Consider the following 71,657-nt stretch of genomic DNA (forward strand, 5'->3'; position numbering starts at 1 on the left):
CGACCCGCCACTGAGTGTGTAATCCAAAACAGGCCAAATATCGATGAAGCCCTGAACCTCACAGGGTTTCTGTGCGCCCCACCATCGGGGGTCAAATTCAACAAAAACGTGATAAATCAAAAAGTACACATCCGATCTGGATGGGGTTTTTTTTGCACGAAAGTGCATAAATAGACGAGCATTTACATTCAATTAAAAACGTTTTTGTATAAAACATTTTAATAGGAAATCGTGTTTCAAGTTTTGGGAAAAAAGTGAATGTCACAGGATGCATAGGTTCCTGTTCATGCGAATTTTTTTTTACATTATGTAATTGTTGCCCATCACGAGAGAGGGTATGAGACGAAATTTGGGACCTCTAGCCCTTCGGGAAGTATTTTTAATCATTTTTTGAAAATTACAGAAATTGGTCGAAAAAATGACAGAGTCCCACTTTTCACAGCCGTGCACCTGGTGATTGAAAACGTGCAACTGGTGATTGAAAACGTGCACCTGGTCACCCAAAACACGGTTCTCTATGCGGTTAGCGGTGTTACAGATATACATGTCCGATAATGATGCACCCTACTACGGACCTTTAGCAATGGGGGCCGGCCTGAATTATTTATGGAAGGTATGATTACTTTTTTCTCTCTCCGTGCAACTGGTGATTGAAAACGTGCACCTGGTCACCCAAAACACGGTTCTCTATGCGGTTAGCGGTGTTACAGATATTCATGTCCGATAATGATGCACCCTACTACGGACCTTTAGCAATGGGGGCCGGCCTGAATTATTTATGGAAGGTATGATTACTTTTTTCTCTCTCCGTGCAACTGGTGATTGAAAACGTGCACCTGGTCACCCAAAACACGGTTCTCTATGCGGTTAGCGGTGTTACAGATATTCATGTCCGATAATGATGCACCCTACTACGGACCTTTAGCAATGGGGGCCGGCCTGAATTATTTATGGAAGGTATGATTACTTTTTTCTCTCTCCGTGCAACTGGTGATTGAAAACGTGCACCTGGTCACCCAAAACACGGTTCTCTATGCGGTTAGCGGTGTTCCATATATTCATGTCCGGTTATGGCGCACCCTACTACGGACCTTTAGCAATGGGGGCCGGTCCCAATTATTTATGGAAGGTAGGATTTTTTTTTTTTTTCAACACTTTTCCCCTCTTTTTCTCTCTCTGCCGGGGCCGGCCAAGAGTGCTTTATGGACGGTTTAAAACATGACTATGGATGCAAATGCTCATTTTCCTCCGTGCACCTGGTGATTGAAAACGTGCATCTGGTAACCCAAAAATTATAAAACGGTTTTAAATACTTTTACCCGTCATTCTATTGATATAGCCCGCTAGGGGAGTGCCCCACTACGGCCCTGTCTCTGTCAGGGCCGTCCTTGAGTGCTTTTTAGACAGTTTAAGAAATCACGATGGATGCAGATTGCTATTAATCCTCCGTGCAACTGGTGATTGAAAACGTGCATCTGGTAACCCAAAAATTATAAAACTGTTTTAAATACTTTTACCCGTCATTCTATTGATATAGCCCGCTAGGGGAGTGCCCCACTACGGCCCTGTCTCTGTCAGGGCCGTCCTTGAGTGCTTTTTAGACAGTTTAAGAAATCACGATGGATGCAGATTGCTATTAATCCTCCGTGCAACTGGTGATTGAAAACGTGCATCTGGTAACCCAAAAATTATAAAACTGTTTTAAATCATTTTACCGGTCATTCTATTGATATAGCCCGCTAGGGGAGTGCCCCACTACGGCCCTGTCTCGGTCGGGGCCGTCCTTGGGTGCTTTTTAGACACTTTAAGAAATCACGATGGATGCAGATTGCTATTAATCCTCCGTGCAACTGGTGATTGAAAACGTGCATCTGGTAACCCAAAAATTATAAAACTGTTTTAAATCATTTTACCGGTCATTCTATTGATATAGCCCGCTAGGGGAGTGCCCCACTACGGCCCTGTCTCGGTCGGGGCCGTCCTTGGGTGCTTTTTAGACACTTTAAGAAATCACGATGGATGCAGATTGCTATTAATCCTCCGTGCAACTGGTGATTGAAAACGTGCATCTGGTAACCCAAAAATTAAAATATGGTTCAAAACCCGGGTAACACCACTCTATTTACGGACATGACAGTAGAGCTTACCCCCTGGAGCTATTGACCTCCAGGCTTGTAGGCCCTTACTCACCACCCGGGTATCACCCCTCTATTTCGGGGATGATACCAGCAGGGGACCCCCCCCACCTCCACAACCTCGCATACCAGGTGAACCAGGGCACCCACACTTAAGCACCCCTCCTCGGACATTAAAGCAGATAACCGCGCTGTTATGAACCGCGTGCACCTGGTCACCCAAATGGAACTTGTGCACCTGGTCACCCAAAAGGACCGGCGTGCACCTGGTCACCCAAAGGACCATGTGCACCTGGTCACCCAAAAGACCCGTGTGCACCTGGTCACCCAAAGGCCGGCGTGCACCTGGTCACCCAAAAGACCCGTGTGCACCTGGTCACCCAAAGGCCGGCGTGCACCTGGTCACCCAAAAGACCCGTGTGCACCTGGTCACCCAAAGGCCGGCGTGCACCTGGTCACCCAAAAGACCCGTGTGCACCTGGTCACCCAAAAGACCCGTGTGCACCTGGTCACCCAAAGGCCGGCGTGCACCTGGTCACCCAAAAGACCCGTGTGCACCTGGTCACCCAAAGGCCGGCGTGCACCTGGTCACCCAAAAGACCCGTGTGCACCTGGTCACCCAAAAGACCCGTGTGCACCTGGTCACCCAAAGGCCGGCATGCACCTGGTCACCCAAAAGACCCGTGTGCACCTGGTCACCCAAAGGCCGGCGTGCACCTGGTCACCCAAAAGACCCGTGTGCACCTGGTCACCCAAAGGCCGGCGTGCACCTGGTCACCCAAAGGCCGGCGTGCACCTGGTCACCCAAAGGCCGGCGTGCACCTGGTCACCCAAAGGCCGGCGTGCACCTGGTCACCCAAAGGCCGGCGTGCACCTGGTCACCCAAAGGCCGGCGTGCACCTGGTCACCCAAAGGCCGGCGTGCACCTGGTCACCCAAAAGACCCGTGTGCACCTGGTCACCCAAAAGACCCGTGTGCACCTGGTCACCCAAAAGACCCGTGTGCACCTGGTCACCCAAAAGACCCGTGTGCACCTGGTCACCCAAAAGACCCGTGTGCACCTGGTCACCCAAAAGACCCGTGTGCACCTGGTCACCCAAAAGACCCGTGTGCACCTGGTCACCCAAAAGACCCGTGTGCACCTGGTCACCCAAAAGACCCGTGTGCACCTGGTCACCCAAAAGACCCGTGTGCACCTGGTCACCCAAAAGACCCGTGTGCACCTGGTCACCCAAAAGACCCGTGTGCACCTGGTCACCCAAAAGACCCGTGTGCACCTGGTCACCCAAAAGACCCGTGTGCACCTGGTCACCCAAAAGACCCGTGTGCACCTGGTCACCCAAAAATTATAAAACTGTTTTAAATATTTTTACCCGTCATTCTATTGCTATAGCCCGCCAGGGGAGTGCCCTACTACGGCCCTGTCTCGGTCGGGGCCGTCCTTGGTGCTTTATGGGCACTTTAAGAAATTGCGATGGATGCAGATTGCTATTAATCCCATGTGCACCTGGTCACCCAAAATACCCGTGTGCACCTGGTCACCCAAAAGACCCGTGTGCACCTGGTCACCCAAAAGACCCGTGTGCACCTGGTCACCCAAAAGACCCGTGTGCACCTGGTCACCCAAAAATTATAAAACTGTTTTAAATATTTTTACCCGTCATTCTATTGCTATAGCCCGCCAGGGGAGTGCCCTACTACGGCCCTGTCTCGGTCGGGGCCGTCCTTGGTGCTTTATGGGCACTTTAAGAAATTGCGATGGATGCAGATTGCTATTAATCCCATGTGCACCTGGTCACCCAAAAGACCCGTGTGCACCTGGTCACCCAAAAGACCCGTGTGCACCTGGTCACCCAAAAATTATAAAACTGTTTTAAATATTTTTACCCGTCATTCTATTGATATAGCCCGCTAGGGGAGTGCCCCACTACGGCCCTGTCTCGGTCGGGGCCGTCCTTGGTGCTTTATGGGCACTTTAAGAAATTGCGATGGATGCAGATTGCTATTAATCACATGTGCACCTGGTCACCCAAACGGCCCATGTGCACCTGGTCACCCAAAAATTATAAAACGGTTTTAAATATTTTTACCCGTCATTCTATTGCTATAGCCCGCCAGGGGAGTGCCCTACTACGGCCCTGTCTCGGTCGGGGCCGTCCTTGGTGCTTTATGGGCACTTTAAGAAATTGCGATGGATGCAGATTGCTATTAATCCCATGTGCACCTGGTCACCCAAAAGACCCGTGTGCACCTGGTCACCCAAAAGACCCGTGTGCACCTGGTCACCCAAAAATTATAAAACTGTTTTAAATATTTTTACCCGTCATTCTATTGATATAGCTCGCTAGGGGAGTGCCCCACTACGGCCCTGTCTCGGTCGGGGCCGTCCTTGGTGCTTTATGGGCACTTTAAGAAATTGCGATGGATGCAGATTGCTATTAATCACATGTGCACCTGGTCACCCAAACGGCCCATGTGCACCTGGTCACCCAAAAATTATAAAACGGTTTTAAATATTTTTACCCGTCATTCTATTGCTATAGCCCGCCAGGGGAGTGCCCTACTACGGCCCTGTCTCGGTCGGGGCCGTCCTTGGTGCTTTATGGGCACTTTAAGAAATTGCGATGGATGCAGATTGCTATTAATCCCATGTGCACCTGGTCACCCAAAAGACCCGTGTGCACCTGGTCACCCAAAAGACCCGTGTGCACCTGGTCACCCAAAAATTATAAAACTGTTTTAAATATTTTTACCCGTCATTCTATTGATATAGCCCGCTAGGGGAGTGCCCCACTACGGCCCTGTCTCGGTCGGGGCCGTCCTTGGTGCTTTATGGGCACTTTAAGAAATTGCGATGGATGCAGATTGCTATTAATCACATGTGCACCTGGTCACCCAAACGGCCCATGTGCACCTGGTCACCCAAAAATTATAAAACGGTTTTAAATATTTTTACCCGTCATTCTATTGCTATAGCCCGCCAGGGGAGTGCCCTACTACGGCCCTGTCTCGGTCGGGGCCGTCCTTGGTGCTTTATGGGCACTTTAAGAAATTGCGATGGATGCAGATTGCTATTAATCCCATGTGCACCTGGTCACCCAAAAGACCCGTGTGCACCTGGTCACCCAAAAGACCCGTGTGCACCTGGTCACCCAAAAATTATAAAACTGTTTTAAATATTTTTACCCGTCATTCTATTGATATAGCCCGCTAGGGGAGTGCCCCACTACGGCCCTGTCTCGGTCGGGGCCGTCCTTGGTGCTTTATGGGCACTTTAAGAAATTGCGATGGATGCAGATTGCTATTAATCACATGTGCACCTGGTCACCCAAACGGCCCATGTGCACCTGGTCACCCAAAAATTATAAAACGGTTTTAAATATTTTTACCCGTCATTCTATTGCTATAGCCCGCCAGGGGAGTGCCCTACTACGGCCCTGTCTCGGTCGGGGCCGTCCTTGGTGCTTTATGGGCACTTTAAGAAATTGCGATGGATGCAGATTGCTATTAATCCCATGTGCACCTGGTCACCCAAAAGACCCGTGTGCACCTGGTCACCCAAAAGACCCGTGTGCACCTGGTCACCCAAAAATTATAAAACTGTTTTAAATATTTTTACCCGTCATTCTATTGATATAGCCCGCTAGGGGAGTGCCCCACTACGGCCCTGTCTCGGTCGGGGCCGTCCTTGGTGCTTTATGGGCACTTTAAGAAATTGCGATGGATGCAGATTGCTATTAATCACATGTGCACCTGGTCACCCAAACGGCCCATGTGCACCTGGTCACCCAAAAATTATAAAACGGTTTTAAATATTTTTACCCGTCATTCTATTGCTATAGCCCGCCAGGGGAGTGCCCTACTACGGCCCTGTCTCGGTCGGGGCCGTCCTTGGTGCTTTATGGGCACTTTAAGAAATTGCGATGGATGCAGATTGCTATTAATCCCATGTGCACCTGGTCACCCAAAAGACCCGTGTGCACCTGGTCACCCAAAAGACCCGTGTGCACCTGGTCACCCAAAAATTATAAAACTGTTTTAAATATTTTTACCCGTCATTCTATTGATATAGCCCGCTAGGGGAGTGCCCCACTACGGCCCTGTCTCGGTCGGGGCCGTCCTTGGTGCTTTATGGGCACTTTAAGAAATTGCGATGGATGCAGATTGCTATTAATCACATGTGCACCTGGTCACCCAAACGGCCCATGTGCACCTGGTCACCCAAAAATTATAAAACGGTTTTAAATATTTTTACCCGTCATTCTATTGCTATAGCCCGCCAGGGGAGTGCCCTACTACGGCCCTGTCTCGGTCGGGGCCGTCCTTGGTGCTTTATGGGCACTTTAAGAAATTGCGATGGATGCAGATTGCTATTAATCCCATGTGCACCTGGTCACCCAAAAGACCCGTGTGCACCTGGTCACCCAAAAGACCCGTGTGCACCTGGTCACCCAAAAATTATAAAACTGTTTTAAATATTTTTACCCGTCATTCTATTGATATAGCCCGCTAGGGGAGTGCCCCACTACGGCCCTGTCTCGGTCGGGGCCGTCCTTGGTGCTTTATGGGCACTTTAAGAAATTGCGATGGATGCAGATTGCTATTAATCACATGTGCACCTGGTCACCCAAACGGCCCATGTGCACCTGGTCACCCAAAAATTATAAAACGGTTTTAAATATTTTTACCCGTCATTCTATTGCTATAGCCCGCCAGGGGAGTGCCCTACTACGGCCCTGTCTCGGTCGGGGCCGTCCTTGGTGCTTTATGGGCACTTTAAGAAATTGCGATGGATGCAGATTGCTATTAATCCCATGTGCACCTGGTCACCCAAAAGACCCGTGTGCACCTGGTCACCCAAAAGACCCGTGTGCACCTGGTCACCCAAAAATTATAAAACTGTTTTAAATATTTTTACCCGTCATTCTATTGATATAGCCCGCTAGGGGAGTGCCCCACTACGGCCCTGTCTCGGTCGGGGCCGTCCTTGGTGCTTTATGGGCACTTTAAGAAATTGCGATGGATGCAGATTGCTATTAATCCCATGTGCACCTGGTCACCCAAAAGACCCGTGTGCACCTGGTCACCCAAAAGACCCGTGTGCACCTGGTCACCCAAAAATTATAAAACTGTTTTAAATATTTTTACCCGTCATTCTATTGATATAGCCCGCTAGGGGAGTGCCCCACTACGGCCCTGTCTCGGTCGGGGCCGTCCTTGGTGCTTTATGGGCACTTTAAGAAATTGCGATGGATGCAGATTGCTATTAATCACATGTGCACCTGGTCACCCAAACGGCCCATGTGCACCTGGTCACCCAAAAATTATAAAACGGTTTTAAATATTTTTACCCGTCATTCTATTGCTATAGCCCGCCAGGGGAGTGCCCTACTACGGCCCTGTCTCGGTCGGGGCCGTCCTTGGTGCTTTATGGGCACTTTAAGAAATTGCGATGGATGCAGATTGCTATTAATCCCATGTGCACCTGGTCACCCAAAAGACCCGTGTGCACCTGGTCACCCAAAAGACCCGTGTGCACCTGGTCACCCAAAAATTATAAAACTGTTTTAAATACTTTTACCGGTCATTCTAATATTAAATCCCACTATGGAGCCCCACTACTGGGGAAAATTCACCGGAGGGCGCCAAAGGTAAATGGATTTTAGAATCCTCCATATATATTGTAGCTTTGGCGCACTCCAGTGAATTTTTTAAAGTACTGGGGCTTCATATTGGGAGTCCAGGTAAATGTATTTTGAAACACATTTTTAATCATTTTAATGCATAAATGACACAAATACAAGGGTGAATTTCAAACAAATATGCTTTAATTAATCAGTTAATCATTTATTGATTTGTCCCTCAATCAGTGCCCGGGCCCGGCTGGCATTTTTGGGCAAATTGTGGTACCGGTAGTGGCGTGCCTGCGTTTCCAGAGAGTGACACATATGGTCAGCCACAGTTCCTCGGTCTGTATCCGAGCCTTGGTTAAAGTTCAATGTGGCAACACTGCGTCGAATTGTACCGAAGGTCACTTTACTTCCAATACCAAACTCTGCAAAGATTTGCCCCACAAACTCACACAGATTACCGTAAGGTTGACCGCAGGATGTGAAAAAGAAGAGTTCTATTTCTGAGGTCATTCCACTCAGATGAGGCCTGATTTGATGGAATCGTTTAAGCCAAGTGTATTCCTCCTGACATAGAACAATTCTGCACTCCCCAAAGCTATAGTTTGTTTTGTGGCTAGCTACACACATCTGATAACCCCCACCTTCCGGGGTTACTTCATTGAAATCACTCTCACTAAACATGGTGACTGGGGATCGTCGAGTGCCATTAAATATGGCCAACCGGCTGGACATGAGAGCTGCAAACCTACGCCTGTCAGAGCAGGTGGCACGGACCTCCAGCCTACTGAGAACTGAAGGAATGGCTTGATTGCTTAGCTCAACAAAGCGTTTTAACTCCGCAGCGCTGAGCACCTCGTCCCTGCAGCGTTGGCGGAATTTTGCCCTATGAGTTGCCTGGCTCTGCCGTGAGTCCCTGTCCATCTTCGCCAAGCAGAGTAACATCTTTCGAATTCCAACGACCTTAGCTTGCATACCATTTGGCCGGAACTGAATGAGATAATTCAGGAAACCTCGAATATCGGCCCGGTACATTTTTAACGTGGATGGTGCCAAACCACGGTCATCACATTGACCATACCACTCATACACACGTCTGTAGTTATCCAGAAAACACAGTCCTTCATCGGCCTTGCCCTCTGACATAATGCGGAGGAATTCCCGTACTCGGGATATACTGGTGCGACTATTGTCAATTCGTTTAACTGAAGGGTGTCTACCCGTAATATATTGTTCATATTGAGTCAAAATTACATTACTCCAAACCTCCATTCGGGACGGTACGCCGCCGCCGTCCTCATCACTCTCGCTCTCCGTGGAAGTCGCCACGTCACAGCCTTGCTCCCTCGGATCCGAGCACAGTTCACTACCGACCTGACTGACTGGCTGCACCGCCGCCGCCGACGCACCTGCCGTCTGATCACCCTCGTCCACAGGCTGCTGCTCCACGGACAACTCACTTTCAAAACACTCCAAAATCACAGGGTCCTCCGGCCGCGGTTCAACACCGTTGTCAGGCTGCATATACTGCCCCGATTCGGGCTGCTGTCTCTCACTCGAAAACCGGCTAAATTGCATAGCGTTCGTCCACTCCATAGTACCAAACTTAAGTCCATGTACAGCCTTTAAATGTCGGTCTAGCCGCACGATATTCTGTTTACAACAAAGCCCACAGTCGCGTCTTGGTCTGCTGCTCATAGCTTCTCTCTCCGGCCTTCCTCCGTGTCTCTTTGTTTGCTCCACCAAACAAACTAACCCTAAACCTAACCCCTAACCCTAACCCTAACCCTAACCCCTAACCCCTAACCCCTAACCCTAACCCTAACCCTAACCCCAACCCTAACCCCTAACCCTAACCCTAACCCCTAACCCTAACCCTAACCCTAACCCCTAACCCTAACCCTAACCCTAACCCTTAACCCTAACCCTGGCTCAATGAGGTACTTACATATCCCTAGCCGGATTACATGTCTTTATCTGGGCATCAGAGGACACAAACAGGCCTAAAGGCCAAACAGCCCTGCCCGGGTTACATGCCTCTATCTGGGCATCAGAGGACACAAACAGGCCTAAAGGCCAAACAGCCCTGCCCGGGTTACATGCCTCTATCTGGGCATCACAGGACACAAACAGGCCTAAAGGCCAAACAGCCCTGCCCGGGTTACATGCCTCTATCTGGGCATCAGAGGACACAAACAGGCCTAAAGGCCTTATATGACCTGCCCGGGTTACATGCCTCTATCTGGGCATCAGAGGACACAAACAGGCCTAAAGGCCAAACAGCCCTGCCCGGGTTACATGCCTCTATCTGGGCATCAGAGGACACAAACAGGCCTCAAGGCCTTATATGACCTGCCCGGGTTACATGCCTCTATCTGGGCATCAGAGGACACAAACAGGCCTAAAGGCCAAACAGCCCTGCCCGGGTTACATGCCTCTATCTGGGCATCAGAGGACACAAACAGGCCTAAAGGCCAAACAGCCCTGCCCGGGTTACATGCCTCTATCTGGGCATCAGAGGACACAAACAGGCCTAAAGGCCAAACAGCCCTGCCCGGGTTACATGCCTCTATCTGGGCATCACAGGACACAAACAGGCCTAAAGGCCAAACAGCCCTGCCCGGGTTACATGCCTCTATCTGGGCATCAGAGGACACAAACAGGCCTAAAGGCCAAACAGCCCTGCCCGGGTTACATGCCTCTATCTGGGCATCAGAGGACACAAACAGGCCTCAAGGCCTTATATGACCTAACCGGTTTGCATGCCTTTTTCTGGGCATGAGAGGACACAGATAGGCATAAAGGTCAGGACTCTCTCTCATGGGATGAAGGGAGATACAGGCCTAAAGGCCAAACACCCCTACCCGGGTTACATGCCTCTATCTGGGCATCCGAGGACACAAACAGGCCTCAAGGCCTTATATGACCTAACCGGTTTGCATGCCTTTTTCTGGGCATGAGAGGACACAGATAGGCATAAAGGTCAGGACTCTCTCTCATGGGATGAAGGGACATACAGGCCTAAAGGCCAAACACCCCTACCCGGGTTACATGCCTCTATCTGGCCTCAAGGCCTTATTTGACCTTTGTTGGCTGCCATTTTGAGCTATATTCCGGTACACCAAAACGTGAATAAATCAAAAAGTACATGTCCAATCTGGATGGGGTTTTTTTTAAACGAAAGGGCACACATAGACGAGAATTTACATTTCATTAAAACAGTTTTTGTATAAAACCTTTTAATAGGAAATCGTGTTTTAAGTTTTGGGAAAAAGTGCATGTTACTGGAAACATAGGTGCCTGTGAGGGCAATTTGCTTTTTTTACATGCTCTACTTGTTGCCCATTGAGAGAGAGGGTATGGGACGAAATTTGGGACCTCTAGCCCCTCGGGAAGTATTTTTAATCATTTTTTGAAAATTACCGATTTTGGCAGGAAAAATAAATTGCCGTGCAACTGGTAACCTAAAAAATAATCTCCTGATTTAAAGTAGTCACCTCGTAAGGTGTTTGAAGCTATGCACCCTTGTAACCTAAAAGACCCATGTGCATCTGGTAACCCAAAAATTAAAATATGGTTCAAAACCCGGGTAACACCACTATTTCCGGACATGAGAGTAGAGCTTACCCCCTGGAGCTATGGACCTCCAGGCTTGTAGGCCCTTACTCAACACCCGGGTAACACCACTCTATTTCCGGACATGAGAGTAGAGCTTACCCCCTGGAGCTATGGACCTCCAGGCTTGTAGGCCCTTACTCAACACCCGGGTAACACCACTCTATTTCCGGACATGAGAGTAGAGCTTACCCCCTGGAGCTATGGACCTCCAGGCTTGTAGGCCCTTACTCAACACCCGGGTAACACCACTCTATTTCCGGGGATGATTCCAGCAGGGGACCCCCCCCCCTCCACCTCCACAACCTTGCACACCAGGTGAACCAGGGCACCCACACTTAAGCACCCTTCCCCGGACTTAAAAGCAGATAGCCGCGCTGTTACGAACCGCGTGCACCTGGTCACCCAAAATGGATGTCGTGCACCTGGTCACCCAAAATGCATGTCGTGCACCTGGTCACCTAAAAAGGCCCATGTGCACCTGGTCACCTAAAAAGGCCCATGTGCACCTGGTCACCCAAAATGGATGTCGTGCACCTGGTCACCTAAAAAGGCCCATGTGCACCTGGTCACCCAAAATGGATGTCGTGCACCTGGTCACCTACAAAGGCCCATGTGCACCTGGTCACCCGGCCGCTTTCCGCCCAGAACCTAAGTCCAAATTGGGTTACCGGTGGTACTTTTCCAGCCTGGTACCCACCTTCCTTAGTCCGATTACCCACTCTCTCTCTGGGCCTCTGGACTCTGGGATGCCCACTCTCTCTTGGGCCTTTGGACTCTGGGATGCCCACTCTCTCTTGGGCCTTTAGGTTACCGGGTGCACAACGTCCGTTTTGGGTTACCAGGTGCAGGTGGTACTTTTCAGCCTAGTACTCACCTTCCTTAGTCCGATTACCCACTCTCTCTCTGGACTCTGGGATGCCCACTCTCTCTTGGGCCTTTGGGTTCCCGGGTGCACGACGTCCGTTTTGGGTTACCGGGTGCAGGTGGTACTTTTCAGCCTGGTACCCACCTTCCTTAGTCCGATTACCCACTCTCTCTCTGGGCCTCTCTTGGTCAGGGCCGTCCTTCAGTGATTTATACTACTGGTCAACTAAAAAGGCCCATGTGCACCTGGTCACCCGGCCGCTTTCCGCCCAGAACCTAAGTCCAAATTGGGTTACCGGTGGTACTTTTCCAGCCTGGTACCCACCTTCCTTAGTCCGATTACCCACTCTCTCTCTGGGCCTCTCGACTCTGGGATGCCCACTCTCTCTTGGGCCTTTGGACTCTGGGATGCCCACTCTCTCTTGGGCCTTTGGACTCTGGGATGCCCACTCTCTCTTGGGCCTTTGGGTTACCGGGTTGTGATTTTCCTCCGTGCATCTGGTAACCCAAAAAAATATTTAAAAAAAACTGTCAATCCTGTCCGTGTCCGGGTGAGGTGAGGTTTCCCGTGTTGAGTCAAATTAAGCCGCAGGTGCAACTCCTGCCTTTCCGTCAATTCCTTTAAGTTTCAACTTTGCAACCATCCTCCACCCGGAACCCAACGGACGCTGCAGGAGGTAGCTCGCCTCGCAGCAACAGTTATTAAGATACGCTATTGCAGCTGGAATTACCGTGGCTGATGGCACCAGAATTGCCCTCCAATGGATCCTTGTTAAAGGATTTAAAGCCTTCCTTGGATGTGGTAGCCGTTTCTCATGCTCCCTCTCCGGAATCGAACCCTGATTCCCCGTTACCCATGGTCACCATGGTAGGCACAGAAAGTACCATCGAAAGTTGATAGGGCAAACATTCGAATGAGACGTCACCGCCACAAAGGGCGCGCAATCGGCTCGAAGTTATCTAGAGTCACCAAAGCGGCCGGGGAAACCGAGATTGGCCCGCATTGGTTTTGGATCTGATAAATAAATGCACGCATCCCCGGAGGTCAGCGCTCGTTGGCATGTATTAGCTCTAGAATTGCCACAGTTATCCAAGTAACGTTGGAGCGATCAAAGGAGCCATAACTGATTTAATGAGCCATTCGCACTTTCACTGTACCGGCCGTGTGTACTTAGACTTGCATGGCTTAATCTTTGAGACTACTGGCAGGATCAACCAGGTAGCCACTCACAACTTAGATGTTGACCTGGTCGCACTAAGCAAAGAACAACCAGGGACCGGTCCTATCCCGTCAGGGGAGGAGGCCCTGGCGCAATCCACCGTGCGCCCAGCGGGAGGCCCTGAACTGCCCATGGCCGGAGCCACAGGTGCCTGGGCGCCGCTCGAGAGGTATCTTGTCTAGCTGGAGCGTCTATTCGGAACGCCATCAACTGGGCAAAAAGGAACCACAACCTCGGTAGGGACAACCGGGTAGGTCCACGTTAAAGACAGGGTTTGAGAATACGTGTTTCTGGCGCCGATGCGTTACGGGATGACCATCACCACATGCTTCGCAGCCTGAGTGTGCCACTCCCCGCACCGGAACACCAATGTAGGACCACTTGGTGAGACAGTACGGCTGGATCTGGTACCGACTGTGCGCAGCTGGAGCGTATCGAAATCGGGGTAAACCGATTCCGAAAGGGGCTCCCCTGATAGAGGCAAATCCACTTGGGTCGGGAGGGAACATCCATCAGAACACCAGCCCAAAGGCAGGCCGATAGAGGCCCTCCCAGGTGGAATACGAATGCAAATCAGTCAGAGGATATTAAACTGGCTGGACAACAGAGGAGAACCATGGAGACGCATCGTGAAACAAGTGTGGGACGGGACTGGAGAGATAGCCCTCACCAGGGCTAAACAACCACCAATCGGTCGCCGAAGGGACGGGCACCTTCATTGGACAAGAACCATGGTCATTGGATGAACCAAACCCACAAGGTGATAGCTGGGATAGAGCACCTGCCCAGGACAAGGCTCAATATCCTCCCACCACCAAGCTGGGCAACGTGGATCAAAAGTTAGGACACATCGGGCGCCGAAGGGTCTGGTCAAACCACTAAATCGGTCGCCGGCGGGAAAATGTCCAAAGTACCATGGTTCCGAGGGTCTGACTTCCCTCAAAACTGTCCGTTACTCATTTTCTATTCGGGCTGAGCAGTTTGACCACCCCCGTCTCTCTAGGACATGGAAGTCCTGTTGTCAAAAACCAGGTTTCTGAAATCGCGCCGGTACCTGTCTGGTCGACCCGCCACTGAGTGTGTAATCAAAAACAGGCCAAATATCGATGAAGCCCTGAACCTCACAGGGCTTCTGTGCGCCCCACCATCGGGGGTCAAATTCACCAAAAACGTGATAAATCAAAAAGTACACCTCCAATCTGGATGGGGTTTTTTTTTGCACGAAAGTGCACAAATAGTCGAACATTTACATTTACATTCAATTAAAAACGTTTTTGTATAAAACATTTTAATAGGAATTCGTGTTTCAAGTTTTGGGAAAAAAGTGAATGTCACAGGGCGCATAGGTGCCTGTGAGGGCAATTTGCTTTTTACATGCTCTACTTGTTGCCCATTGAGAGAGAGGGTATGAGACGAAATTTGGGACCTCTAGCCCTTCGGGAAGTATTTTTAATCACTTTTCACAGCCGTGCACCTGGTGATTGAAAACGTGCATTTTGGAACCAAAAAAATTATAAAATCGTTTTAAATACTTTTACCGGTCATTCTATTGATATTGCCCGCTAAGGGAGTACCCTACTACGGCCCTCTCTCGGTCCGGGCCGTCCTTAGGTGCTTTATGGACGGTTTTAAATATTACGATGGATGCAGATTGTGATTTTCCTCCGTGCGGTCATTCTATTGATATAGCCCGCTAGGGGAGTAACCCACTATGGCCCTGTCTCGGTCAGTGCCGTCCTTGAGTGCTTTATAGACAGTTTAAGAAATTACGATGGATGCAGATTGTGATTGTTTTGCAAAAGACCCGTGTGCATCTGGTAACCCAAAAATTATAAAACTGTTTTAAATAATTTTACCGGTCATTCTAATATTAAATCCCACTATGGAGCCCCACTACTGGGGAAAATTCACCGGAGGGCGCCAAAGGTAAATGGATTTTAGAATCCTCCATATATTGTAGCTTTGGCGCACTCCAGTGAATTTTTTAAAGTACTGGGGCTTCATAGTGGGAAGTAATATTAGGAGTCCAGGTAAATGTATTTTGAAACACATTTTTAATCATTTTAATGCATAAATGACACAAATACAAGGGTGAATTTCAAACAAATATGCTTTAATTAATCAGTTAATCATTTATTGATTTGTCCCTCAATCAGTGTCCGGGCCCGGCTGGTATTTTTGGGCAAATTGTGGTACCGGTAGTGGCGTGCCTGCGTTTCCAGAGAGTGACACATATGGTCAGCCACAGTTCCTAACCCTAACCCTAACCCTAACCCTTTCCCCCCCTTCGGCTTCCACGTGTCAGAGATGGAAGTGGATCAACCGACTCAAAACTAGACAAACTAACCCTAACCCTAACCCTTAACCCTAACCCTAACCCCTAACCCTAACCCCTAACCCTAACCCTAACCCCTAACCCTAACCCTAACCCTAACCCCTAACCCTAACCCCTAACCCTAAAACCCTAACCCTAACCCTTCCTCGGTCTGTATCCGAGCCTTGGTTAAAGTTCAATGTGGCAACACTGCGTCGAATTGTACCGAAGGTCACTTTACTTCCAATGCCAAACTCTGCAAAGATTTGCCCCACATACTCACACAGATTACCGTAAGGTTGACCGCAGGATGTGAAAAAGAAGAGTTCTATTTCTGAGGTCATTCCACTCAGATGAGGCCTGATTTGATGGAATCAGGGTTAGGGTATGTATTCCCTAACCCTAACCCTAATGTATTCCTCCTGACATAGAACAATTCTGCACTCCCCAAAGCTATAGTTTGTTTTGTGGCTAGCTACACACATCTGATAACCCCCACCTTCCGGGGTTACTTCATTGAAATCACTCTCACTAAACATGGTGACTGGGGATCGTCGAGTGCCATTAAATATGGCCAACCGGCTGGACATGAGAGCTGCAAACCTACGCCTGTCAGAGCAGGTGGCACGGACCTCCAGCCTACTGAGAACTGAAGGAATGGCTTGATTGCTTAGCTCAACAAAGCGTTTTAACTCCGCAGCGCTGAGCACCTCGTCCCTGCAGCGTTGGCGGAATTTTGCCCTATGAGTTGCCTGGCTCTGCCGTGAGTCCCTGTCCATCTTCGTCAAGCAGAGTAACATCTTTCGAATTCCAACGACCTTAGCTTGCATACCATTTGGCCGGAACTTAATAAGATAATTCAGGAAACCTCGAACATCGGCCCGGTACATTTTTAACGTGGATGGTGCCAAACCACGGTCATCACATTGACCATACCACTCATACACACGTCTGTAGTTATCCAGAAAACACAGTCCTTCATCGGCCTTGCCCTCTGACATAATGCGGAGGAATTCCCGTACTCGGGATATACTGGTGCGACTATTGTCAATTCGTTTAACTGAAGGGTGTATACCCGTAATATATTGTTCATATTGAGTCAAAATTGCATTACTCCAAACCTCCATTCGGGGCGGTACGCCGCCGTCCTCATCACTCTCGCTCTCCGTGGAAGTCGCCACGTCACAGCCTTGCTCCCTCGGATCCGAGCACAGTTCACTACCGACCTGACTGACTGGCTGCACCGCCGCCGACGCACCTGCCGTCTGATCACCCTCGTCCACAGGCTGCTGCTCCACGGACAACTCACTTTCAAAACACTCCAAAATCACAGGGTCCTCCGGCCGCGGTTCAACACCGTTGTCAGGCTGCATATACTGCCCTGATTCGGGGTGCTGTCTCTCACTCGAAAACCGGCTAAATTGCATAGCATTCGTCCACTCCATAGTACCGAACTTAAGTCCATGTACAGCCTTGAAATGTCGGTCTAGCCGCACGATATTCTGTTTACAACAAAGTCCACAGTCGCGTCTTGGTCTGCTGCTCATAGCTTCTCTCTCCGGCCTTCCTCCGTGTCTCTTTGTTTGCTCCACCAAACAAACTAACCCTAACCCTTCTTTTTAAAAAATTTTTTAAAAAAATAAAAAAAACATATCTTACCCTAACCCCAAACCCTAACCTTAACCATTCTAAAACCTTACCTAACCCTAACCCTACAGACAGACAGTCCTTTAACCCAGCCAACGGGTTAATCTACAAGTGGGCTACCATGGGGCCTACGACTTTGGCCGGCCGCGCCCGTACCCTCCGACCCGCGCGTATATGATGTGGAGTGCAACCCCTCCCTTCCCCCCTCCGGTTTCCACGTGTCAGAGATGGAAGTGGATCAACCGACTCAAAACTAGAAACCTAACCTTAACCCTAACCCTTACCTAAACTTAACCATTCTAAAAAACTATACCTTACCCTAACCTTAACCACTCTTAAAACTATACCTAAACCTAAAACCTACTGACAGACAGTCTTTTAACCCAACCAACGGGTTAATCTACAAGTGGGCAACCATGGGGCCTACTACTTTGGCCGGCCGCGCCCGGACCCACCCGGACCGCGCGCACATGTGTGGAGTGCACACCCCTCCCTTCCCCCCCTTCGGCTTCCACGTGTCAGAGATGGAAGTGGATCAACCGACTCAAAACTAGACAAACTAACCCTAACCCTAACCCCTAACCCTAACCCTAACCCTAAACCCTAAACCCTAACCCTAAACCCTTACCCCTAAACCCTAAACCCTAACCCTAAACCCTTACCCCTAACCCTAACCCTAACTAGAAACCTAACCCTAACCCTTAACCCCTAACCCTTAACCCCTAACCCCAACCCTAACCCCTAACCCTAACCCCTAACCCTTAACCCTAACCCCTAACCCCAACCCTAACCCTAAACCCCTAACCCTAAACCCTAACCCTAAACCCTAACCCTAACCCTAACCCTAAACCCCCAACCCTAACCCTAAACCCCCAACCCCAAACCTAACCCTAACCCCCAACCCCTAACCCTTAACCCCAACCCTTAACCCTAACCCCCAACCCCTAACCCTTAACCCCTAACCCCTAACCCTTAACCCCTAACCCTAAACCCTAACCCCCTAACCCCCTAACCCCTACATCAATCAATCAAACACAACTTCTCTACAGTTCAGCACACTTACATACCACTCAAACCATACAGAATCATTTCAGCATTTAGAAAGAACAAAAACTTAAAGGACCTCCTCACCAAAGCAAGATTCAGTAGTAAGCCACCACAAGACCTCAAACCTCATCATTTCCATTTTCGACAGATAAAGTTCATTACAAATATACACAGCCACACATCAGCACCAGTACAAGAATCCTATTCATTGAAACACACATAACACCATTTATATCATTACATGTACACTTTGCAATAAACAATACATTGGAGAAACCAAACACACCATAGAAACCAGACTCAAACAACACCTTGTAACGGTTTTGACTTGAGGTTATTATTTATAGGGGTGCCAGGTAGGTTGTGCCTACCAGAGAAAACATTGGTTTCTCCTTTTAGTTTGGGAGGGAATGAGTCCCATCTGGTCCGTCAAGTCTACACCAATACAAAGGACTTATGTAAACGTCAGGAGGGAAATAAACTTTTCATAAACCCTTAAAACATTGAAAAGAACTTCAAAAAACAACTATATTATTTTGCGTGGGTTGTATTAGCAACATCAATGGATTACACACACATAATAATATAACACAATGAGTTCTGGTTCCTCCAGAAATGTCCTGTACCTCGGGACTAAAAAGAGTCCAGCCCGGTAAAGGAGTTCAGTGAACTCAAGTGACTTTTGTCACGCAATGTTTGTCCGTTCATTCCGTGTAGCGTAAACCCAGTATTAAATCATACAATCAGTATAACAATAATTTTACCACAGAACTTTAAAGCGTATCAGTTCTTAGTAAGTCCTCAACTACATCTAACTACATAAATCATCACCGTATACATCATATCAAAACAAATGAAATACCGTATACAAAAAGGTGGTAGTCAGTCGGTCAGTCAGACAATCCAATCCGCCAATAGATCTCCAGCGGAGAAAGGCCACGAAGAACGGAGAGGTGTAGTCCACGGACGCAAAGAGTGGATCCGATCCTGGGTAAACTCTCTCAGGCTACAAAACACACGTTTAACAGCAACAAAACAACCGGAATAGAGAAGCTTCGGGAACACATCCTCAGTCACGTCTCCATCACAACCCCCCTTTTGCGCAGCTGATGCTGGCTATTTAATTGGGAATTAAAGGGAAAGCACCCTATTGGAAGGAGAAGCACTGAGACGGTTCAGAATAATTCAGGGCCGTCACAACCTGTATAACATTAAAAGGGCACACCTACAAACGGAACTCATAACCCACTTCCAGGAGCACCCCATCACTCACCTTACCATATCAGGGTTACAGTCACATATAGGCTGGACCTGTGGGCAGCGAAGGAGGGTAGAACAGGAGTGGATCCAGCACCTACAGACAATAACGCCAAATGGCCTGAACGAGAGGTTTTAGAAAATGGGTTTTAACAGACAGGAAAATGGATGGAGAAGAACATGGTTTTATTCATATTTTATTTTTACTCTCTATATATTTATGGTTTGTTTGGTTTTAGTTTGGCACTTCCTCTTTTAGGTTTTTCCTTTCCTTTAGCAAAACAGTAAAACCATTTAAATGCACAATATGGTGTTTATGTTCATATTTAACAACACTATGGTTGAATGAATCTCTCACCACATTGACTTCTGCACTGCCACCCAGAAAAAGAGGCAACTTGGAGCCTACCTCAGTTTAATTTATGATCCTAGGAGGACATCTACGGGCCTTTTTAAGTACTACACCTATTATATTAGATCATCAGAAATGGGAGGGATAAACAGGAGATAGGCCTGTGCACCGTAAAACTAACTAGTTGAAACGAAACACAATTATATTCACTAACCCTAACCCTAACCCTACCCCTAACCCTAACCCTAACCCCTACCCCTAACTCCCTAACCCTAACCGAACCCTAACCCTTACCCAACCCTAACCCCTAACCCTCTAACCATAACCCTCTAACCCTAACCCCTAACCCTAACCCCTAACCCTAACTCTAACCCATAAAAGACAACAAATGATCCCATTGGTATTTTACCGGTGTTATTGTAAGAGTTTAAATGTTTAAACAGAGGATACATCTAAAACAGTATAAAACAAGTGCAGTATGTCACTTTAACGTCACACTATAACTTCATGGGAGTCTTGTGGAAAGACTGCATGTTGTTTTGAGTGTTTTGAGTGCATGTTGTTTTGAGTGTTTTGAGTGCATGTTGTTTTGAGTCTTCATCAACATTTGCAGACTATTCCTGTAATATTTTCAGCGCTTGTCAGATGGCAACAGCCTAGTCGGCTGCAGACATTCATAAGGAGTTCAAGTGGTTTATTTGCCATTTGCAGGTATTAATAATACAACATACTTTAGAATTCCTTGTTGGAGCTCTCTCACATACAGGACAGTACATACCAGTGGAGGCTGTTGAGGGGAGGACGTCTCATAATGGCTGGAACGGAGCGAAGAAAATGGAATCAAACACATGGAAACCATGCCACATATTCCACTACATCACGCCTAACCTTAACATTTCCCCTAACCCAACGCCTAACCTTAACCTTTCCCTTAACCCCACACCTAACCTTAACCTTTCCCCAAACCCCACGCCTAATCTTAACCTAGCCTGTAACTTAGCCTGTCCTCACCAATTAAGGTCCCACCAACTTCCTGTGGTACATACAAGTTAAACAGTCAAATCTATCATAAGAACGTCAATAAAAATGTAAAGTGTTAAGATCCTAAAATAAAAAAAGGTTCAGTCATGTCCTAAAAGTCTGATGAAAACAGTTTAGGGATAGAAACTGTTGTAGAACCTGTGATCCTGAAACTGACACAGTTTAGGGATAGAAACTGTTCTAGAACCTGTGATCCTGAAACTGAAACCGTTTCTGGATCACAGGTTCTAGAGATTACAAAGCCTGTTGTTTTTATTGGGGAATCCAACCTTGCAAGCATTCCTAGTTTAACTGACACTATACACAGATAGATAGCTTTCCGTGAGCAACCTTCAGAAATATTGCAGGAGTGATAGGCAAGCGGGAGAAACAGCAAAACACACAGAAGGTTGTTCTATCAATGGGTCTTGTTAACGGCTTGAACCAGCAGTACACCACTACTGAATAAAACTGAAGTTTTTCCTCATGCACAGGTTTATGTTCCCATCATACATTTTTCGGATGAGCTTTCATGGGAAAAACAGGAGGTACTGAATCAATTGAACAAGTATATTTATAAATATTGTAGGGAACTATTGGATCTGAATAAACTTAGATTTCACACAATGCAGGATGATCCAATACATTGGAGACCAGATACAGCTGTTAACATTTTAAATTACTGGCTAGACAAGTTAAACTATTAAGAGGGGAAGAGTGTATTGGTATTACTCCCCAGCACTCTAATGTACTGAATTTATCGATTACTTTTAGACTTACAGCGGCAGAACAGCAACTTCTGGAGAAGGGCCTTATATTTATTCCGACACCCGCTAAGATCGATCGTATGGAGCTCAGGAGGGATCTGCAAACTTACCATAGAAAATTAAAATGACCTGATCATTTTAGTTATAATACTGACAACCAAAGAGTACTATTTATTGGTCCATCACACTGGGAGCCTAAGCTACAGGGAGTGTCTAATACGATGCAGACTTTAATTCAAAGCGACTCTACTTCCTTTAGTACATTTAGGTTCTATATGGCAGGAAACGATAATCTTACAAAACAAGAACGGAATTCCTTAAATTCCTGAAGTAAGAATTCAAACACAGTTATAAAACTAGCGGATAAAGGATCAAAGATTGTTATATTGGATAAAACCCAGTATCTGACAGAGGCGAATAGGCAATTGAGTAATTCTAAACATTATAGACCACTGACTCATTCATTGCAACAGGAGACCCAGAGAAAAATGAGGCAGATTATAGGGGAACTTTATGAGAATAAATACATTACAGACACAAATGTTTTACCTATATGGACCAGATACCCCGCGCCCCAGACAATTTAATTTGTTGCCTAAAATCCACAAACCTCCTGAGGCTTGGACCATTCCTTCAGAGGTTCCATGTGGTAGGCCAATTGTATTGGATTGTGGTTCTGAATCATATAGAATAGCGGAGTATTTAGATTAGTTAATAAATCCTCTGTCACGGAAACATCAAAGCTTCATTAAAGATACGTATGAATTTGTGACAGAATTGAAATAAATGAGTGTGCCTCAAGAAACTGTGTTTTTTTCAATTGATATTGACTCCTTGTATACCAACATTGACACCAATGTGGGTCTTAGAGCAATCAAAAAAAATCCATAAATATCCAGACCTGCATAGGTCAACTCCACTGCATTTATTGGTTCAATGAGACCTTTCAGCAATCCATACTCAGTTGGACCCAAACCACTGAGAAATACGTCTGCTTTCTTTCCATCTTTGATTTAATTTGCATCCAGCCAACGCTCAAAACGCTCTAAATGGGAATCAAAATCCTCTTTTGTAGCCTCAAACTCTAGTACTCGACCAATGGTTGCCATTTTCTACATACATTTTTTTGTTTCCTCATTCCTTGTATTCCTTCATCTAATTCCTCACTTTCTCCATTTCAGAAGTTTCTGCAATTTCTTCATTCTCTGCACTCATTTGTAATAATTTTACGTTTGTTCTATTTCGTCGTTTAAAAAAATATGTTTTACAATATTTTCTCCGCTGAGATCGCCTATTTTCAATGGGTTCAATGACAGTTCTTAATTTAAACACCAGAGGGCAGTGTCGCTATTCTGGACTCCAATATAGGCTTGCTACTTGGCAGCTCCCGAACACTGTAAAATCTGTCATCAAGGCGAAGGGTGGCTACTTTGAATAATCTCAAATATAAAATATTGTAGCGGCCTAGGGTCGTTAAAATATATTTGGATTTGTTTAACACTTTTTTTGCTTACTAGATGATTCCATATGTGTTCTTTCATAGTTGATGTCTTCACTATTATTCTACAATGTAGAAAATAGTAAAAAATAAAGAAAAACCCTTGAATGCGTAGGTGTGTCCAAACTCTTAATGAGTGTAGTTTTTTTAATGAAATCGTGGTGTATAGGTGTAGGGTTAGTTGGTGGTGCAATTATTAATATTTATTTTCATTTTACGAACAAGAATAATTCAGATGGGTTGGCCGTGACTGGCCTCACACTTCAGTACAGTAGGTGGCAGTGCACCTTAAAGTCGTATCCGCAGACCCATCTCCAACGAAGAAGAAGAGCGCCTCTGTCTCCAGTCAGCAAGGAAAGGTGTCGTTTTCAAGACTGCAACAAACTGGTAGCTATTTGAGGTGCTGTTGAAATAAAAAAAAATTCCTAAATAGAGATTAATGGACGTTATCCTGAAAAGCACTGATTACAAATTATTGAAATCTTTATGCACGATTAGACAAATTTGCACAATTTAGGTGGCTAGTTAGCAAGCCTGTCTTGACTTCTCATAATTGGCTAGCTAAGCTGCCAGGCAGGCAGCAGTTCGCTAGCAGCTACAGTACCTCTTTTGAAACATGACAACAAGTAGCTAGCCAACGTAGTTCGTTGAAGGTGACATTGAAGCTGGCTTGTTATGTCCCCCCCACCCCACACTGATCAAATGGCTTGCCGGCTAACGTTAGCTGCCTAACTATGTAGCATGCTGTAACCACCTTGCGGGCTAAGTATGTCTGCAGTTAGTTAGTCATGTTATATGCTGTCAGACGGATTAAAAAATCCACATGTTTAACTAGGCAAGTCAGTTAAGATCACATTATTATTTACAATGACGGCCTACAAAAAATGCCTTTTTCCGGGGACGGGGATTGAACCTACATAAAAAAATATATATATATTTTTTATGTAGGTTTAATCCTACATGCAAAATATAGGGCAAAACGCACATCACGACAAGAGGCACCACTAACGTTACATAGAGACCTAAAACAACATAGCATGGCAACAACACATGGTTCTGGGGTCGAAATAATCAAGGGACACAACAGTGTAAAGCTGTTGGGAAATAGCCGTAAGAATCGGACTACACTTTAATTACTCTCTAGTCACAACGCGGCTTTTCCGAGATCAGGGAGACGAATTTCATTTGTAAACAACCGCTGCAGACTTGAAATTCTTAATTACGTGCCCTTCCTAACAATGCAGAGAGGAAAAATATGAAATAAAATGAGGAATAAATACACAATGACTAACGATACCATGGCTATATATACTGGGTACCAGTACCGATATGTAACTTTACATAACGTATACAGCACCAGTCATGTGCTACATTGTAGAATAATAGTGAAGACATCAAAACTATGAAATAACACATGGAACCAAAGTGTTAAACAAATCAAAATATATTTTAAATGTGAGATTATTCAGAGTAGCCACCCTTTGCCTTGACAGCTTTGCACACACTTGGCATTATCTCAACCAACTTCATGATGTAGTCAACTGGAATGAATTTCAATTAACAGATGTGAATTTGTGGAATTTTCCTTAATGCATTTGAGCCAATCAGTTGTGTTGTGACAAGGTAGGGGTGGTACAGAAGGTATTTGGTAAAGGACCAAGTCCATATTATGGCAAACTCAAATTAGCAAAGAGAAATTAGTCCATTCATTACTGGAACCCTTTTATTGTCTTAAGTATCAAAAATGACCCGCCACTATGTTTAACAGCAGAGAAAACCCCCTAAATTGTATTTTTTCAACTTGAAATTAGTTGACTTTTCCTAGAGTGACCCCAACATTAGAAAAAGTGAAACATTGCCTTTGTTCATATTTCCATGAAAGCTGTACACCACCAGGGTACAAAGATTCTTAGGGTCATTTTTGTCCCTGTAGTTATAAAATAATTTACACACCAACAATGAGAAATTGAGATTGTGTGCTACTGATTGAACTTAGACAATTTCAGACTAACTAAACATTGTTTGCTAATGGTGAATGCAGTCAGAGGCTATAAAGGTGCTGCAGATGACAGTCCCTCCAGTTCTCTCTCTGCTGAAGCCATGAGTGCAACGTTTCAGTGCCCAACAGGTCGTAGATCTGATTTTTATTTTCTTCAGATGTCCAGGAGAAACAAGAAAACAATGGTTTAGAGGTATCTAAAGAAGATGGGGAAGAATACAACCCAGAGCACGATGCATCATCTTCAGGTGGAGAAATCCCCCAAGCTGAAAGATACATTTTTGTCAAAGAACAGCAAAATAACATGGTCCTTTTCACCATATGACAACCAGGGCAGGAAGGCAGCACAAATGTCATAAGGATGGCCCCAGGGCCCACAAGGCATGCAGTTGCCCAGGACATTACCTCAACATTCTACATGTTCACACCAGCCATCGAAAAAAATCATCCTGGAAATGACAAAATTGGAGACAACTCGAAAAGGATGGATGAGATTGACCTGCGTGTCTACATAGGGCTGCTAATCTTAGCGGGTGTGTATAAGTCCCGAGGCGAGGCTACATGTAGTCTCTGGGATGCAGAGAGTGGAAGGGCGATTTTCCGTGCCATGATGCCACAGTCTTTCACACGGTCTCAAGAATGCTAAAATGTGTTAACTGAGTCAAGGTGTGAGAGAAAAACTGGCAGCCATAAGAAATGGGTGGAGTGTCTGCCATACCTCTACAACCCTGGGCCTAAAGCAACTGGTTCTATTCAGAGGTACATTTTGATTTTCATATCTGTAATGTGATTCACTGTTAATTTTATTATGTATTGCTGTAATATCATTGATTTAAGTGATTGTTTTCTGTGACACTGAAACTAATTACTGACAGTAATCTCTTGTCTAAAGGTCACTGTCCTGTCCGGCAGTATATGCCCAGCAAGCCAGCAAAGTATGGAGTCAAGATATGGGTGGCCTGTGACACACAATTCAGTTACGCTTGGAAGATGCAAGTCTACACAGGGAAGCCGACCAGTGGAGGCCCGGAGAAGAACCAGGTGATGCAGGTTGTGCTTGGTGTGACAGATGGACTAAGGGGGCACAATGTCACGTGTGACAATTTCTTCACCTCTTATCAACTCAGCCAGCAGCTCCAGAAGAAGATCACCATGGTTGGCCCAGTTAGAAAGAACAAGCCTGCACTCCTCACAACAAGGGGGAGAGAGGCCTTCTCATCGAAGTTTGCCTTCACCACCACTCTAGTTTCTTACCTCGCAAAGAGGAACAAGAATATGGTGATCATAAGGACAGGAAGCCAGACATCATCCTGGACTACAACCACAACAAAAGAGGTGTGGACAAGGTGATTGGAACTGCCCGCTGGCCCCTGGTCATCTTCCATAACATCATTGATGTGTCCTCATGCATTTGTGATATGGAACAAGATCAACCCTACCTGGATGCCTGATAAGTGGAACAAGAGGATGTTCCTGGAGCAGCTGGGAAAGGCTCTTGTAACCCCACACATTCAAAGAAAGGAGAGCCGAAGGACTGTAAAATAAATACTATGTGCTGCACATGTGAGAAATACATCTGCTAAGTCCATGTACACACACTTTCCTACATCTGCTAAGTCCATGCACACACACTTTCCTACATCTGCTAAGTCCATGCACACACACTTTCCTACATGTGCTAAGTCCATGCACACACACTTTCCTACATCTGCACAGTCCATGCACACACACTTTCCTACATGTGCTAAGTCCATGCACACACACTTTCCTACATGTGCTAAGTCCATGCACACACACTTTCCTACATGTGCTGAGTCCATGCACACACACTTTCCTACATCTGCACAGTCCATGCACACACACTTTCCTACATCTGCACAGTCCATGCACACACACTTTCCTACATGTGCTAAGTCCATGCACACACACTTTCCTACATGTGCTAAGTCCATGCACACACACTTTCCTACATCTGCAAAGTCCATGCACACACACTTTCCTACATCTGCAAAGTCCATGCACACACACTTTCCTACATCTGCTAAGTCCATGCACACACACTTTCCTACATCTGCTAAGTCCATGCACACACACTTTCCTACATCTGCTAAGTAGAGTTCATTGATTTATGTTCACATTTTTGTTTTGTATCTAGTTTGTTCTAATTTATTGTTTATACACCTTGTGGGTGGGGGCAATGGTTAAAAAATTTGAGAAGACTAGTATTTTGTAGTTGAATTCCTCATTGTACAGTATCACTATGTTGCCAAAAAAGTTCAAGACTTATTGTTTCCCTTCAATAAAATGCAATCAAGACTACTTTTTCACATTTCTGCTTCTTTCTTAGGCAATACAAGTGCTGTCTCTTGCACACAAGTTTACACCTATGCAGTACCTTAAGCAATAAATAATAATACAACTCTACTTTAGTAAAGAACTATTGATAGGTGTGTTAAAAAAAACCGAGTGGTGTAGACGGAAAACCCAGATATTCAAAGTTTGAAGAATGACGGGTTGTTTCTTCATGCAAAATAGATTTGGGATTTAGTGAAGGCGGGTCATTTTTTTTACCCTTAGGACAAGGGGAGTATACAGAATGTTAAGACATGCAGGTCAGTCAATCTGGAGAATTTCAAGGACTTTGAAAGATTCTTAAGTTGTATTTGCAAAAACCATCAAGTGCTATGATGAAACTGGCTCATGAGGACCGGCACAGGAAAGGAAGACCCAGTTACCTCTGCTGCAGAGGATAAGATCATTAGAGTTAACTGCACCTCATATAAATGCTTCAGAGAGTTCAAGTAACCGACACATCTCAACATCAACTGTTCAGAGGAGACTGCGTGAATTGCTTCAAAGAAACCACTAATAAAGAGACTTGCTTGGGTCAAGAAACACGAGCAGTGGAAATCTGTACTTTGGTCTGATCAGTCCAAATGAGGTTTTTTTGATCCAACCGCTGTGTCTTTGTGAGATGCAGAGTAGGTGAACGGATGATCTCTGCATGTGTGGTTCCCACCGTGAAGCGTGGAGGTGGTGGTGTGATGGTGCTTTGCTGGTGACACTGTCAGTGATTTAATTAGAATTCAAGGCACACTTAACCAGCATGGCTACCACAGCATTCTGTAGCGATACGCCATCCTATCTGGTTTGGTCTTAGTGGGACTATCATTTGTTTTTCAACAGGACAATGACCCAACACACCTCCAGGCTGTGTAAGGACTATAAGAAGGAGAGTAATGGAGTGCTGCATCAGATAACCTGGCCTCCACAATCACCCGACCTCAACCCAATTGAGATGGTTTAGGATGAGTTGGACCGCAGAGTGAAGGAAAAGCAGCCAGCAAAGGCTCAGCATATGTGGGAACTGTTGGAAAAGCATTCCAGGTGAAGTTGGTTGAGAGAATGCCAAGAGTGTGCAAAACTGTCAAAGGATGTCTACCTTGAAGAATCTGAAATACGAAATATATTTTGACTGAACACTTTTCTGTTACTGCGTTGTTTCATAGTTTGTCTTCACTATTATTCTACAATGTAGAAAATATTAAAAATAAAAACCCTTGAATGAGTAGGTGTGTCAACTTTTGACTGGTACTGTAGGTAGGGATAAAGTGACTATGCAACAGGATAGATGAACAGTAGCAGCAGCGTACAGTGCCTTTGGAAAAGTATTCAGACCCCTTGAATTTTTCCAACATTTTGTTAGGTTACAGCCATATTCTAAAACTGATGAAATTGTTTTTGTTTTTCCCCTCATCAATCTATATACAAGATCCCATAATGACAAAGCAAAAACAGGTTTTTAGAAATGTTTGCTAATAAAATAAACAAATATTACATTTACATAAATGTAAGATGGCATTGGAGAGCATGGCTGCCGTTTCATGGGCTCTTAATTAACCAACAGTGCTATTTTGTTTGTTTTCTAAGCATTGTTTGTAACTTATTTTGTAGATAATGTTGCTGCTACCATCTCGTATGACAAAAATATCTTATCGAAATCAGAACTGCGATTACCCATCTTGAACTGGACGAATAATTTCTCTTAAATGAGTCAGACAAGAGGGATTTACTCCAGACACCTGAACAGGCCCCCATCCCCGTCATTCACAGGAGATAAGAGACGGAAAAGATATCGGGGTGCCTTGAGGATCTGAAGATGATTGGCTAATCTGCCCTTGCCATCCGTACTACTGGCCAACGTACAATCTCTGGAAAATAAATTGGACATGCTAAAAGCACATATATCTTATGTTTCACTGAGAAGTGGCCGAACAACGACATGAATAACATGCATCTGGCGGGTTATACACTGCATCGGCAGAATAGAACAGCAGCCTCTGGGAAGACAACGGGTGACGGTCTATGTATATTTGTAAACAACAGCCGGTGCACGATATCTAAGGAAGTCTCAAGGTTTTGCCTGTCTGAGGTAGTGTGATCAACAGCTTATCATGAGATACTCTATCTACCTAGAAAGTTTTCATCTGTATTTTTCGTAGCTGTCTACATACCACCACAGACCGATGCTGGCACTAAGACCACACTCAAAGAGCTGTATACCGCCATTTGCAAACAGGAAAACGCTCATCCAGAGGCAGCGCTCCTAGTGGCCGGGGACTTCAAATCCGTTTGACCTAATATCTATCAGCATGGTACATGTGCAACCAGAGGGAAAAACACTCAAGACCACCTTTACTCCACACACAGAGACGCGTACAAAGCTCTCCCTCGCCCTCCATTTGGAAAATCTGACCATGACTTTATCCTTCTGAGTCCTGCTTACAAACGAAAATTAAAGCAGGAAGCACCAGTGACTAGATCAATAAAAAGGTTTCATTGTAATGCTCCTCGTTTTTAATCATCTTGATTTGTCAGTTGGCATAATTAGTACACTGACATCTCCCATCACTGGATTGAGGTGCGTTTTCCAAGACATTGCCACGTTCCAAACTAGAGAATGTAATTAACATGTAGTCAGATTCTTATAGATACAAGGGAAACAGAGTTAAGTTGAGTAGCTAGCTAGTTGTACATTGCTGTTATTCTGAAACTAGACTTTCACCTCTGGTCCAGTAACCTGCTACTGCTCGTGACTTAGTGGGGGGACAGGGTCAGAGAGAAATAACCCTGTGTGTCTGCTTACAGGGATCCAGGCAGAGAGAAAGGTGGAAGGAGACGGCTGGACTGACAATGACCACTGAAGGGGATCCCAGCCTCTCTGCCAAACTGCTGCAACTGGTGCTGCTGTCCACCTACTGGGGCATGCAGATCTGGTTTACCTGCATATCAAGTAAGTAACTTGACCTCTGATCCCCTTAACCCTGTGAGAGGGTGTGTATGATGGACAGTACTCCTATAGGGCTCCTGTGTGTTTTTGATCAGGCTTTGTGATGGACAGCCACCTGAACAGACACACATTTGGTTTGATCCAGAGCAGACTGGTTCCGTTCTACCTTCACCTGGGCTCTCTCTGTGCCTTCCTCAACCTGACGCTGTTCGCTGTCTACCACCCTGCAGACCTGCTAGATGACAGAGAGGCCTTCCAGGTAACTTGAACCCTTGACCCTACCACCCTGCTAGATGACAAGGAACATTTCAATTGCATACTCATCTCCTTCTCAAAACCCATTGGATGAGAAAGCCAGAGGTCCCTCCCTTCAGACCTTCTCTTCCAATGGGTTATGAAAAGGAGAGGACATGAAGTATGCAACAGATTCTCCCAGGGAGACCTTCCAGGTGCATGAGGAGTCCTGACCGTGCGAGAATCCTCACCTCATAACCCATTGGAGAAGGTCCGAAGGGAGGGACCTCTGGCTCTCTCAATGGGTTTTGAGGAGACGAGAATGAAATTGAGATTCTCCCCCAGATCTCTAACCTTGTCAGGGACTCATTCCTCTATGCAGCTGCTTTCATACATTGATACACTTTGTCTCTCTCGCTGTAGATTGGGGTATACTTCCTGTGTGTGTCGGTAGCAGCGGTCAACGCCCAGTGGTTCGGTCAGATGACATCAGAGATAATGGAAGACATGCATCTAATGGAGCAAGCACAAGGATTGGGCCAGGACATTGGTCTATCTACCAATAGGGAGGCTTACGCCAAGCTGTGTGAGACAGACGGTAGATACAGGCGTCTGTCTGGTCAGCTGTGGCTTTACAGACTGTTGTCTTCGCTGTGTAACATCTGCTGCATTACCTGCAATGCATACAGCCTGTACTACCTAGCAGAGAACCTTACTTCACTATAGCACAGTTACCAAATCTGCAGTATCTATTGGCTGGGGAAATATGGATGGTAAGTCCACGGGTGGCTGGAGTGAATGGTATCGACACATTAAAATCATGGTTTCATACTATTCACATTACTATGAGCCGCCCTACCCTCACCAGCCTCCCGTAGTTAAGTCCAGCAACACTCAGGTTTGTTCTTTTTCAAGCCATTTTAATCTTCTACTAGAGAGATGTATTTTATTAAACTAGAGGAGAGGCGGAGGGATGTATTTTATTCTACTGGAGGAGAGATGGGGGGATGCATTTTATTCTACTGGAGGAGAGATGGAGGGATGTATTTTATTAAACTAGAGGAGAGATGGAGGGATGTATTTTATTAAACTAGAGGAGAGATGGAGGGATGTATTTTATTAAACTAGAGGAGAGATGGAGGGATGTATTTTATTAAACTAGAGGAGAGATGGAGGGATGTATTTTATTAAACTAGAGGAGAGATGTATTTTATTAAACTAGGAGAGATGGAGGGATGTATTTTATTAAACTAGAGGAGAGATGGAGGGATGTATTTTATTAAACTAGAGGAGAGATGGAGGGATGTATTTTATTCTACTGGAGGAGAGATGGAGGGATGCATTTTATTCTACTGGAGGAGAGATGGAGGGATGCATTTTATTAAACTAGAGGAGAGATGGGGTTATGTATTTTATTAAACTAGAGGAGAGATGGAGGGATGTATTTTATTAAACTAGAGGAGAGATGGAGGGATGTATTTTATTAAACTAGAGGAGAGATGGAGGGATGCATTTTATTAAACTAGAGGAGAGATGGAGGGATGTATTTTATTAAACTAGAGGAGAGATGTATTTTATTAAACTAGAGGAGAGATGGAGGGATGTATTTTATTAAACTAGAGGAGAGATGGAGGGATGTATTTTATTAAACTAGAGGAGAGATGGAGGGATGTATTTTATTAAACTAGAGGAGAGATGGGGTTATGTATTTTATTAAACTAGAGGAGAGATGGAGGGATGTATTTTATTCTACTGGAGGAGAGATGGAGGGATGCATTTTATTCTACTGGAGGAGAGATGGAGGGATGCATTTTATTAAACTAGAGGAGAGATGGGGTTATGTATTTTATTAAACTAGAGGAGAGATGGAGGGATGTATTTTATTAAACTAGAGGAGAGATGGGGTTATGTATTTTATTAAACTAGAGGAGAGATGGAGGGATGTATTTTATTAAACTAGAGGAGAGATGGAGGGATGTATTTTATTAAACTAGAGGAGAGATGGAGGGATGTATTTTATTAAACTAGGAGAGATGTATTTTATTAAACTAGAGGAGAGATGGAGGGATGTATTTTATTAAACTAGAGGAGAGATGGAGGGATGTATTTTATTAAACTAGGAGAGATGGAGGGATGTATTTTATTAAACTAGAGGAGAGATGGAGGGATGTATTTTATTAAACTAGAGGAGAGATGGGGTTATGCATTTTATTAAACTAGAGGAGAGATGGAGGGATGTATTTTATTAAACTAGAGGAGAGATGGGGTTATGTATTTTATTAAACTAGAGGAGAGATGGAGGGATGTATTTTATTAAACTAGAGGAGAGATGGAGGGATGTATTTTATTAAACTAGGAGAGATGGAGGGATGTATTTTATTAAACTAGAGGAGAGATGGAGGGATGTATTTTATTAAACTAGAGGAGAGATGGAGGGATGTATTTTATTAAACTAGAGGAGAGATGGAGGGATGTATTTTATTAAACTAGAGGAGAGATGGAGGGATGTATTTTATTAAACTAGAGGAGAGATGGAGGGATGTATTTTATTAAACTAGAGGAGAGATGGGGTTATGCATTTTATTAAACTAGAGGAGAGATGGAGGGATGTATTTTATTAAACTAGAGGAGAGATGGAGGGATGTATTCGATTCTACGACTAGAGGAACGATCAGAGATGGCAGAGCTTTGGCTTTGCAGCTTTTAAGTTGGATTAAAGGTATACGCAAGGATACTTTCGTGAGCCAATGCTAACTAGTGTTAGCACAATGACTGGAAGTCCATGGTATCATGCACCCAGTCATTGCACTAACACCAGTTAATATTGGCTCACAAAAGTATCCTTGCGTTAATCAGACTGGGGAAGTAGATAAAGGTTTTCATTGTCAAAATCCCTTTAAATGTAGAGCTGATGTGGATGGTGTCAGTAAAGCAAGAGATTATTTTTAAAGTCACATTCACACAACCCTCATCTACCGGTAGAAATTAGGGGGTGGTGAGGTCATCACTCTCCTGCAAGACTCTAAGGCCTATCCTGTGGGGCTGCCATGGGGACCTCCAGGTGCGTCCTTGATGTAATGTCCTGTGAACGCTCCAACAATTGTGTTGGCTTCATAGAGGTAGAAAGGACTCCTCTGTGCCTCAATGGATTCTGTGACAGCATGGGTAGCGCCATCTCAATTTGAAAGTTGTCGATTTTCTTTTGTGTTTAATAAGAGTATTGGTGATTTAGTGCCACCTGCAGTGCTGAACCAAATCTTGATTCATTTGTTGGCTACCAAATTTATAAAAATTATTTTACAAACCATAGGCAACAATTCACTGAACACTCAGTTGACTACTTTGAAATGGTGGAAGCCATTTTTTTTTCACTTTGACTTTTCTACATTGTAGAATAATAGTTAAGACAAACTATGGAATCATGTAGAAATCAAAAGGGTTAAATAAATCAAAATATATGAGATTCTTGACAGCTTTGCATTCTCTCAACCAGCTTCATGAGGTAGTCACCTGGAATACATTTAAATTAACAGGTGTGCCTTAAGAAGGAAAGAAATTCCAGAAATGTACTTAATGCGTTTGAACCAAAGTAGGGGGGTATACAGAAGATAGCCCTATTTGGTGCAAAGAGAAAAAAACGGTCAGTCAATACAGAAAATTTCTTCCAAGTGCAGTTGAAAAACCAAGCGCTATGATGAAACTGGCTCTCATGAGGACCACCACAGGAAAGGAAGACCCAGAGTTACCTCTGCTGCAGAGAATACATTTATTAGTTACCAGCCTCAGAAATTGCAGCCCAAATAAATGCTTCAGAATTCAAGTAACAGACTGCGTGAATCAGGCCTTCATGGTCAAATTTCTGCAAAGAAACCACTAATAAAGGACACCAATAAGAAGACTTGCTTGGGCAAGAAACACAAGCAAAGGACATTAGACCAGTGGAAATCTGTACTTTGGTCTGATGAGTCCAAATTTTAGATTTTTGGTTCCAACCGCCGTGCCTTTGAGATGCAGAGTAGGTGAACGGATGATCTCTGCATGTGTGGTTCCCACTGTGAAGCGTGGAGGTGATGGTGCTTTGCTGGTGACACCGTCTGATTTATTTAAAATTCAAGGCACACTTAACCAGCATGGCTACCACAGCATTCTGTAGCGATACGCCATCCCATCGTGTTTGGTCTTAGTGGGACTATCATTTCTTTTTCAACAGGACAATGACCCAACACACCTCCAGGTTGTGTAAGGGCTATTTGACTAAGAAGGAGAGTGATGCATCAGATGACCTAGCCTTCACAATCACCCAACCTCAACCCAATTGAGATGAGTTGAACTGTAGAGTGAAGGAAAAGCAGCAAACAAGCACTCAGCATATATGTAGGAACAGCATTCCAGGTGAAGCTGGTTGAGAGAATGCCAAGCTGTCATCAAGGCAAAGTGTGGCTACTTTGAAGAATCTCAAATATATTTAGATTTGTTTAACACTTTTTTGGTTACATGATGTCTACACGTATTTTACAATGTAGAAAATAGTAAAAAATAAAAACCCTGGAAGCAGTAGGTATCAACTTTTGACTGGTACTATATATTTATTTGGTGTTACATGTAGGAGTGGATTTCTTTTAATTTGGGGTGTTTTAATCAAATATATCTGAGGTGCCCTTGAGCAAGACATTTAACCCCTAATATGCAGGGTTTTTCTGGATCAAAAAGGGTGGTGGGTGTAGCTGAATTTGAGCCCCCCATTTTATTTAAGCCAATTTCTCCATGGTGTTAGAATACATTTTGCATTCTTAAAAGCAAATGTCCTGCAATTCATTTACCATGGCTAATGCTGTGTTCTAACAAATCAATACCGCTTAATTGCTTTTGAAATGTAAATCTCCCTGACTGTCAAGCTTTTTTGTGATTGTTAGTTCCATTAACTTTATTTGGTTTTAGTAATTTGTTTACATAAATCCAGTGTAAGTAATACAATTATTTTAACGTATACCTCGGGTTTCAATCGAAAGTCCGCACAGGGTTCCACATCCACGCACCTCCCTTAGTGACCTGCAGAGATTGCTGATGAGAGGGTTCATTTCATGGAACAGAAGGTATACATTAGGATTGCTGCTGCTGTGTGGCTGACCCTGTGCTGCTTTTAGCCTCTGACTGTCAGTGGTCTGCAATAAACAGAAGACAGCAAAAAGATCAATTTCACTATGGACTGAAATACTTGCAAGGGTTGTAGATGAGGTATTTTTAATGTTAAAAATCATTGTTCTGGTTTTGAAGATAGTTTGACATGTTTGGTGATCAACATAACTTACTTCACAGATCAGTAACAAAAAGTAAGTACACCCAGCTAAAACCTTGGGGAGTGCAGACATTGGTATATCAAAAATGCTATTTTAAAATGGTGAATATTGCCATACCTGACAACTTGACTGTTGGGTAATGGCATGTAAAAGGACCCTGACGTTTCTAAGTATTAAACAGCCTTCAGGGTTAAGTTAGTCCCATCCTTAACCCTTAGGGGAGAAGTTAACCTCTGACAGCCAAACTATGAAACAACTCTAAAAGCTTTAACAAGAGCAAGGTATTGTCTGTTGCCTGCCAGCTACAGTTAAAACAGACCCACTAATCAATGAGACGAGCAAGTGACGCTTGCGCTAGGTAGACTCAGCGATATGTCGTACATGCAGAAACTAAACAGCATAGTGGGTCGGACTCAACTTCTGTGCTGTTTTGGTGCCCTGGCTACCCAAACTTCTTGCGCCGGCCAAATGCCACGCCAACGGAAGAGCCTGGATCCCGACGATTTCTAGAAAGCAAACATCCTAACCGTTTTGATTGGTCCCAGAGACAGAGGTGTTGTGCCCGAAGAACACACGTGGATAAAGCGGCGTTTAGAAAATTCATCATTGGCTTCGATACCCGGTTAAAGACGATCCAATCTCTGATGACTTTGTTTTGTACAACACCCTTCATTTTGACGTCATCACAAATGAGGGCAGTCTCAGACTAACGTATGCAGCGAACATAGAGCAGCGGAAGATTTCAATTTGAGTTATGAAACAAACCCGTGCACATACTGTGTGAGAGCCAAGTCTTGCATCTGAATATCTGTGGTGCTGCTCGTGGCAACATTTAGCTGAGTCTACCTTTAAACGTCTTTGTATGCTTCAAATCTAAGGAAAACATGGAGGGTGGAGTTAACCTCTGGTCTTTAGGGCTCAGACACCTATAGAGTTTGGTGGCAGAGAGTACTTAGCACCTCTGAACGTAATGTGTGTACCGATTTTCCATGTAGAAGCACAAGTCAGATATCTACAGAGGATGATCGGCACACCAACACTATATCCACAATCAGCGCGACGTGAAAGCCTTTAGGGTAAGTTAACCCTGGACATGGCGTGTCACAGTAAGGCATATATAGTTCACCTTCTCCCAACATTGGCTAGCTAGACCGACAGCTGGTAAAAGTGCAATAATATTGTTTTTAAAAGCAAATGAAAAGATTTGACAATCATAAACTTAACATAATTACCACAAGTTGCCTCTACAGAGACCCAGTCACACATACAAACCCTTTATAAAACCCAGAGCAGAAATTCAGAAATACTGGAGAATGACAATATAAACAGTCTTTCCTATCAGATACAGTTGAAATCAGAAGTTTACATACACTTAGGTTGGAGTCATTAAAACTTGTATTTCAACCGCTCCACAAATTTCCTGTTAACAAACTATAGTTTTGGCAAGTCGGTTAGGACATCTACTTTGTGGATGACAAGTAATTTTTACAACAATTGTTTACAGATTATTTCACTTAACTCACGGTATCACAATTCCAGTGGGTCAGAAGTTTACATACACAAAGTTGAGTGCCTTTAAACTGCTTGGAAAATTATGTCATGTCAATTAGCCTATCAGAAGCGTACCTGTGCAAGGCCTACCTTCAAACTCAGTGCCTCTCTGGTTGGGAAAATCAAAAGAAATCGTTGACCTCCACAAGTATGTTGCTCCTTGGGAGCAATTTCCAAAAGCCTGAAGGTACCACGTTCATCTGTACAAACAATAGTACGCACGTATAAACACCATGGGACCACGCAGCCATCATACCACTCGGGACGAAGACGTGTTCTGTCTCCTAGAGATTAACGTACTTTGGAGCAAAAAGTGTAAATCAATCCCAGAACAAAAAGCAAATGACCTTGTGAAGATGCTGGAGGAAACAGGTAGAAAAGTATCTATATCCACAGTAAAACAAGTCGACATAACCTGAAAGGCCGCTCAGCAAGGAAGAAGCCACTGCTCCGCCATAAAAAAGCCAGACTACGGTTTGAAAGAAAAATAGAACTGTTTGGCCATAATGACCATTGTTATGTTTGGAGGAAAAAGGGGAAGCTTGCAAGCCGAAGAGCATCATGTTGTAGGGGTGCTTTGCTGCAGGAGGGACTGGTGCACTTCTCAAAATAGATGGCATCATGAGGTAGGAAAATTATGTGGATATATTGAAGAAACATCTCAAGGAAGTTGAATGACCCCAAGCATACTTCCAAAGTTGTGGCAAAATGGCTTAAGGACAACAAAGTCAAGGAATTGGAGTGGCCATCACAAAGCCCTGACCTCAAACCTATAGAAAATGTGTGGGCAGAACTGAAAAAGCGTGTGGGCGCAAGGAGGCCTACAAACCTGACTCAGTTACACCAGCTCTGTCAGGAGGAATGGGCCAAAATTCACCCAACTTATTGTGGGAAGCTTGTGGAAGGCTACTCGAAACGTTTGACCAAAGTTAAACAATTTAAAGGTAATGCTACCAAATACTAATTGAATGTATTTAAACTTCTGACGCACTGGGAATGTGATTCTCTACTATTATTCTGACAATAAAGTGGTTATCCTAATTGACCCAAGACATGGGATTTTTACTAGGATTAAATGTCAGGAATTGTGAAAAACTGAGATTAAATGTATTTGGCTAAGGTGTATATGTATGTAAACTTCCGACTTCAACTGTATGATGGACAACATCTTATGCACATACCAGCACCCACATAATACTGCCTCAGATTCCATTGGACCATTCCTGTTTGAGGGAACATTCCACACATTCTGCTTGGTTCTGACATCAGGAGAGAATTCAATCCCCATGAACCCATTTCACCAAAAACGGGAAGACCGTGCTCTCCATGATGTAATCGTCTAATGACTAAACATGAGGAAGTTAAGTAAAAGCACCCTTTAAAATCATGTTGCCCCAGCAACACCCTCCTAATCCACATGTCCAGTGGGAGGAGCCTGTTGCCATGGTGGGGTGTCCAGTTGGTTGCTATGGTAACCACAGCTGTTAAGTCCATAAATACAACATGTACCAAAAATAGAATGTTCTCTTGTACCATTAACATTTGAAAAAGGATCTCCAGTGACTTTTCCTCTGGCATACCGATGTCACACCACCACTTTCCCCTTGATCTCCATGGCGTTCTCAGAGGGTTTACTGGACTGTTCCTCTGTCAGAGTAATGTAGGAGTACACCAGGCTACCTGCAATACTGACACACACACACACACACACACCATTAACTGTCTGAAATGAAGAACTATTTCTGCTGTTGTGTGACTTAAGCCCAAATATATCCAGCCCATACCTGATATTTAAACCAATGAAATTTGTCCAAGAGAAAATGTAGTCTCCACCAAACACCATCCCGATGTATGTCACTAGAATATTCTGTGAGAAAGAACACAGTAGAAGGATTAAAAAAACATTTTAACATGTCATTATTGATGGGTTAGGGGTAGAGCGAGGTTTTATCATGTGATTATTGATGGGTTAGAGAGCGTGTGTCATTATTGATGCGTTAGAGAACGTTTTGTCATTATTAATGGGTTAGGGTTAGAGAACGTTTTGTCAATATTAATGGGTTAGGGTTAGAGAACGTTTTGTCAATATTAATGGGTTAGGGTTAGAGAACGTTTTGTCAATATTAATGGGTTAGGGTTAGAGAACGTTTTGTCAATATTAATGGGTTAGAGTGAGGTTTTATCATGTGATTATTGATGGGTTAGAGAGCGTGTGTCATTATTAATGGGTTAGGGCATTTTATCACGTCATTATTAATGGGTTAGGATTAGTGTTTGTTTCGTGCTTTTATTGATGGGTTAGAAAACATTTTATCACGTCGTTATTAATGGGTTAGAAGAGTTTTGTCCTTAACAGGTTCAGGTTAGAGAGCTTTTTATCATGTGATTACTAATGGGTTAGAGAGAGTTTTATCATGTGATTACTGATGAGTTGGAGCGTTTTATCATGTGATTACTGATGGGTTAGAGAGCGTTTTATCATGTCATTATTAGGGATGCACAATATATTGGTGAACTTAACGGCATCGGCCCGATGTCAAAGCTACCGTGCATACCTATATAACGTAGGTACATGACGTAATGGCGCTACACAGCACTCCTAACCTAGCCCACACAATGTCTGCTGTGTGGATCGAGCAGTCATTTGAGCGAGACAACACAAAAGGCAAAATCAATTAATGCCAAGATAATGGAATTCATTGCCCTTGACAATCAACCGTTCTCTGTCGTGGGTGATGTTGGCTTTCGCCGACTGGTCGAGCACCGGGACACACTACCAAGTGTGCTATTTTTCAGATGTTACACAGTAATAGCGTCACGACATACATACTATGGAACGCCGTTTGGGTCAAAGCTGTACAGAAAAGTAAACACCGGCCACGAACGATGTGTTTTCAATACTGCGCTGGTAATAAAGCATAATTTGTTCGACCACAACTTCTGGGGTATCTAGCTTTAGCTTGGTACCTGGCCAGCACCAATACAACCTGCCTGAAAACAATGATCAGTAGAAACTGCAGTCATTTTCATTATTCTTAGCAATGATTTAGGAATCCTTGTGAGTAAGTATTAGCTAGGTTGCCACTTGTTGTTCATGAAAATAAATAGCTAGCCAGCTACTTATAACTTTAGCTTTGGGCAACAGGGTTAAGCAGCCTGCTAGCTTCATCTGGCTAGTGAGGCTTGACTTGACTGAGTTATGTGTTGTGAAGCTAGCAACAATGAGGATTAGACGCAATGGTGGAATTTCCGATTTGCCTTCAATATAAAAGATAAAATTCTTATTTACAACTACGGCCCGGACGATGCTGGGCCAATTGTGCGCCGCCCTATGAGACTCCCAATCACGGCTGGATGTTATCCAGCTTGGATTCGAATCAGGCACTGTTGTTACGCCTTTTGCACTGAGATGCAGTGCCTTGGACCTCTGTGTCCATGTGTGTGTGTTTAACTGTACTAGAATGCTTAAAACGCCGCAATTTTTTTTAGCTGAAAATATCGGCGGGTTAGAGAGCCTTTTGTCATTATTGATGGGTTAGTTAACGTTTTATCATTTCATTATTGATAGGTTAGGGTTAGTGTTTTATGTCATTATTAGAGAACGTTTTATCATGTCATAATTAATGGGTTAGGGCTAAGACAGCATTTTATCTTGTCATTATTAATGGGCTGGGGTTCTGTTCTGGGAGCTTACCTTGATACAGCCCACGATGGTGGTGGTTAGAGCTGAGTTGTATTGTGTACAGAGCACTGTAGAATACATCAGCACAAACCTGCAATACAAACACACCACAAGTCATCACACACACAGCACAGAAGGGTAGAAAACAGACAGAAGAGGAGTATGGAAGAGGGGTAGAGAACAGAGAGGTTAAGAGTCAGGATCTCACCCCATTATACAGGATAGGATGAACTGGCTGAGAAACAGGATGTCTGACCAGCCATCATACTCCACCGCCTGCAGACATACACCATCATTAAGACAGCAGAGAAAGTGTATTTAGTAGTAGCTAACAACATAATGGCAGCTTTGTGTGTTTCTGGCTGCTGGCCTCTTCACTTCCTGAGTTTGGAAAACCAGGCCTCTCAGACACTGTCTCTCTGTCTCGCACTCTTTTGGTATCTTATTAGGATCCCCCATTAGCTGTTGCAAAAGCAGCAGCTACTCTTCCTGGGGTCCACACAAAACATGAATAGACAAGTACAGCTCAAGGACATAACTACAAAAGCGGCACACGTAGCCTACATATCAATACACACAAACGATCTAGGTCAAACAGGGGAGAGGTGTTGCTTTATCTGTTTTTTTAAACCAGGTTTACTGTTCATTTGACCAATATGAGATACAGTATTATATAGAGCCATTATTGCATGCTTTCTTGTCAGTCTCTCCTCAACTCTTAGCCAAGAGAGACTGGCATACATACAGTTGCTTGCGAAAGTATTGACCCCCTTGGCATTTTTCCTATTTTGTTGCCTTACAACCTGGAATTAAACGTTTTTTGGGGGGTTTGTCTCATTTGATTTACACAACATGCCTATCACTTTGAAGATGCAAAATATTTTTTATTGTGAAACAAGCAAGATATAAGAAAAAAAACTGAACTTGAGCGTGCATAACTATTCCCCCCCAAAGTCAATACTTTGTGGAGCAATTACAGCTGCAAGTCTTTTGGGCTATGTCTCTATAAGCTTGGGATTTTTGCTCATTCTTCAAGGCAAAACTGCTCCAGCTCCTTCAAGTCCTACCACAGATTCTCAATTGGATTGAGGTCTGGGCTTTGACTAGGCCATTCCAAGGTATTGACCCCCTTGGCATTTTTCCTATTTTGTTGCCTTACAACCTGGAATTAAACGTTTTTTGGGGGGTTTGTCTCATTTGATTTACACAACATGCCTATCACTTTGAAGATGCAAAATATTTTTTATTGTGAAACAAGCAAGATAAGAAAAAAAACTGAACTTGAGCGTGCATAACTATTCCCCCCCAAAGTCAATACTTTGTGGAGCAATTACAGCTGCAAGTCTTTTGGGCTATGTCTCTATAAGCTTGGGATTTTTGCTCATTCTTCAAGGCAAAACTGCTCCAGCTCCTTCAAGTCCTACCACAGATTCTCAATTGGATTGAGGTCTGGGCTTTGACTAGGCCATTCCAAGACATTTAAATGTTTCCCCTTAAACCACTCGAGTGTTGCTTTAGCAGTATGCTCAGGGTCATTGTCCTGCTGGAAGGTGAAGCTCCGTCCCAGTCTCAAATCTCTGGAAGACTGAAACAGGTTTCCCTCAAGAATTTCCCTGTATTTAGCGCCATCCACCATTCCTTCAATTCTGACCAGTTTCCCAGTCTCTGCTGATGAAAGACATCCCCACAAGCATGCATGATGCTGCCACCACAATGCTTCACTGGGTTCTCGGGGTGACGAGAGGTGTTGGGTTTGTACCAGACATAGTGTTTTCCTTGATGGCCAAAAAGCTACATTTTAGTTTAATCTGACCAGAGTACCTTCTTCCATATGTTTGGGGTCTCCCCCACATGCTTTTTGGCAAACACCAAACGTGTTTGCTTATTTTTTTCTAAAGCAATGCCTTTTTCTGGCCACTCTTCTGTAAAGCCCAGCTCTGTGGAGTGTAGGGCTTAAAGTGGTCCTATGGACAGATACTCCAATCTCCGGTGTGGAGCTTTGCAGCTTTTTCAGGGTTATCTTAGTTGTTTTTTTTCCCTCTCTGATTAATGCCCTCCTTGCCTGGTCCGTGAATTTTGGTGGGCAGCCCCCACGTGGTGCCATATTCTTTCCATTTTTTAATAATGGATTTAATGGTGCTCCGTGGGATGTTCAAAGTTTCTGATATTTTTTTATAACACAACCTTGTCCATGACCTGTTTGGAGAGCTCCTTGGTCTGCTTGGTGATGCTACAGACTCTGGGGCCATTCAGAACAGGTGTATATATACACTGAGATCATGTGACACTTAAATAAAGTCCACCCGTGTGCAATGTGACTTCTGAAGGTAATTGGTTGCACCAGATCTTATTTAGTGGCTTCATAGCAAAGGGGAATACATATGCACGCACAACTTTTCAGTTTTTTTTTTTTCATTTCACTTCACCAATTTGGACTATTTTCTGTATGTCCATTACCGGAAATCCCAAAATAAAAATCCATTCAAATTACAGGTTGTAATGCAACTAAATAGGAAAAACACCAAGGGGGATTAATACTTTTGCACGGCACTGTAGTATTTATATCAGCCCTCTGATTACAATGAAGAGCAAGAGGTGCCGCTCTGTTCTGGTCGTTCTAGGTCTTTTATTGCAGCACTCAACCGGACAATAATCATGACAAGAAAACTAGAGCCTGCAGGACTTGGTGTCATAAAAGCACAGCATCTCTTTATTATGGACAGACCGCTCTCCATCTTCACAACCATTGAATATGTTTTGACCATGACAGTTTACAAGTAATTTAGTCCTCTCAACTTGTACAACAGCCACTAGAACGTAGGAAATTATTTGCACCAAATAGAATGCTCTTCGTTTTAGAGATGTTCAGGACAAGTTTATTACTGGCACCCATTCCAAAACAGACTGCAACTGTTAAGGGTTTTGATGACTTCATGGGCATATGGTTGAATCCTCAGTATACATGGACATACAGGCTTTGTGTAATGCCAGTGACAGGTCATTGGTCAAAATATAAAAAAGTGGCAGAGTTGAAGAGCTGCCCTGTGGTACACTACACCTTAAATGTTTCACATTAAAGAAGCCCTTCTGAGTTCTATTAGATAGCTCTGAATCCACATAACAAGTTCTCAACAACAGGTTATGGTCAGTACTGTCAAAGGCTGCACTGAACTCTAACAGAACAGCACCCACAATTGCCTTATTTTACATTTATGTCAGAGAAGTACATGTTGAGTGCCCTTCTCTATAAGCATGCTGAACGTCTGTTGTTAATTTGTTTACAGAGAAATAGTGTTGTACTGTATTTTCAACAGTTTGCTGATAGGTCTGCTGTTAGAACCAGTGTAAACCAGCTGCTTTACCACTCTTGGGTAGCCACATGACTGGCTTCCCTCCAGGCCTGAGGACAAATACTTTTCTCTAGGCTCAGATTAAAAATATGACCGACAGATGCTTTTCTTTAATTGTTATTTTTTTCATGCATGAGTTGACGGCTCACTGTTCGTCGTTGACGTTTCCTGCCTAAGTTTGCCCTCTTTGCCAATTGTCTCGTGCCCTCCCTCTCAGTCTCTCCATGACATTAGCACATTGAGAGACTGCTGCCACACAGACAGACAGATCTTACCCTCTGAACGTCTCCAGTGAGTTGAGCTAGCAGCATTGTTGGAAAGATCATAAACAACGCATTATAATACAGCAAGCCATACTTCCCCAGCTCCTGAGAGGGAGAGAGGGGCAAGAGAGGGAGAGAAGGGAGGGGAAGAAGAGGCAGAGAAGAGAACAGAGAGGGTTATTCATGATGGTACATTCCTCTCTAGCCAGCATATAGCTGTCACCAGCTCACTGCTCTACAACAAACTCTTTGGGGTTGTTGGGATGGCATGCTAACAATATATATGGTGGTAGGGTTATCATTAGTCTAAAGAACCGTACATAAAAATGACTTTGGCAGTAGTAGAATAGTATAACTAGCAATAGAATAGTATAACTAGCGGCAGTATAACATAACTTGCGGGAGAATAACGAGCGGTAGAAAAGTATAACTAGCAGTATAATAGTAGTATAGCTAGTGGTAGAACAGTATAGCTAGTGGTAGAACAGTAGAACTGTGGTATAACTAGTAGTAGAACAGTATAACTAGTGGTATAACTAGTAGTAGAACAGTATAACTAGTAGAACAGTATAACTAGTGGTAGAACTAGTGGTAGAACTAGTGGTAGAACAGAATAACTAGTGGTATAACTAGTGGTAGAACAGTATAACTAGTGGTATAACTAGTAGTAGAACAGTATAACTAGTAGCAGAACAGTATGACTAGTAGTAGAAGAGTATAACTAGTAGTAGACCTAGTGGTAGAACAGTATAACTAGTGGTAGAACTAGCAGTATCACTAGTAGTAGAACAGTATAACTAGTGGTATAACTAGTAGTAGAACAGTATAACTAGTGGTATAACTAGTAGTAGAACAGTATAACTAGTGGTAGAACAGTATAACTAGTGGTATAACTAGTAGTAGAACAGTATAACTAGTAGCAGAACAGTATAACTAGTAGTAGAACTAGTGGCAGAACTAGTAGTATAACAGTATAACTAGTGGTATAGCTAGTGGTAGAACAGTATAACTAGTAGTAGAACAGTATAACTAGTGGTAGAACAGTATAACTAATGGTATAACTAGTCGTATAATAGTATAACAGATGGTAGAATAGTATAACTAGTGGTAAAACTAGTAGTATAACTAGTGGTAGAACAGTATAACTAGTGGTAGAACTAGTGGTAGAACAGAATAAGTGGTATAACTCGTAGTAGAACAGTATAACTAGTAGCAGAACAGTGTAACTAGTGGTAGAACTAGTGGTAGAACAGTATAACTAGTAGTAGACCTAGTGGTAGAACAGTATAACTAGTGGTATAGCTAGTGGTAGAACAGTATAACTAGTGGTAGACCAGTATAACTAGTGGTAGAACTGATGGTAGAATAGTATAACTAGTGGTATAACTAGTAGTAGAATAATATAACTAGTAGTAGAACAGTATAACTAGTAGTAGACCTAGTGGTAGAACAGTATAACTAGTGGTATAACTAGCAGTATCACTAGTAGTAGTACAGTATAAATAGTGACATAACTAGTAGTAGACCAGTATAACTAGTAGTAGAACTAGTAGTAGAACAGTATAACTAGTAGTAGAATAGTATAACTAATGGTAGAACAGTATAGCTAGTGGTATAACTAGCAGTATCACTAGTAGTAGAACAGTATAAATAGTGGCATAACTAGTAGTAGACCAGTATAACTAGTAGTATAACTAGTAGTAGAACAGTATAACTAGTAGTAGAATAGTATAACTAATGGTAGAACAGTATAACTAGTGGTATAACTAGTAGAAGAACAGTCAAACTAGTAGTATAACTGATGGTAAAATAGTAACTAGTGGTAGAACAGTATAACTAGTGGTATAACTAGTAGTAGAACAGTATAACTAGTAGTAGAACAAGTGGTATAACTAGTAGTAGAATAGTAGAACTAGTAGTATAACTGATGGTAAAATAGTATAACTAGTGGTAGAACTAGTAGTAGAATAGCATAACTAGTGGTAGTAGTCGAATAGTATAACTAGTGGTAGAACAGTATAACTAGTGGTAGAAATGGTAGTAGAATACTATTACTAGTAGTAGAACTAGTGGTGATGAGAGATCGTCAAAGCAGTAGCATGAAGTGAATTAGAAAGCTAGCAGACAGTGTAATATGAGTGCAACAGCCAACCTCATCTCATGTCAACTCCCAAAATTAACTCTCATTCAGAAGTCACCAAGGGTGACAGTGGGTCACTTTCTAAACATATCTCAGCCTGCCTGTGCTATACTGGAGTACAAGCCTTGATAATTGATTGAGTTAAAACGTCAGTCACAAGTTTTGTCTGATTAGCTAAACTAACTGGTATCCAGCGATAACATGTGAAGGATAGCTTGCCTTCCATTATCTCCACATACACTACATGGACACCCGCTCTACAAACATCTCATTCCAAAATCAGGGGCCTTAAAATATGGAGTTTGTCCCCCCTTTGCTGGGAAGGCTTTCCACTGGACGTTGGAACATTGCTGCGGGGACTTGCTTCCATTCAGCCACAAGAGCATTAGTGATGTCGGCCGATTAGACCTGGCTCGCAGTCGACGTTCCAATTCATCCTAAAGGTGTTTGATGGGGTTGAGGTCAGGACTCTGTGCAGGCCAGTCTAGTTCTTCCACACCGATCTTGACAAACCATTTCTGTATGGACCTCGCTTTGTGCACGGGGTCATTGTCATGCTGAAACAGGAAACGGCCTTCCCCAAACTGTTGCCAAAAAGTTGGAAGCACAGAATAGTCTAGAATGTCATTGTATGCTGTAGAGTTAAGATTTCCCTTCAATGGAACTAAGGGGCCTAGTCTGAACCATGAAAAACAGCCCCAAACCATTATTCCTCCACCTCCCTGACCAAGGCCCTTCTCCCCCGATTGCTCAAATTAATGTAATACATTTTTTAATAAGGCTATAACGTAACAAAATGTGGGAAAAGTGATAGGGTCTGAATACTTTCCGAATGCTAGGTGCTAAATATATTAGTCCAGCTAGGTGCAACATACGGTATCAGTCAAAAGTTTGCACCCACCTCTTTCAAGACTTTTTCTATTTTCTACATTGTAGAATAGTGAAGACATCAAAACTATGAAATAACACATATGGAATCATGTAGTAACCAAAAAAAGCATTCAAAATATATTTTAGATTCTTCAAAGTAGCCTTGATGACAGCTTGGCATTCTCGCAACCTGCTTCATCTGGAATGCTTTTCCAACAGTCTTGAAGGAGTTCCTACATATGTGAGCACTTGTTGGCTGCTTTTCCTTCACTCTGCGGTCCAACGTCATCCCAAACCATCTCAATTGGGTTGAGATCGGGTGATTGTGTAGGCCAGGTCATCTGATGCAGCATCCTTCTTGGTCAAATAGCCCTGACACAACCTGGAGGTGTGTTGGGTCATTGTCCTGTTGAAAAACAAATGATAGTCCCACTAAGACCAAACGAGATAGGATGGTGTATCGCGACAGAATGCTGTGGTAGCCGTGCTGGTTAAGTGTGCCTTGAATTCTAAATTCCAAGCTTTAACTTCTTGACTGATGTCTTGAGATGTTGCTTCAATATATCCACATAATTTTCCTATCTCAAACAGTCAAACAGTTCTATTTTTGTTTCATCAGACCAGAGGACATTTCTCCAAAAAGTACGATATTTGTCCCCATGTGCAGTTGCAAACCGTAGTCTGCCTTTTTTATAGCGGTTTTGGAGCAGTGGCTTCTTCCTTGCTATGCGGCCTTTCAGGTTGTCGATATAGGACTCAATTTTCTGTGGATATAGATACATTTGTACCCGTTTCCTCCAGCATCTTCACAAGGTCCTTTGCTGTTGTTCTGGGATTGATTTGCACTTTTCGCACCAAAGTACGTTCATCTCTAGGAGACAGAACGTGTCTCCTTCCTGAGCGGTATGACGGCTGCGTGGTCCCATGGCGTTTATACACTCCCAAGGATGACTTTCTAAGATCTTGGCTGATTTCTTTAGAGATTTTCCCCATGATGTCAAGCAAAGAGGCACTGAGTTTGAAGGTAGGCCTTGAAATACATCCACAGGTACACCTACAATTGACTCAAATGATGTCAATTTGCCGATCAGAAGCTTCTAAAACCATGACATAATTTTCTGGAATTTTCCACGCTGTTTAAAGGCACAGTCAACTTAGTGTATGTACACTTCTGAGCCACTGGAATTGTGATAGTGAATTAATCAGTCTGTAAACAATTGTTGGAAAAATTACTTGTGTCATGCACAAAGTAGATGTCCTAACCAACTTGCCAAACCTATAGTTTGTTAACAAGAAATTTGTGGAGTGTTTGAAAAACAAGTTTTAATGACTCCAACCTAAGTGTATGTAAACTTCCGACTTCAACTGTGATCACAAAAAATTATCACAAGAACGGTGAGCAAAAATCCCAGAACCACACGGGGGGACCTATTGAATGACCTGCAGAGAGCTAGGACCAAAGTAACAAAGCCTACCATCAGTAACACACTATGCCGCCAGGGACTCAAATCCTGCAGTGCCAGTTGTGTCCCCCTGCTTAAGCCAGTACATGTCCAGGCCCATCTGAAGTTTGCTAGAGAGCATTTGGATGATCCAGAAGAAGATTGGGAGAATGTCATTTGGTCAGATGAAACCAAAATATAACTTTTTGGTAAAAACTCAACTCGTCGTGTTTGGAGGACAAAGAATGCTGAGTTGCATCCAAAGAACACCATACCTACTGTGAAGCATGGGGGTGGAAACATCATGCTTTGGGGCTGTTTTTCTGCAAAGGGACCAGGACGACTGATCCGTGTAAAGGAAAGAATGAATGGGGCCATGTATCGTGAGATTTTGAATGAAAACCTCCTTCCATCAGCAAGGGCATTGAAGATGAACCGTGGCTGGGTCTTTCAGCATGACAATGACCCCAAACACACCGCCCGGGCAACGAAGGAGTGGCTTCGTAAGAAGCATTTCAAGGTCCTGGAGTGGCCTAGCCAGTCTCCAGATCTCAACCCCATAGAAAATCTTTGGAGGGAGATGAAAGTCTGTGTTGCCCAGCAACAGCCCCAGAGGAGATCTGCATGGAGGAATGGGCCAAAATACCAGCAAGTGTGTGAAAACCTTGTGAAGACTTACAGAAAACGTTTGACCTCTGTCATTGCCAACAAAGGGTATATAACAAAGTATTGAGATAAACTTTTGTTATTTTCCACCATAATTTGCAAAACAATTCATTAAAAATCCTACAATGTGATTTTCTGGATTTTTTTTCTCATTTTGTCTGTCATAATTGAAGTGTACCTATGATGAAAATTACAGGCCTCATCTTTTTAAGTGGGAGAACTTGCACAATTGGTGGCTGACTAAATACTTTTTTGCCCCACTGTATATACACACACACATTAGTCCAGCTAGCTGCTTACATACCTTGGAGTCAAGCTTCTGCTTGACGTAGGCTCCGTTAGCTGCAGTCAGAACATCATTTAGCAGAATAAACACATAGCCTTGGAGGTCGAACGACAGGTCAGCACTGGAGAGAGAACACGTACGGACGGACACATACAGCAGGTCAGTGCAGTAGAGCGCAGAGACAGGTCAGAAACATAAGAGAGGGCGTACATGTTGGAACATGTATTTAGCTGGGGGCAGAGACTCAGCTTACACACGCCATAAAGATAACATTCTAGAGTGGGCATGACTCCTCCAGCACAACTCAAAGAGATCATTTAAACACTTTATGAATTGATTCATTTTATTTTTGGTAAAACAATATGCAGTTTAAAACAGTTTTTAAAATACAAGAAACCCAGAGGATGACACATTGTTACGGATACAGGTATCCTGTGTTCTTTTCTCTCCTTCTCCTCACAGGTGAAAATCATCACTCCCCAACCAGTCACCAATCAATCATCAATCAGAAGACACACCTCCTCCTGTTTCCTACCCAATCACAGTTCCTTTTTGTTTGTTTGCTCTAGAGCTCAATCTCTCTGTAAATGACATATGTCTGTAGATCGCTCCGTTTCACCCTCTCCTACTGTCTCTCTATCGCTCTTTATGTATTGAGCTATCTTTTGTTTGAGCACCTCCATATCACTTTGTCCTCACATGTGAGTATTGTTTTTGGTTATGGTGTTTGTGTTTGTTTGCTGGTGGGAAAAGGGGGAACCAAGACAAGTCGCCCATGGGCATACACTACCCGTAGGTAAACTTTGTTAAATACACTAGTTAGAACTGGGCGGACCACCCACTCTATTTTTGGTTAGTTAGTTAGCTGTTGAAATAGGCTAGTCTAGCTTAGGGATGTTTTTGAATACTTATTATTTCTTTCCTTGGGTCCAGCTCAGCCCCTTTTCCTGCTTCCCCCCCATTACCGTGTGTTTTCTAATTTAGTTGTCTGTGGTCATTTCGTTCTCACTTTTACTTTTTCACTATTATAATTTGCATGAGTTATGTTACGGGTCTCGTTACCATCTCCCCTAGACTGTCGGGCCAAAAGGGATTCGTAACACACATGAAAGCGTAAACACTTATTTCCAATGTGGTCATTCAGCGTAGGACAAAAACGGGACATAACACAAGAAAATACATGGAGATACTGGTGTGGACCCTAACCCTTCTCTGTGCACCAGGAATAAAGCTGACCTAAAGATAATATATACCATATGAATAAAGTTGACCTAAAGATATATAACATATTAATAAAGCTGTCCTAAAGATATATAACATATGAATAAAGCTGACCTAAAGATATTATATACCATATGAATAAAGTTGACCTAAATGTTTTATGCATGCTCTTCAAACAATCGCTGCCCGCACCTGCCTGCATCACTACTCTGGAAGGTTCTGACTTAGAATATGTGGACAACTACAAATACCAAGGTGTATGGTTACTGTAAACTCTCCTTCCAGACTCACATTAAGCATCTCCAATCCAAAATGAAATCTAGAATCGGCTTCCTATTTCGCAACAAAGCATCCTTCACTCATGCTGCCAAACATACCATCCTACCGATCCTTGACTTCGGCGTTATAATTTACAAAATAGCCTCCAACATTCTATCCAACAAATTGGATGCAGTCTATCACAGTGCCATCCGTTTTGTCACCAAAGCCCCATATACTACCCACCACTGCGACCTGTACGCTCTCGTTGGCTAACCCTCGCTTCATACTCGTCGCCAAACCCACTGGCTCCAGGTCATCTACAAGCCTCTGCTAGGTGAAGCCCCGCCTTATCTCAGCTCACTGGTCACCATAGCAGCACGCGCTCCAGCAGGTATATCTCACTGGTCACTCCCAAAGCCAATTCCTGATTTGGCCACCTTTCCTTCCAGTTCTCTGCTGCCAATGACTGGAACGAACTGCAAAAATCACTGAAGCTGGAGACTCATATCTCCCTCACTAGCTTTAAGCACTAGCTGTCAGAGCAGCTCACAGATCACTGCACCTGTACATAGCCAATCTGTAAACAGCCCATCTACCTACCTCATCCCCATACTGTATTTATTTATTTATCTTGCTCCTTTGCACCCCAGTATCTCTACTTGCACATTCATCTTCAGAACTTTACCATTCCAGTGTTTAATTGCTATATTGTAATTACTTCGCCACCATGGCCTATTTATTGCCTTACCTCCCTTATCCTACCTCATTTGCACGCACTGTATATAGATTTTTTTCTACTGTATTATTGACTGTATCTTTGTTTATTCCATGTGTAACTCTGTGTTGTTGTTTGTGTCGAACTGCTTTGCTTTATCTTGGCCAGGTCGCAATTGTAAATGAGAACAAGTTCTCAACTAGCCTACCTGGTTAAATAAAGGTGTTCTCAACTTGCCTACCTGGTTAAATAAAGGTGTTCAACTAGCTTACCTGGTTAAATAAAAGGTGAAATAAATACAAATACAAAACTATACCATATGAATAAACATGTCCTAAAGATATTATACTAAATTAATAAAGCGGCCCTATAGATGATATACCATGACTAAAGCTGACGTCAGACTCTTCACACATGGAGCAGTAGAACGTACCTTGCCGCTACAAACGCCCCCAGGATCATAGTAAACACTGTTAGCTGGACAGGCCTGGAGAATGTCTTCCTGAAGAGTTGAAGAGTAAAAGGTTAGAAACTAAGTACAGGCCTTCAGACAGTCTTCAGACCTCTTGATTTATTCCATGTTGTGTTACAGCCCGAATTCAAAATGGATTCAATAGATTTCACAAAATAACCCATTATAACAAAGTTTAAACATGCATTTAGAAATTGTCGCAAATGATTTGAAACTGAAATACAAAAACTTATAATTTACATAAGCATTCACACCCTTGAGTCAATACATGTCAGAATCACTTTGGAAGTCTTTCTAGCTAAGTCTATCAGCTTTGCACACCAGGATTATAAAATATTTGCACATTATACATTTTTTTTATTCTTCAAGCTCTGTCAAGTTGGTTGTTGATCATTGCTAGACAGAAATGTTAAAGTCTTGACAGATTTTTAAGCCAATTTACACTGAACAAAAATAAAACGCAACATACAATTTCAAAGATTTTACTAAGTTACAGTTCATAAGAAAATCAGTCAATTGAAAAATTCATTTGGCCCTAATTTGTGGATTTCACGACTGGGAATACAGATATCTTTTTAAAAAAATAGGGGCGATGATCAGAAACCAGTCAGTATCTGGTGTGACATATCCTTCGCATTAAGTTGTTGATTGTGTTCTGTGGAATGCTGTCCCACTCCTCTTGCTAGATATTGACTGGAACATGCTGTCGTACATGTCAATACAGAGCATCCCAAACATGCTCATTTGGTGACATGTCTGGTGAATATGCAGACCATGGAAGAACTGGGATATTTTCAACTTCCAGGAATTGTGTACAGATCCTTGAGACATGGGGCCATGTATTACCATGCTGAAACATGAGGTGATGGTGGATGAAAGGCACAAAAAAAAAAAAATGGGCCTCAGAATCTCATCATGGTTCACTACACCACCTAACCAAAAGTATCTGGACACCTGCTCGTCAAACATCTCATTCCAAAATCATGGGCATTAATATGGAGTTGGTCACCCCTTTGCTGCTATAACAACAACACACTCTTCTTGGAAGGCAATCCGCTAGATGTTGGAACATTTCGGTCAGCCACAAGACCATTAGTAAGGCCGGGCACTGATGTTGGGTGATTAGGCCTGGCTCAGTCGGCGTTACAATTCATCCCAAAGGTGTTCGATGGGGTTGAGATCAGGGCTCTGTGCAGGCCAGTTAAGTTCTTCCACACCGATCTCGACAATCCACTTCTGTATGGACCTCGCTTTCTGCATGGGGGCACTGTCATGCTGAGACAGGAAAGGGCCTTCCTCAAACTGTTGCCACAAAGTTGGAAGCACAGAATAGTCTTGAATGTCATTGTATGCTGTAGATTTAAGATATCCCTTTACTGGAACTAAGGGGCCTAGCCCGAACCATGAAAAACAGCTCCAGACCACTATTCCTCCTTCACAAAACTTTTCAGTTGGCACTATGCATTCGGGCAGGTAGCGTTGTCCTGGCATCCGCCAAACCCAGATTTGTCCGTCGGACTGCCAGATGGTAAAGCTTGATTTATCACTCCAGAGAACGCGTTTCCATTCCATTGGCTGAAAGCTTTACACCACTCCAGCCGACGCTTGGCATTGCACATGGTGATCTTAGGCTTGTGTGCTGCTGCTCGGCCAGGGAAACCCATTTCACGAAGCTCCCAACAAACAGTTCTGGTGCTGACGTTGCTCCCAGAGGCAGTTAAGAACTCTGTAGTGAGTGTTGCAACCGAGGACAGACAATTTTTTACAAGGTACGCATGTCAGAAATCCCATTCTGTGCGCTTGTGTGGGCTGCAGCTGAGCCCTTGTTGCTCTTTTCCACTTCACAATAACAGAACTTAGTTGCCTGGTGCAGCTCTCGCACGGCAGAAATTTTACAAACTTACTTGTTGGAAAGGTGGCATCCTATGACGGTGCCACGTTGAAAGTCACTGAGCTCTTTGGTTAGGCCATTCTACTGCCAATGTTTGTCTATGGAGATTGCAAAGCTGTGTGCTCGGCTTTATACACCTGTCAGCAATGGGCGTGGCTGAAATAGCCAAATCCACTAATTTGAAGAGGTGTCCACATACACTATATACAAACGTATCTCTGTGACATGTCTGAGTATGCAGGCCACAGAAGGAACATTTTCAGCCTCCAGGAACTGTGTTCAGATCCTTGCGACATGGGGCTGGCTGTACATTATCATGCTGAAACATGAGGCTATGGCAATGGATGAATGACACAATAATGGGCCTCAGGATCTCGTCATGGTATCTCTGTGCATTCAAATTGCCATCGATAAAATGCTAATTGTGTTTGTTGTCCGTAGCTTATGCCTGCCCATACCATAACCCCACCACCACGGGGCACTCTGTTCACCATGGGACATCAGCAAACCGCTCGCCCACACGACGCAATGCACGTAGTCTGCCATCTGCCTGGTACAGTTGAAACCGGGATTCATCCATGAAGAGCGCACTTCTTCAGCGTGCCAGTAGCCATCGAAGGTGAGCATTTGCCCACTGAAGTTGGTTACAACGCCAAATTGTAGTGAGGTCAAGATCCTGGTGAGGATGACGAGCAAGCAGATGAGCTTGCCGGAGACTTTTTCTGGCCTTTTGTGCAGAAATTAGTGCTAGTCTCGGACCATCCCGCAGGTGAAAGAGTCAGGAGGTGGAGGGGCTGGCGTGATTGTTACACTTTGCTTGCCGATGCGAGGCCGGTTGGACGTACTGCAAACTCTTTAAAACAACGTTGGCGGCGGATTATGGTAGAGAAATTTAACATCAATTATCTGGCAACAGCTCTGGTGGACATTCCTGTAGTCACCATGCCAATTGCACACTCCCACAACGAGACATCTGTGGCATTGTGTTTGAGACAACTGCACATTTTAGGGTGGCAGGTTATTGTACACCTGTGTAATGATCATGCTGTTTAATCAGCTTCTTGATATGCCACACCTATCAGGTGGATGGATTATCTTGGCAAAGGAGAAATGCTCACTAAGACATTTGTAAACAAACGTATGCACAACATTTCTGGGATCTTTCATTTCAGCTCATGAAAATGGGGACCAACACAATAAAAGAACACCTTACACAGGGACTGTGAAGAGACATTTTTATGCATTTTGTATTATGTGATACGACTAATACTGTATGTGGTTGTCTCGCCTGGCTATCTTATTAAGATCAATGCACTAGCTATGGGCCACTCTGTTGAAGAGTGGTACTCAGTGATGTGTTGGATTTGCCGAAACAAAGTTAATTTCTTTGCCACATTTTGTGCAGTTGTACTTTAGTGCCTTGCTGTCGCCAGGATGCATGTTTTGGAATACTTATATTCTGTACAGGATTCCTTTTCACTCTGTCACTTAGTTTAGTATATCAATTACAATGTTGTTGATCATCAGTCCTCTCCTGTCACAGCCATTAAAAATCGGTAAATGTTTTAAAAAGTCACCATTGGCCACATGGTGAAATCCCTGAGCGTTTTCCTTTCTCTCCGGCAACTGAGTTAGGAAGGACGCCTGTATCTTTGTAGTGACTGGGCTTATTGATACGCCATCCAAAGTGTAACTAATAACTTCACCATGATCAAAGGGATATTCAATGTCTGCTTTTTTTTTTTATTAACCATCTACCAATAGGTGCTTTTCTTTGCAAGGCATTGTAAAACCGCCCTGGTCTTTGTGGTTGAATCTGTGTGAAATTCACTGCTCGACTGAGGGACCTTACAGATAATGTGTGGGGTACAGAGATGAGGTAGTCATTCAAAAGTCTTGTTCAACACCATTATTACACACAGAGTGAGTCTATGCAACTTATTATGTGAATTGTGAAGCACATCTTTACTCCTGAACTTATTTGGACTTGCCATAACAAAGGGGTTTAACACTTAGGAGTAAATACATGTCAGCTTTATATTTTGTATTAATTTGTAAAACATAATACCACATTGACATTATGGGGTATTGTGTGTAGGCCAGTGACAAAAAAAACTACATTTAATCCATTTTAAATTCAGGCTGTAAGACAACAAATTGTGGAAAAAGTCAAGGGGTGAATACTTGGAGGCACTATTTTATTACAGACATACAGACTGGTCATTTAGGGGTGAATCTTAACTGCCACTTCAACAAATATGTTTCCTTGGTCTCCAATGACATCAATGCATGACTACCGAAAAATCACATAGTAGAAGTTAGGATTCTCCCTTTAGAGGATAGACAAAACAAAGCTGTATAACCTAGTGTTTCAATATTCAAACAAAATAAATATATTTAAATAATATTAAATAGTAAATCATACTTGAGCAGCAGAACTTCAGCCATCATGGTGAAGAGGATGGAGAACCTCCTGAGGACTGTGAACATCGGCAGGCTGGTAGAGAACAATATCATCATCATCATCTATCCACTACCTCCAAAACAACACAGCTAGATGAAGCCTCAGATAACCCCAACCTGCACCCCCAGATAACCCCAACCTATAACCATTCCATATAACCCCAAATATTACCAGAACATACAGTGCATTATTCAGACCCTTGATTTTCTCCACATTTTGTTATGTTACAACCTTATTCTAAAATGAGTTTTCCCCCTTTTCAATCTAGGCAGGGTAGCCTAGTGGTTAGAGAGTTGGACTAGTAACCGATTATATATATATATAATCTACACACAATACCCCATAATGAGAAAGCAAAAACAGGTTTTTAGACATGTTGGTATTAAAAATAAACATAAATGCCTTATTTACATAAATATTCAGACACTTTACTCAGTACATTGTTGAAACACCTTTAGCAGCGATTACAAACTTGGCACACCTGTATGTAGGGGAGTTTCTCTCATTCTTCTCTGCAGATCTGCTCAAGCTCTGTCAAGTTGGATTGGTAGCGTCGCTGCACAGCTATCTTCACGTCTCTCCAGAGATCAGGTTCAAGTCCGGGCTCTGGCTGGGCGTCGCTGCACAGCTATCTTCACGTCTCTCCAGAGATCAGGTTCAAGTCCGGGCTCTGGCTGGGCCACTCAAGGACATTGAGACTTGTCCCAAAGCCACTGCTGCTGTGTCTTGGCGTCATTGTCCTGTTGGAAGGTGAACCCTCACTCCAGTCTGAAGGTCCGGAGCACTCTGGAGCAGGTTTTCATCAAGGATCTCTGTACGATGCTCGGTTCGTCTTTCTCTCAATCATGACTAATCTCCCAGTCCCTGCTACTGAAAAACATTCCCACAGCACGATGCTGCCACCACCATGCTTCACTGTAGGGATGGTGCCAGGTTTCCTCCAGACGTGACGCTTGGCATTCAGGTCAAAGAGCTCAATCTTGGTTTCATCAGGCCAGAGAACCTTGTTTCTCATGGTCTTAGAGTCTTTAGGTGCCTTTTGGCAAACTCCAAGCAGGCTGTTGTGCCTTTTACTGAGGAGTGGCTTCCAACTGGCCACACTACCATAAAGGTCTGATTGGTAGAGTGATGCAGAGATGGTTGATGCAGAGATGTCCTTCTGGAAGGTTCTCCCATCTCCATAGAGGAAATCTGTCAGTCACCTCCCTGACCAAGGCCCTTCCCCATTGCTCAGTTTGGCCAGGCAATCAGCTCTAGAAAGATTCTAGGTGGTTCCATTTAAGAATGATGGATGCCACTGTGTTGTTGGGGACCTTCAATGCCGCAGAAACGTTTTGGTACCCTTACCCAGATCCGTACCTCGACACAATCCTGTATCAGAGCTCTACGGACAATTGTTTCGACCTCATGGCTTGGTTTTTGCTCTGACATGCACTGTCAACTGTGGGACCTTATATAGACAGGTGTATCTGTCCAATCAATTGAATTTACCACAGGTGGAATCCAATCAAGTTGTAGAAACATCCAGTACGATCAATGGAAACAGGATGCACCTGAGCTTAATTTCGAGTCTCATAGCAATTGGTCTGAATTACTTCCCTTATTTACATCTTTTTTATTTTTAATACATTTACAAACATCACTAAAAACCTGTTTCGCTTTGTCATGTGGTATTGTGTGTAGATTGACGAGGAACATGTTTATTTTAATCCCTTTTAGAATAAGGCTGTAACGTATCAAAATGTGGGAAATCAGAAGGGGTCTGAATACTTTCCGAACCCCCAGATAGCCACAACATATAACCCCCCAGATAGCCACAACATATAACCCCCCAGAGCCACAACATATAACTGGGCGATATGACGATACATATCATGTGACAATAGAAAAACATCTAACGTTTAATATTATGCTCTATCGTTTATTTCATTGTGTCGCAAATCACTCTTTAGGGCAATATTTTTAGTCAACTGGACGACGCTTTGCGTTCTGGAAATTTGCAACAAATATGGAGTAGAGTGAATGTGACACAGAGCTCATACCTAAAAGAGGAGCTACTTCGGTCGCATGGACATGATTTGGGTATGAAACTTCTGACATGGACCAGAAAACTGTCCTTTGCAAAATATGCCGCAGGCCGGTCCAGACAACAGGCTCAAAAACCACAAACCTCTTTTACCACATACGCAATAATCATGTGAAACAGTACGGAGAGTCTCCACGGACGAGACCCAAAAAAGTAAAGTCGAGTGCTCAAAACAAATCCGACTCAGATGTTGCAAGAGAGGTTTACTCGCGGCACACCATATGGCAAAGAATCACGAAGATGGAAGGAGATAACAGCTGCTGTTACAACTTACATCTGCAAAGACATGGCACCAATTTACACGGTCAAGAAACAGGGGTTTTGTGAGTGAACACTCGACCCAAGGTACCAAATTGATATGTGACAAGTATTAATGCCAAAATATCATGCAACACAGGCAAGCCCCCCCCCCCCCCCCCCAAAAAAAAAAAAAATATATAGACATATATACATATATTTTCAACTATAGTTGAAGTGTTCTCCATTTACCTTTTTCAATTTAATACATTTATATTTTGTTACATGCTTAATTGAAAATGTGCACAAAAGTTCTCCTTTTATTTAGAACCTACCAAATATGAGTAAGTACCTTTCATTTGTAGAGTATAATTCTAAATGTAATGAGAAATAGGCCTTTACATGTGGTCATTTTATATAAACTATTGATTCATTGAATTTACAGAAAAGGTACTGTATCTTGATATGTATCGTTATCGGGATTTGAAATGAATATATCGGGATGAGATTTTGGCCATTTCACCCAGCCCTACCACAACATATATACATTACATATAACCATAACATATAAACCCAGATAAGCATAACATACTTTAGCCGTTTTGTCCCAAACAGTCCAGTTATCTGGTTCCCTACGTACAAGAAAGGGAGTGGGAAGGTCTGCAACAAGAGAAACACGTTACACACACAAAGATGGACACAGACAGACATGCACACCTACCTATTAGCTGACTGACTCACCTTGCGAGGTATACTATGGTCGAAGTCTGGGAAACTCAGCACCCTCAGAGCCTTGCCCACCCACAGCACGACCACGGTGGCCAGCATCTATAACAGACACCTCAGTTATACTGGATTAACACACCGCACTTTCTCTCTCACACACAAACACAGGAATAACACACTTACTTGCCCGATGCCGACACATATTGACGAGGGGAACCTGAAAGTAAAAATGTATCGTACGGTGACAAGAAAACAGCTTGAGAAAATTGACAAACATCTCGTCTAACTTCGTGATATGAAGGTGTCCCAAACGGTGACACAACGAGTAGTCAGCTAGCTAGTGTAGCGATGAAAGTTAAACTTTAAATAAATTAACATTAGCCACCAAAGCCTCAAACCCGTAGCTAAGTTACCTACATAGAAAATATAAATAAATGTCTAAATGTGTATCTAACGTTAGTAGGAAGTAACTCGCCGGCGTTAATTAACTAGCTAAATAACGTAACCTGTCCAAGCAGTATTATTTCACTAGCAAGTGAGTTTACGTTAGCTAGTTGATAAATAGCCTGATCAGAATCAAACAGTACGTAGCATCGCTGTGTGTCTAGATGTTTTTGGAACCTAGCGAACAGACTAAACGGAAATCAAACAAACCTATAGTTTGTGAGGATGCTCTTGTTTACCACGACGATGAGAAAAGAACTGAGTCCGTAAAATACCGCGGCGAACAGCTTCACGAACACCGTGAGAGATTTGTCCGCCATCCCCAAGCACTCTTTCCTCTTTCCCACTCTCTATCCTTCTCTCGAAGAGTCTAAACGGGATCACTGGGACGTCCGGTAAACTCAACGATATGACGTTGCCCCGAGCAGCACCGCAGATATTGACTGTGTTCGAGATAGTCGCCTGCAGTCGTTTTGACTGACTGACCTGCAAATCACATTGCATCATAAATAACTCATTATTATTTGTAGATCAGTCAGTCACAATTTACCAATGATACATAACTGTGTTGATGCTCTCGAACACGGACAGTATCTGCGCATGTGCAAGGGATGCTTCACGCTGTGTACAGCGTTGTTGCAAGGGCTCCAAAACAGCGGAGCAGTTAGCCCCACGCTTCAACGCCCTTAGTTTTTGCGGAAATTAACCCACTATGCTGTTCACTTTCGCTGAGTCTACCTTTAAGGTAAAGTTAGGGTTATGATTTAGGGTGTGGACGTATTGAGGATCCCATATAGCACTAACCATCATCCTCTCTCAGCCATCGCTTGCTTGCCCTGCGTCAGAGAGGAAGAGGAAAGAGAGGCCCAACTCGGCGAAAAATCTGTCAATTTCAATTCGAGGGGCTTTATTGGCATGGGAAACATGTTTAAATTGCCAAAGCAAGTGAAATAAACAAAAAAAGTAACAGTAAACACACTCACAAAAGTTTCTAAATAATAAAGACATTTCACATGTCATTATGTCTACAAACAGTGTTGTAATGATGTGCAAATAGTTGAAGTACAAGAGCAGTGCACATAACATTTGATTTGAAGACAAGCTGTCACATGCTCAGAATACAACAGGTGTAGTAGCTTACTTACAAGCCCCTAACCAACAATGCAGTTCAAGAAAGTTAATAAAATATTTACTAAATTAACTAGTGAAAAAAAAATCTAAAACATTGAAAAATAACAAGAAAATCAAACAACAATAACGAGGCTATATACAGGGAGTACCGGTACCGAGTCAATGTGCGGGGGTACAGGTTAGTCGAGGTAATTTGTACATGTAGGTAGGGGTAAAGTGATATGGCGGGGTCAATGTAAATGGTCCGGGTGGCCATTTGATTAGTTGTTCAGCAGTCTTATGGCTTGGGGGTAGAAGCTGTTAAGGAGCCTTTTGGTTCTTTGCACTCTGGCACCACTTGCCTTACGGTAGCAGAGAGAACAGTCTATGACTTGGGTGACTGGAGTCTGACAATTTTTTTGGCCTTCCTCTGACACCGCCTAGTATATAGGTCCTGGATGTCAGGAAGCTTGACTTCTTCACAAATGTCTTTGTGTGTTCGGACCATGATAGTTTGTTGGTGATGTGGACACCAAGGAACTTGAACCTCTCAAACCGCTCCACGACAGCTCTGTCGATGTGAATGATGGTGTGTTCGGCTAGGCAAGGGAATAGGCAAGCACCCCTGAGAGGCCCCCGTGTTGAGGATCAGCGTAGCAGATGTGTTGTTGCCTACCCTTACCACCTGGGGGCGACCTGTCAGGAAGACCAGGATCCAGTTGCTGAGGGAGCTGTTGTCCCAGGGTCCTTAGCTTAGTGATGAGCTTTGTGGGCACTATGGTGTTGAAAGCTGAGCTGTAGTCAATGAACAGCATTCTCACATAGGTGTTCCTTTTGTCCAGGTGGGAAAGGGCAGTGTGGTCTGCTTACGGCAGTCTTTCTTTTTGTTTTCTCATGATTTGGTTGCTTCTAATTGTGTTGCTATCCTGGGGCTCTGTGGGGTGATAGTGAACAGAGCCCAGGACCAGCTTTCATAGGGGGCTCTTCTCCAGGTTAATTTCTCTGTACGTTATGGTTTTGTTAAAGAAGGATTGGAAATCACTTCCTTTTAGGTGGTTGTAGAATTTAAAGTCTCTTTTCTGGATTTTGATAATTAGCAAGGATCAGCCAAATTCTGTTCTGCATGCATCATTTGGTGTTTTATGTTGTACACAGAGGATATTTTTGCAGAATTCTGATGCAGTTTCAATTTGGTGTTTGGCCCATTTTGTGAATTCTTGGATGGTGAACGGACCCCAGACCTCACAACCGTAAATGGAAATGGGTTCTATAACTAATTCAAGTATTTTAGCCAGATACTAATTGGTATGTCAAATTTTATGTTCCTTTTGATGGCATAGAAGGCCCTTCTTGCCTTGTCTCTCAGATTGTTCACAGCTGAGGCCGAGGTACAGTTGAAGTCGGCAGTTTACATACACTTAGGTTGGAGTCATTAAAACTCGTTTTTCAACCACTCCACAAATTTCTTGTTAACAAACTATATTTTTGGCAAGTCGGTTAGGACATTACTTTGTGCATGACACAAGTCATTTTCCAACCATTTTTTACAGACAGATTATTTCATTTATAATTCACTATTCCAGTGGGTCAGAAATTTACATACACTAAGTTGACTGTGCCTTTTAAACAGTTTTAAACAGAAAATGATGTCATGGCTTTAGAAGCTTCTGATAGGCTAATTTACATAATTTGAGTCAATTGGAGGTGTACCTGTGGATGTATTTCAAGGCCTACCTTCAAACTCAGTGCCTCTTTGCTTGACATGGGAAAATCAAAAGAAATCATCCAAGACCTCAGAAAAAAAATTGTAGACCTCCACAAGTCTGGTTCATTCTTGGGAGCAATTTCCAAACGTCTGAAGGTACCACGTTCATCTGTACAAACAATAGTATGCAAGTATAAACACCATGGGCCCACGCAGCCGTCATACCTCTCAGGAAGGAGATGTGTTCTGTCACCTAGAGATGAACGTACTTTGGTGCGAAAAGTGCAAATCAATCCCAGAACAACAGCAAAGGACCTTGTGAAGATGCTGGAGGAAACAGGTACAAACGTATCTATATCCACAGTAAAACGAGTCCAATATCGACATAACCTGAAAGGCCGCTCAACAAGGAAGAAGCCACTGCTCCAAAACCGCCATAAAAAAGCCAGACTACGGTTTGCAACTGCACATGGGGACAAAGATCGTACTTTTTGGAGAAATGTCTTCTGGTCTGATGAAAGAAAAATAGAACCGTTTGGCCATAATGACCATCATTATGTTTGGAGGAAAAAGGGGGAGGCTTGCAAGCCGAAGAACACCATCCCAACCGTGAAGCACGGGGGTGGCAGCATCATGTTGTGGGGGTGCTTTGCTGCAGGAGGGACTGGTGCACTTCACAAAATGGGTGGCATCATGAGGCAGGAAAATTGAGGCAGGATATATTGAAGCAACATCTCAAGACATCAGTCAGGAAGTTAAAGCTTGGTTGCAAATGGGTCTTCCAAATGGACAATGACCCCAAGCATACTTCCAAAGTTGTGTCAAAATTAAGTAAGGACAACAAAGTCAAGGTATTGGAGTGGCCATCACAAAGCTGTGCTGACCTCAATCCTATAGAAAATTTGTTGGCAGAAATTTTACTAGGATTAAATATCAGGAATTGTGAAAAACGGAGTTTAAATGTATTTGGCTAAGATGTATGTAAACTTCCGACTTCAACTGTAAATATAAGCAGATAATTATTCAATCCACTAATACTAAACATGTGCCTTTACCATATCTCTGTTTAGTATTTTGATCGTCAACAAAGTTTATTTGAGCTATGGTCAGCGCCATTTTAAATTGCCATAGTAACGACTGGCGGTGTAGTATTGAGTTTTTACCCGGAGCGTCAATCGAAGAGAGTGAGGTTAGGTGCGGACAACGAAGATGGAAACAACAATAGCAATTCAAACATGAACTGTATAGTGCCGGGCTGCATGAATTGGCTCCAAAAAAATCCCTTGGTAAACGACCATAGGCTGCACTTTTGAAGAAGTTGCTCCATGTCCTGAAGAGGAAGGACATGCCAGCTCGAGCTAGCAGGATCTACAGACAGCACTTCGCGGAGGCAGACTTCGCGATGAAGGGCACTCTCAATGCGGCAACCAGGAGTTTCCGAATGGAAAGGAGTCATGGGCCTATTTAATGCCCTCTGCGGGGGCCTCCATTTGACATTTAGAGGGTTATGGTGTAGGGGTTACCGACCGACCATCATCACTGACTTCGGAGTCAAGCAAAAGTGACTGAACGGAGGAGGTGATGTGAGTCAATGCAATGGAGCCCGAGATAACGTTAACTGGTCATGAATGTTGTTGACGAGGCTAGCGTTAGACACTGGACAACTTTGTTGCAACTCTAGTTGAAGGTAACAAGGTAATTGCGTCTGAAGTATTTAGCAACTAACATTAGCAAGCAACTCAACTGCAACAAAAATTGCAAGTTTCTCTGTGTTATTAGGTAGTTACTGTAGCTAGCTTCCACCTCAGTCAAGTAATATTTTGTTAGCTCCACCTCATTTAGTTAGACTGAAGTTGACATAACTAATGTTCGCTGAAAAATAAATGTCCCTGTATTTGCTGTGTGTGTGTGTTGACAAAGCATACAAGACAGGTAGCTTGCTAATGCCAACTGATATATTTGTCTTAACAAAATGTTTGTTTGCTTTCAGGATGACATCTTCATCCCTGAATGTTTTCATCCTGGAGGCAGAGGAGGTACAAGCAAATTCCATGTTATTTCTAAAGCTATTGTTTAGTTCAAGTATATGCAGTGATTCTTGAATATAACTGTAGCCTAATAGATGCCTTCATTATTTTCTACCAACAGGAAAGAACAGCATGCCAAACTGACAACTTGGTGCCAGAGTGTTCATGTGCTGCAGTGGAGAAGAGGTCCACCACTAAAGAGCTCAGGGCCCGGCTAGACTGCGCTCACGACCATCAGTATACAACAGAGTCCTGCCCCTATAGCAACATTTCACCAATTATTTAACTGGCATATCGGCTGCTGACTAACTTCTTCTGACAGGAAGTCCTTCATAAGGATTAGTGACACGTCCAATACATCGCCATCCAGACAGACTGACAGGAACCTCTGACTGGATGTAATACGAGAACGAACTCTGATCTGGGGCAATGATCGGCTCAAACATGAATGGCTTCAGTAGGTTTATTGGCTCCCTAACTAACATTATTTCATTCTCTGTAATAAACTCATTCTCAGAGCTACTTGGTAAATTCAGCCATTTTTGGGAGTTTCAAAATCTTCTCTCCTGCCAGTGATGCAACAATGCCAATATGGGGATTTACAGTTAGCTGGAGTTCTAAATCCTTTTTCCATTCTCCTTTATGTTCTCTCACCTCAGTCCGTAGAGCAGCCACCCATCTCCACCTTCTGCCCTCCAGGTGTTGTTGTGCTGGTCTGTTTTGTGGGTTTGTTCTGTCTGGATTGTGTGGACTAGCTCTCTGAGCTCCACCATGTATCTCTCCAGCTCTGTGAACGTATCCCTCTCAGTGATGGAGGAGCAGTGCAGTTGTGGGACCAGGGTGTGTTCAGTGCTGGAGGGGTGACTATCCTCATCTGCAGGACAGTTTGAAGAGGTGTGATCAGACAGGATGGGGGTGGGTCACAGAGAAAGCTTTTCCTGCTGTACGCTCTCTTTGATCCCGTAAAAGTCCTGCTGGAACTGCTTGAGGATGCCCTGTAGCATCTCTCACCATTGAATACAAGCGGATGAAGTCAACAACCCTCATCGAATATTTAAAAAACAGATTACAATAATGAGACGTATCCACCAATCCATAGAAAGGATAGGTGGGAGCTAGGCAGACTACTGTGTCGCTTTGTGGACAACGACTCACATTGTTAGGGCGGCAAGACATGCATCTTGTTAATATATCCATAATCTTTGCCTGCGTACACCCTGAAGGGTTGCGTTGTCATCAGTATCTCTGCCGGAGTCAAATGGTTGTCTCCATCTAGAAAGTGTATGCATCGTTTCAGAGAAAACAGATACGCTTGATATCAATGAAGTTTGCAGTCCAAATTTATTGTAAATAAAAAATCAAATGTTATTTCTATGTTATAGAATATATAGCTAGCTAGATAATATGAACATAATATATAATATGAGTATCCTACTCTCCGTTCATGGTAAGAGAACATTCTCTGCTGTAGGGATGCTGATAGCCTGCTGAGGGTCGAAGGGGAAGTTGGGTTTCAGTGTGTGTTCTGAGCCAGACTCATAAGAGGAGCAGGTTTTCAGTGTGTGTTCCATGCCTGAGTCGTAAAGGGAATTGGTTTTGACATGTGTGTGTGAGTGATGTTCTGAGAGATAGAGGGAGGTGGAATGCCGTGGGGTCTTGTTCCCGAGTTGGGACAGGAAGAAGCGGACTCCGTAAACTCTGATGTTCTCTACATCTATTTCCTCTGACAGCATCACCAAGTGCCTCTGGCCCAACCGCCAATCCTCCCTACTGGCCCGTTGATTGGCAACCAGCGGACTCATGCTCTCTTCATGATGATGCTTCAGCGGCTTGGAGATGAACAGGAAGTCCATCTGACCTGTGATTGGCTCCACGAGAGAGCTTGTCTGAAGCCGCTTGCTGGTTCCAGAGGGGAGTGGTCTGAAGTAGTTTGGAGGGCCAATCAGAGGCTCTGACATTTTAGGGTTCATCCCATTGAGCACAGGACCCACAGCAGTGGAGCTGCCTCGCTTCTGCCTGGGGGGAGGAGAGGGGAGGAGATGGGCCCTGCTTGAGGGAGGGGGGGACAGCTGGTTGCTATGCAGCGGGAGTTGTCCCAGTTCTGAGGCCTTACCAACCCTCCCATCAGCAGACAGAACCCAGAGGCTCACACTGTGGGGCCCTGCCACACCCTGTTTCTCCTCCCTCTCTCTCTCCCTCTCCCCTTTCACCTCACCCTTCTCCCATCTCGCCCCTTCTTTCTCTCTCCTCTCCCTCACCATTATGTCTGCCTGCAGGGAGTCAGTGATGCGGACGATAGCAGAGTGGAGAGTGGTCCTGCTGAGGTTGCGGCTAGGGTTAAGGTTGGGATTAGGGTCTTCTAGGAAGTGGTGTCCAGAGGAGGTGAAGGGCTTGTGTTGGTACGGATCACTGTTGCACACCACAGGGTATGTTTCACTGACTATCTGTGAAAACAACAATACAAGTAGGAAATAAACACACAGGCCTTACAGAGGCAAAGCCACGACCGGTTGAATACTGGCCCACCCAAATCAGGCTGTATATTAAAATATATGCAAATTAGTGGATTCGGCTATTTCAGCCACACCCGTTGCTGACAGGTGAATAAAATCAAACACACAGCCATGCAATCTACATAGACTAATATCGGCAGTAGAATGGCCTTACTGAAGAGCTCAGTGACACAGTCATAGGATTCCACCTTTCCAACAAGTTAGTTCATTGCGAGAGCTGCCCCGGTCAACCGTAAGTGCTGTTGTTGTTAAGTGAAAATGTCTAGGAGCAACAAGGGCTCAGCCACAAAGTTGTAGGCCACAGAATGGGACCGCAGAGTGCCGAAGCACGTAAAAATCGTCTGTCCTCGGTTGCAACACTCACTACCGAGTTCCAAACTTCCTCTGGAAGCAACGTCAGCACAAGAAGTGTTCATCGGAAGCTTCATGAAATGGGTTTCCATGGCCGAGCAGATGCATACAAGCCTAAGATAACTATGCGCAATGCCAAGCGTCGGCTGGAGTGGTGTAAAGCTCGCAGCCAATGGACTCCGGACCATTGGAAATGCGTTCACTGGAGTGATCAATCAAGTTTCACCATCTGGCAGTCCGACGGACAAATATGGGTTTGGCGGATGCCAGGAGAATGCTACCTGCCCGAATGCATAGTGCCAACTGTAAAGTTTGCCCCAGACCACTAAGTTTGGTCAATAGTGGTCTGGGGCTGTTTTTCATGGTTCTATCCGTCTAACTTTGTGGCAACAGTTTGAGGAAGGCCCTTTCCCGTTTCAGCATGACAGTGGCCCCGTGCACAAAGCGAGGTCCATACTGAAATGGTTTGTCGAGATCAGTGTGGAAGAACTTGACCGGCCTGCACAGAGCCCTGACCTCAACCCCTGTCCACATACTTTTGATCATCTAGTGAATATAAAAAAATTAACTAATTTAATTTGTAGTTTGTATCGTCTCCTGACTAATCAGACATTTTGGGTAAATGCAGCAGGAGGTTACTGGCATCTTATTGGTTTTTATCACAATCACATGGTACGGACAGTTTGTCTGAAATACAGTTTATCAAGGGATGCTGTTTTCTGTCAAATGTGGAGACACTTCCCTCAGCTCTACTATGGAAAGCTCATTTGTTACAGACAGATAAGGATTGGAAGCACCTTTGTGAAGCATGAGTCAAGAATCAGGCTAGTAAACCCCACTTTTGAAGACTGCAGTGCAAGCCATGGCAATCAAAGCCAGGGTAATGTTATAAATCAGCTTAACTATGAGGCCATGGACTATTCATTTGTAGAGCATAATCGTGGTTGTGGACATTGTCCTGTTTAGCGTAAAACAAAGTGACACAGACATGGGACATACTGTTTCAGCCATTTCACCCGGTGGGCGGTGCTATAGGTCACGGTGGGCGTAGATTTCAGCGCGCATACATACGGGTGCACACAATGTAGAGCACGAGCCGAGCACGAGCTCAAATCGTGGAATATATTCAACACATACATTATGGCTGACCCCATCTGGTCAATTGTTTGGTCGCCCAAGATTTCTTTTAGTCGAGCAGTTGCAAATAGATGTTTTTTTTTTTATATGGCAAACGAGACACCTGCCTGATTTGCACCCGTCTCAGTGAACTAATTCATTGACGCGGCTGCGGGGATGGTTGGGTACAAGAAGAAGGGAAGTGTGGGTAAGATGCAGAATGCATTCTTTCCCACCAGTTTGTGCGCATTCATTGTTTCATAACTTCATTGTGTGAATTGTTTAACCTTTGATTGTTAGTGTCTATCAATACAGTATTGTTGATTTTATTACAAACACAAAGTGTGTCTTTTAATGGAAAAACACACATTTTAAAATTTAGAACAATCAGAAAGAAAAGACCACTCTTGGTCGACTAAGATTTTATTTTTTTGTCGGGGACAGCCCTAACATACATATCATACTGACCTGAAGTATTGGTTACCATTTTTTTGTAGTTCACATCACAGTTACTGAAAAGGGAGGGGTGAAAGGCTCAGTTAATCTGATCTTGTTCGTCTAAACGCAAACAATTCAGCTCAGTGATTGACAGCATATGTTGACTAACCAATCGAAGTGAAATGAGTTTAAATCTAGTCATTATCAGTTTAATTTATTTCATTCAGGCAAGCTGTTGGGAATTTTATGAATAAATTACTAAACAAGATCCCCATTTTAAATAGAACTGTAACTAAGTAAACTATACCCTGTTTTGCAATATCTGATTAATAATGTTAGTTCATAAAGAAGGGATTATGTGGCATGAACAAGGAGTAATTAAACATAATGAACACCATTCCAACTAGTCTGGGGAGGAACGGGTTGTGGGTTAAGTAAGTAGATAGGAAACTTAGCTCTGGGGTGTTTTAGATAAGGCAATGAGTGCATTCCTAGGTTTTCTGTTAACTAGAACTGTCAGCTAATTGGTGATCGATAATGGTGAAGGGTCAAGAGTTAATTCAGTTATGTTGTGTGTCCTGTGTGTGTGTTAGTGAGTTGGAATGAACTTTTGAACTTGCTTTATTCTCAGTCGGGAGGAGGAGATTCATTCTAGAAGCAATGAAATTACGTAATGTTTTGTATATAAACTGTTGTTCGTGGATACTTGAGAGCGCGCTCCGAGAATAAATACTATTATCCATTTTTGATAAGACTGGTCTCCGTCTATTTTATGCAAATAAGAATCTTACAAATTCTCATAAAATAGACAATGAATTCAATTAATGAACACATATTGGAAATAATGAAATTACAGTAACAATTGGTCCTACAAGCGGATTCCACAAACTTGCCTCTGTCGTCCGAAGGTAGAGCCGAAAGCCATGCACGGACGGGTCTGGACTCGTTATTTAAAGACCTGGCCTCTGAATTGAGGTTTAAAGAACAGGCCGGTATTAGATCTAAGGGCGACAGAGAAGGTGACGGAATTGAACCGGCATTGCTTTTCCCAGTCTACAGGACGAAGGTAAATAGTCTTTATTCTCGAATTTGGGAGGAAATACACTAGGTTTCTACTTTGTGTTTTAACCAAAATCGATAGGAAGGAAGGAGGTCCGAAAAGACCTAAGGTAACGAATTCTACCACAAATAAATATAACGGAAGGAAGTGATATAGTAACTTTTGTTAGATAGGACGGTCGTTCTGTACAAATAGGATAGCCATTAATTCAAAAGACATACCTAAATAAAGTTTTAACCTAAGTAGTCTATCTGTTATGTAAAGTAGCGGATAGATATATTAAAACAGGTGAGGATAAATTAGGCTTGGTGAGAAGGCAGGGTAATCCTAGGCGAACGGAATAACTGAACCTATTCAATACTGAAAGAAAGTAATATCCAA

The 71,657-nt window shown here is 43.6% G+C and overlaps 4 protein-coding genes and 1 long non-coding RNA gene across 11 annotated transcripts in view; 2 read left to right on the forward strand and 3 right to left on the reverse strand.

Moving 5' to 3' along the window:
• Nucleotides 1-7,978: 7,978 nt before the first annotated feature.
• On the reverse strand, nucleotides 7,979-17,470 carry LOC118964740. Its single transcript, XM_036979090.1, has 2 exons — nucleotides 16,195-17,470; nucleotides 7,979-8,323 (listed from the first exon to the last, which is right to left on the reverse strand). Exons 1-2 carry the CDS (start codon nucleotides 17,326-17,328, stop codon nucleotides 7,979-7,981), a joined length of 1,479 nt encoding a protein of 492 aa, XP_036834985.1. The 5' UTR covers nucleotides 17,329-17,470.
• Nucleotides 17,471-23,623: 6,153 nt separating this feature from the next.
• On the forward strand, nucleotides 23,624-31,862 carry si:ch211-121a2.4 (transmembrane protein 205). Of its 5 annotated transcripts, none has more exons than XM_036979016.1 (5): nucleotides 23,646-23,756; nucleotides 25,527-25,616; nucleotides 30,517-30,661; nucleotides 30,754-30,917; nucleotides 31,316-31,862. In XM_036979016.1, exons 2-5 carry the CDS (start codon nucleotides 25,575-25,577, stop codon nucleotides 31,616-31,618), a joined length of 654 nt encoding a protein of 217 aa, XP_036834911.1. In that variant the 5' UTR covers nucleotides 23,646-23,756; nucleotides 25,527-25,574; the 3' UTR covers nucleotides 31,619-31,862. The 5 variants fall into 5 exon arrangements, with proteins under 5 accessions (XP_021460545.1, XP_021460544.1, XP_036834911.1 ...); XM_036979015.1 differs by having other exon boundaries at nucleotides 23,662-23,769; XM_021604870.2 differs by lacking the exon at nucleotides 25,527-25,616 and having other exon boundaries at nucleotides 23,624-23,769.
• A 6,888-nt stretch (nucleotides 31,863-38,750) lies between these two features.
• Nucleotides 38,751-61,410, reverse strand: slc35d1a (solute carrier family 35 member D1a). 2 transcript variants are annotated; one of them, XM_021604867.2, is made up of 12 exons: nucleotides 61,167-61,403; nucleotides 60,696-60,729; nucleotides 60,528-60,614; nucleotides 60,379-60,446; nucleotides 57,425-57,496; nucleotides 53,070-53,138; nucleotides 50,458-50,560; nucleotides 45,048-45,140; nucleotides 41,631-41,698; nucleotides 41,435-41,513; nucleotides 39,525-39,607; nucleotides 38,752-39,428 (listed from the first exon to the last, which is right to left on the reverse strand). In XM_021604867.2, exons 1-12 carry the CDS (start codon nucleotides 61,274-61,276, stop codon nucleotides 39,326-39,328), a joined length of 969 nt encoding a protein of 322 aa, XP_021460542.1. In that variant the 5' UTR covers nucleotides 61,277-61,403; the 3' UTR covers nucleotides 38,752-39,325. The 2 variants fall into 2 exon arrangements, with proteins under 2 accessions (XP_021460543.1, XP_021460542.1); XM_021604868.2 differs by lacking the exon at nucleotides 57,425-57,496 and having other exon boundaries at nucleotides 38,751-39,428; nucleotides 61,167-61,410.
• A 3,497-nt stretch (nucleotides 61,411-64,907) lies between these two features.
• LOC110524906 lies at nucleotides 64,908-67,045 on the forward strand. The gene is made up of 3 exons (XR_005051935.1): nucleotides 64,908-65,354; nucleotides 65,762-65,807; nucleotides 65,920-67,045. It is a non-coding gene; the product is annotated as an uncharacterized LOC110524906 (long non-coding RNA).
• A 77-nt stretch (nucleotides 67,046-67,122) lies between these two features.
• Nucleotides 67,123-71,657, reverse strand: part of LOC110524903 — a 17,710-nt gene continuing 13,175 nt past the window's right edge. For both annotated transcript variants that reach the window (XM_036979018.1, XM_021604865.2), the window contains exon 5: nucleotides 67,123-68,242. In XM_036979018.1, the coding sequence (XP_036834913.1) occupies nucleotides 67,241-68,242 (1,002 nt within the window). In that variant the 3' untranslated portion in view covers nucleotides 67,123-67,240. The remainder of the gene's footprint in view (nucleotides 68,243-71,657) is intronic.

This window comes from Oncorhynchus mykiss, chromosome 5 (assembly GCF_013265735.2).
Source record: "Oncorhynchus mykiss isolate Arlee chromosome 5, USDA_OmykA_1.1, whole genome shotgun sequence".
Taxonomy (NCBI): domain Eukaryota; kingdom Metazoa; phylum Chordata; class Actinopteri; order Salmoniformes; family Salmonidae; genus Oncorhynchus; species Oncorhynchus mykiss.

What these genes read in the sequence shown, in the direction of transcription:
- LOC118964740 (XM_036979090.1), bottom strand. Translation starts at nt 17,328, where the DNA reads ATGAGCAGCAGACCAAGACGCGACTGTGGACTTTGTTGTAAACAGAAT. An exon ending in TTCTATGTCAGGAGGAATAC is followed by an intron (nt 8,324 to 16,194) that starts ATTAGGGTTAGG and finishes CAGGAGGAATAC; the next exon opens with ACTTGGCTTAAACGATTCCA.
- si:ch211-121a2.4 (XM_036979016.1), top strand. Translation starts at nt 25,575, where the DNA reads ATGGGGAAGAATACAACCCAGAGCACGATGCATCATCTTCAG. An exon ending in GCACGATGCATCATCTTCAG is followed by an intron (nt 25,617 to 30,516) that starts GTGGAGAAATCC and finishes GTCTGCTTACAG; the next exon opens with GGATCCAGGCAGAGAGAAAG. An exon ending in ATGACAGAGAGGCCTTCCAG is followed by an intron (nt 30,918 to 31,315) that starts GTAACTTGAACC and finishes CTCTCGCTGTAG; the next exon opens with ATTGGGGTATACTTCCTGTG.
- slc35d1a (XM_021604867.2), bottom strand. Translation starts at nt 61,276, where the DNA reads ATGGCGGACAAATCTCTCACGGTGTTCGTGAAGCTGTTCGCCGCGGTA. An exon ending in AGCATCCTCACAAACTATAG is followed by an intron (nt 60,730 to 61,166) that starts GTTTGTTTGATT and finishes TTTTACTTTCAG; the next exon opens with GTTCCCCTCGTCAATATGTG. An exon ending in ACCATAGTATACCTCGCAAG is followed by an intron (nt 60,447 to 60,527) that starts GTGAGTCAGTCA and finishes CTCTTGTTGCAG; the next exon opens with ACCTTCCCACTCCCTTTCTT.